Source organism: Lycium ferocissimum, chromosome 12 (assembly GCF_029784015.1).
Source record: "Lycium ferocissimum isolate CSIRO_LF1 chromosome 12, AGI_CSIRO_Lferr_CH_V1, whole genome shotgun sequence".
Taxonomy (NCBI): domain Eukaryota; kingdom Viridiplantae; phylum Streptophyta; class Magnoliopsida; order Solanales; family Solanaceae; genus Lycium; species Lycium ferocissimum.
In genome coordinates, this window is record NC_081353.1 from 27324613 (window position 1) to 27396701 (window position 72089).

General features: G+C 33.5%; 4 protein-coding genes, 2 long non-coding RNA genes and 1 pseudogene across 8 annotated transcripts in view; 4 read left to right on the forward strand and 3 right to left on the reverse strand.

Moving 5' to 3' along the window:
• LOC132040180 (pyrophosphate-energized vacuolar membrane proton pump-like) overlaps positions 1-3935 on the forward strand; it is an 8070-nt gene extending 4135 nt beyond the window's left edge. For both annotated transcript variants that reach the window (XM_059430802.1, XM_059430801.1), the window contains 7 exons: positions 686-1260; positions 1373-1752; positions 1953-2039; positions 2130-2460; positions 2569-2979; positions 3067-3126; positions 3381-3935. In XM_059430802.1, coding sequence (XP_059286785.1) covers positions 686-1260; positions 1373-1752; positions 1953-2039; positions 2130-2460; positions 2569-2979; positions 3067-3126; positions 3381-3587 — 2051 coding nt within the window. In that variant the 3' untranslated portion in view covers positions 3588-3935. The remainder of the gene's footprint in view (positions 1-685; positions 1261-1372; positions 1753-1952; positions 2040-2129; positions 2461-2568; positions 2980-3066; positions 3127-3380) is intronic.
• An 18809-nt stretch (positions 3936-22744) lies between these two features.
• Positions 22745-24658, forward strand: LOC132039550 (arogenate dehydrogenase 2, chloroplastic-like). The gene has a single exon (XM_059430030.1). The coding sequence runs from the start codon at positions 23161-23163 to the stop codon at positions 24271-24273; it is 1113 nt and encodes a 370-aa protein (XP_059286013.1). The 5' UTR covers positions 22745-23160; the 3' UTR covers positions 24274-24658.
• A 4129-nt stretch (positions 24659-28787) lies between these two features.
• Positions 28788-31348, reverse strand: LOC132040876 (protein SRG1-like; annotated as a pseudogene).
• A 3480-nt stretch (positions 31349-34828) lies between these two features.
• Positions 34829-44145, forward strand: LOC132039743 (probable anion transporter 6, chloroplastic). Its single transcript, XM_059430263.1, has 15 exons — positions 34829-35352; positions 36741-36886; positions 37065-37164; positions 37356-37408; positions 38067-38141; positions 38845-38925; positions 39111-39172; positions 39325-39392; positions 39672-39787; positions 41273-41309; positions 41576-41671; positions 42006-42147; positions 42301-42353; positions 43569-43655; positions 43743-44145. Exons 1-15 carry the CDS (start codon positions 34954-34956, stop codon positions 43842-43844), a joined length of 1617 nt encoding a protein of 538 aa, XP_059286246.1. The 5' UTR covers positions 34829-34953; the 3' UTR covers positions 43845-44145.
• LOC132039744 (uncharacterized) lies at positions 39804-40608 on the forward strand. Its single transcript, XR_009410460.1, has 2 exons — positions 39804-40453; positions 40487-40608. It is a non-coding gene; the product is annotated as an uncharacterized LOC132039744 (long non-coding RNA).
• Positions 44146-46796: 2651 nt separating the features above from the next.
• Positions 46797-49591, reverse strand: LOC132040870 (uncharacterized). 2 transcript variants are annotated; one of them, XR_009410803.1, is made up of 3 exons: positions 47411-49591; positions 47255-47317; positions 46797-47111 (listed from the first exon to the last, which is right to left on the reverse strand). It is a non-coding gene; the product is annotated as an uncharacterized LOC132040870 (long non-coding RNA). The 2 variants fall into 2 exon arrangements; XR_009410804.1 differs by having other exon boundaries at positions 46797-47161.
• A 3173-nt stretch (positions 49592-52764) lies between these two features.
• Positions 52765-57904, reverse strand: LOC132039021 (heparanase-like protein 3). The gene is made up of 9 exons (XM_059429554.1): positions 57456-57904; positions 56035-56071; positions 55746-55929; positions 55514-55662; positions 54863-55093; positions 54256-54445; positions 54040-54165; positions 53397-53496; positions 52765-53310 (listed from the first exon to the last, which is right to left on the reverse strand). The coding sequence occupies exons 1-9, from the start codon at positions 57687-57689 to the stop codon at positions 52939-52941; spliced, it is 1623 nt and encodes a 540-aa protein (XP_059285537.1). The 5' UTR covers positions 57690-57904; the 3' UTR covers positions 52765-52938.
• Positions 57905-72089: the final 14185 nt, after the last annotated feature.

Genomic DNA, 72089 nt, shown 5'->3' on the forward strand with positions numbered 1-72089 from the left:
GTAGAATGTATCAAAATGCTTATTCAAGAGTTGCTAAAAAAGAAAAGAGGCATTTTTTAAAACGGACTAAAAAGGAAAGTATAGACAAATTGAAACGGAGGGAGTAACTTCATAGGAAAAGGTAAATATTGTGTTCAGAGGGATGAAAATGCACTGATTGATGGCCATTTCAGAATATTAAATCAACAAAGAAAAGAAATTAGAGGGGTTTTAATATCTCAAATCAGAGAGATCTGAAATTTTTTCACTTGCAATGGGACTGCATTCCTTTTGCTGTTTCATTTTTGTGGACAAGCCATTGCTTCCCTTACTAATGTGGAAAGAAAAATGGACCAAAAAAAAACTTATTAAAAAAAAAAAAAAAAAAAAGAATGAAAAAGAACAAAAAATGAAGTGAAAAAATGGGAAAATCTGGTTTCATTTGCTAGATTTTGTAAAAAGTTGAACAGTTACTTGTTTCACTTGCTAAATTTTTGTTTTAAGTTTCATTTATTTTTTTAACTTTTGTAATTCGTTTTCCGGACCATTTATTTGGACCATATTTGGTGGGAAACTGCAAAGCTAGATACTTATTGGTAAGTTATTTTGCCTGATTAGTTAGCGTAGACGAGGAACTGTTACCTGACTATTAACTTTTGCAGTGGATTCTTCGTGACGTTAACTGTTGAATCTATTTATACCACAGGATCAACGTCATTTCTCTTTACAATGTACCAGTATGTTGGTATTTTCATGGTTGCTTTTGCAATCTTGATCTTCGTTTTCCTCGGCTCTGTTGAGGGTTTCAGCACAAAGGACCAGCCTTGTACATATGACATCACCAAAACTTGCAAGCCAGCTCTTGCCACTGCTGCCTTCAGCACCGTATCCTTCTTGCTTGGTGCTGTTACCTCTGTGGTGTCCGGGTTCCTTGGAATGAAAATTGCTACATATGCAAATGCCAGAACTACCTTGGAGGCTAGAAAAGGTGTCAGCAAGGCTTTTATTGTTGCATTCAGATCTGGTGCTGTGATGGGTTTCCTTCTTGCTGCAAACGGTCTTTTGGTTTTGTTCATAACCATCCTTCTATTTAAGATGTACTACGGTGACGACTGGGAAGGTCTATTTGAGGCTATAACTGGTTATGGTCTTGGTGGATCTTCAATGGCTCTCTTTGGTAGAGTTGGTGGAGGAATTTATACCAAGGCAGCTGATGTTGGAGCTGATCTTGTGGGCAAGGTGGAGAGAAACATCCCTGAAGACGATCCTAGAAACCCAGCGGTATGGTTATTTATCTATTAGAATGTAAAGATCTACGTAGAACTGATTTTCTAGTTAGCCTTATTAAAAAGCTTCTTTTCTTGTTAGTTCTAAAGTGTAAATTGTCTCTCAGGTGATTGCTGACAATGTTGGTGACAATGTCGGAGATATTGCTGGTATGGGATCAGATCTGTTTGGATCATATGCAGAATCATCCTGTGCAGCTCTTGTTGTTGCTTCAATCTCCTCCTTTGGTGTCAATCATGAGTTCACAGCTATGCTATATCCCCTTCTCATCAGCTCTGTTGGCATCCTCGTATGTTTGCTTACCACCTTATTTGCTACCGATTTCTTTGAAGTCAAGGCTGTTAAGGAAATTGAGCCAGCATTGAAGAAGCAACTCGTTATCTCAACTGTCCTCATGACGATTGGAATTGCTATTGTTAGTTGGGTCGCTCTTCCATCGACCTTCACAATATTCAATTTCGGAGTTCAGAAAGAAGTACAAAGCTGGTAAGTCTAAACTTGGTCATGTGACACTTCGTGCATTGTTTATATATTGGTTCACATTATTTGGGATTTGGTTGTGAAAGAATGGAAGTTGTAAGCACTTGAATGGATAATTAAGCTGCTGTTTTGAGCTTCCTTTCCCTGTCTTTTAAAATATTTAATACTGAGGCTCACATGTATCCAATCTGATTTTGAACTTGCAGGCAGTTGTTCTTGTGTGTCGCAGTTGGTTTGTGGGCCGGACTTGTTATTGGGTTTGTCACTGAGTACTATACCAGCAATGCGTACAGGTGGGTACCTGGTTTTTGTAGTCACGTTTTTAGATTCTTTGGCTCTTGTATATCAGATATTGAAGTTTTGTTCTTTTTCTCCTTCCCCAGCCCTGTGCAAGATGTTGCTGATTCATGCCGCACTGGTGCTGCCACTAATGTTATTTTTGGCCTTGCCTTGGGTTACAAATCAGTTATCATCCCCATTTTTGCCATTGCAATCAGTATCTTTGTTAGCTTCAGCTTTGCTGCAATGTACGGCATTGCAGTTGCTGCCCTTGGAATGCTGAGCACTATCGCCACTGGTTTGGCAATTGATGCATATGGTCCCATTAGTGACAATGCAGGAGGCATTGCTGAGATGGCTGGAATGAGCCACAGAATCAGAGAGAGAACTGATGCACTTGATGCTGCAGGAAACACTACTGCTGCTATTGGAAAGGTAAATTAAATTCACTTCCTACTCTACACTAAGCATTGTGAGGTTTAGTTGGAAGTCGCTATATTACCTTGAAATGACAAACTTCCTTTGTACATATAATGATAACAGGGATTTGCCATTGGTTCTGCTGCTCTCGTATCTCTGGCCCTCTTTGGGGCATTTGTCAGCCGGGCAGCAATTTCCACTGTAGATGTCTTGACACCTAAAGTATTTATTGGTTTGCTAGTCGGTGCTATGCTTCCTTATTGGTTCTCCGCCATGACAATGAAGAGTGTTGGAAGCGCTGCTCTTAAGATGGTTGAGGAAGTGCGCAGGCAATTCAACACCATCCCTGGTCTCATGGAAGGAACTGCCAAGCCCGACTATGCCACCTGTGTCAAGATCTCCACAGATGCATCAATCAAGGAGATGATCCCACCTGGTTGTCTTGTCATGCTCACTCCATTGATTGTTGGGATCTTGTTTGGTGTCGAAACACTGTCTGGTGTGCTCGCAGGATCTCTTGTCTCTGGTGTACAGGTAAAACATATCGAAAATTGAGAATGTGCTTTTAAATAACTTCAAATGGTCTAAATCTCTAATCCTGGATGAACTTTGTTCTTGTAGATTGCCATCTCTGCATCTAACACTGGTGGTGCCTGGGATAATGCTAAGAAGTACATTGAGGTAAAATATTTTTGTTGGACCTTTCACTTGGACTGTGCTATAGAAATTATGATTCAACTCTTAGGGGTCGTTTAATACTATTCTAATACACACTATTCAGTACTATTTAGAAAATATGCAATGCATGTTAGTTAATGCGACAAACCAAACAGTCGGTAAAAAATAATGCCAACATAACTAATCCCAGCATTACTAATACATGCTTGTGCACCCTACTAAGCAACCCCTTGATGATTTTGATCTTTGAATGATAGGCTGGAGCCTCAGAACATGCAAGAACTCTTGGCCCCAAGGGATCTGATGCACACAAAGCTGCTGTTATTGGTGACACTGTTGGTGACCCTCTCAAGGACACATCTGGACCATCATTGAACATTCTTATCAAGCTGATGGCTGTCGAGTCCCTCGTGTTCGCTCCATTCTTCGCCACCCACGGTGGTCTCCTCTTCAAGTTGTTTTAAGACGAATGCAACTCCTTTTGTCACATGACTGTATCACGAATCTATCGTTCCTCTCTCTCTCTCTCCCCTTATTTCGTTCAAACTTCCTTTCAAGCAATTTTTCGTGTTTTTAGTAGCTAGAATGTTGGGAATTAGCATATGATGTAGGCTATGGAGGAAGATATTCGCGAAAATGCGCGTCGATGATAATGGTGATGATGGTAAGGGTGAAATGTTTTTTGCAGAGTTCAGAAGAAACATCAATGTTCTTTCCTAGAGTAATTGTACCAGTCTTTTTTTGTCAAAAATACCTTGTTGTCTTGCCCTTTGTGGGTGTTAAATTTTTGAATACTTTGAGTTTTATGCGCATTTATCTTTTCTTCACCACAATCTACAAGTAACATGAGGGAGAGGCACCATTCAAATCTCTAGATTCTCAATAAATCTATTGAAAAAAAAAATCTTGTCGTGTTCTATTTGAACACCACTACATAATATGTACTCTTTTTAAAAATTAATCAGCTTATACCCAGTTCTTGCAAACATGAAACGAAATACGCGTTATCTCTTCTCCCTATGAAAAAGTAGTTTAATGAAGTGAGTGTGATTGGAAAAGTTCGAAAATATTGGCAAATCATCATCATCATCGTGAATGAGTTTGTTGTATTTGTTATTGTTTTGACAAATTGACGATTGAAGTTTTTCTGGAATAGACTTGGGCGTTAATCGTATCTTGAATTGTTGAACTTCAAAGAACAAGATTGACAAAATATCTCCTTCAGATGTCGTATATCTTTGTTAAAAACTGAGCAGACTTGTAAAAAAAATAAACTTAGACATGACTTAACTAGTAATTCGAAACTACAAATGTCGCCGCAAAATCAATTCATTTAATTGCACGCTTTATTCTTAATATGGACTGGTTTTTAATTTTTGTCCTTCAAATGGGCTGGTTTTTAGTTTTTACCTTTCAAAATCAAACTTATGCTTAGCGGGACATCATTCTTTAAGGGTGTGGGACATAACTTGTGAGACTATGATGCGAAAATACGAACACAAGCCCTGCCAAAAAGTTGTTTGTTATGATGGACAAAATTAAAGACCAACACAAAATAGGGACGAAGTGCAAATGACCAAATCAATTAAGGAAAATTACATGAGAAGTCAAGATACCATAAATAAGAACATAAATAGCAAATCTTTTTATGTTCTACCAAAACAGCATTGTTTATTACATATATAACACATTAAACGAGAAAATGAATGTGATTTCTTATGATGAAGAAATAAGTATTTTTTAGTATTGTTTTATCCATCATTTAAGATAAGTTGAAAAAATTTATTCTTTATTTAAATAAACATGTATTTTCAATCTTCTCCAACATACATATCCTCATTTTCTTAAAATCAATATTCTATATATTTACCAATAAATATATTCTTCCAAAATACCATTATGATAAAATAATTTAAAAATACCAAGTATAATTATGGTATAAATAGATAATTTCAAAAAAGATACTCATTGAATCAATAGAAATTTTTAATATTAAGAAAATAGGAATAAACGTTTAAAAAGAAAATCTCAAAACTATAAATGTATTCATTGTATCAATGTATATGGAAGATAAAACTTCTTATCAACAAAAAAAAAGGAAGATATTTGGCATTGATTCAGATTTCAATAATGATAAGAGGATTTTCCTTTGGAAGTTAATATTTAGTAATGAAATGAAAATTAAATAACTCCATTTTAATGTATTTTAATCAATAACAGAATATATTTTCTAAAATTGCCTAGTTATGTTCTTTTGCCCATCAATTATGCTCCCAATCTTCCAGTTGTCATGGCTTATTTTTAAATTCTAGATTTGTGGACGTGAAACTCGGTGCAAAAAGATACTATTTCATTTGGAAAAGAATCACTTATTTTAGAAAATGAATGTGATTTCTTATGATGAAGAAATAAGTATTTTTAAATAGTAAGTTGCTTTAGATTTTAAGCATAAGTTGAAAAAAGTAATTTTCCAAAATGAATGTGATTTTTCTAGGACAAGACATTTTTTAAAATCACTATCTTATAAGATTTACCAAATTACTAATCTTCCAAAATAGTTTTGATAAAAAAAATACCTCTCAAAATAAGTTGATTTCACAGCTTGGCCGAACATGCTTCAAAAGAAGATATCGCGTTGAATCAATAAAATATTTTAATATAAAGAGAACTCTATTTCTTTAATCAATTCATCTCTATTCACTATAAATGTATTCAACGCTATTTATGTAAAGCAAGGTGTAAAACTTCTTATTAACAAAGAAAAAAGGTACAGAGTTTAGATTCTGATATATGATAAGAGCGATTCGGGTTAATAGTTAATATATAATTCATGTTCTCCATTTTAATGTATTTTAATCAATAACAGAATATTTTTTCTGAAAACGGTAAAGAAATAGAAATCACCCTATCAAATAGTGGCAGTCCACTCCGTCCAGTTGATATGGCCTATTTTTAAATCCTGAATTTGTGGACGTGAAACTCGGTCACTAAAAACTAATCAAGCATTTTTAAATATTTTTTGCTGTGAATATTTGTGAATCTTCTGTTTCAAAATTTTTAAATTAGAACACAAATAGAAATTGAATCAATTCCACACTGAAAATAGATGTATAGACTTGTAACTCGAATCCTACTATTCTTTTTTGGAACAAAAGTAGAAACCTGCCCATATATTACTCCCTCCGGTTTTGTTCACTTATTAGTATTTTTATGGGGAAAAACATAAAATTTTCCCCCATTAGTGTTTGCTTGTTTTTCCTAGCCATAAACTCTCATTCTAATGACTTTACACTTTTCTAGCCAGATAAAAAGCACCACTATATTGTTCTTTACTACCGCTTAACCACATCTTCAATTTAGGTGGACAAAGAATCCATGTCTTCACAAAATTTACCTCAAGTTCCTTTGACCTTAACACCATACCAGCTTTTCATCATTTTCTCCCTCCTTGTTTTTATAAAATTAAAAAAAGAAGAATAAATCTTTCACTTCTCACATCATTCTTTCCGGATCTTATCTTCATTTTTCTGCTTGAAATTCACCAAAAGAAAAAGAAAATACATCACTATCCTTTAGCACCCATTACATTCATATAGTCATTTAAGAAACAAAATTATATACTTCACTATATAAACAACGTATAAATTTTTGTATCCTTTATACAATATATAAAGGTATTTATCCATCTCAAATCGGTTTAAAAGATGGAATTGTAGGAAGGATCTGCTTTCATCATTTTATCTTATAATATTTCAGGTTGAGTAAGATTTTGGTTTTACTCTAAAGATTCGTTAAAATTTTCCCTCTTTGGTCCAAATTGTTTTTCCAAACCAAAATATAATAGATTCATAATTATTCTGGGACATTCTTTTTCCTTGGAAAATTAGCGAAATGTGTCTATGAAGGATCGCTGATTTGCTTTAGTGGTTCTATTCGTGTGGACAACATGTATTTAGTGATTTTGGCAAGAAATCTGCAAATCGTTTCATCAAAGATTGAATTGGTTCTTTAGAAGGAATTATCAAAGCCATTATTAGTTGGAACACTCTAGGAAAAAAATGGATTTTAGTAAATCGGATGCTTTAGTATAACTCAGTGTTACAAATGAAAAGACAAAATCATTATGGAAATTCATGGATCTAATATCACATTTATTTCTTTCGAGGAAAGGGAAAAAATGATCGAACACATAATTTTTCACAATTATATGTGAAAGGATGCAAAATGAAAGGGTTGTGCCTCTTCAGAAAATCAGAAACGATTGTCATGAAGAAAGCATCAAAATTCGGGTTCTACTTTCTTTACTCTGGTGTTTTAATGTTACTACCCTTTATGATTTCAGTTATTATAAAAGTTAGGGTAGACGTCTATTGGTTGATAATCTCAAAGTATATTCTATTTGCGTGCCATAAAATTAATTAGTTGCTATATAATATGGTAGCATGCATGAAATATGTGAAATATTATTTTCAATGTAGTAAGACATGTATTAGACTTACATTAATACTTGAAATTTTTTCTTGAGATCAGAAAAATAATATGTATATATATCATTTTGGGTCAAAATGAATTTCTGTGAAAAACCTTTGTAAAACAAATTATTTTTGTTTTTGGGTGTATGCTAAATTTTTGAAATCAGTCCAGAACTATTCGTTAAGATGGGAAAAAAAAAGCATCTTCTTTGATTCCTAGAAAGTCACTACCTTTGGGTTATTGCGAATGTATCTATTGACAGAATATTTCATCATATTTAAAGAGAGTGATAAGTGATTGACAGAAGTTGAATTTGTCTGACAAAATTGCAGCGCCAATTAAAAGTGAAATGAACAATATGCATTTTCTTCCATACTTATGTTAAGGCTAATTTATTTTTCATCTCTATTAAGTATATTGATAGTGGGTAATATTTTTTACCCGTACCGAATGTGTTTGGTGTGAAGGGTATTTTGACCATGAAGAATGGAAAATATTCGATGGACTTTTTAGCAAAATTTTTGACTTTAACAAGTTAATGTAATACAAGAATTTTCTTGAAGCCAATTGATAAAATAGAAATGTTGAATCCTAATTGGCGTAAACCATAAAAAATGATGGCATGCTGCCTTTAGTAACTAATTTGTCAAGATGTTGTTTTGAACATTTGATATTGGAGAACTCAGTCACGTTATTCTTGCATATCATCTAGCAAATGAAATCAATCATGGGATAAAGACACTTCAAAGGAATTGCTAAAATCACAAGCCACGTTTACAAATAAGAAAATCGGTTAGTGTTGTACTTTGTGTCGTATCATTGCAGGATAACTGAAGTGGCTTGATGGAAATAGAAGTTAGGTGTTTTGTGAGGCTTTATGCAAAAATATTGACACCAGTTAAGAATGATTGCTTAGCATGAAGTTTTGGCTAATAAGATTCTAACATCAAAATGCTTGAGGGAATATTCTTTTTATTGCCTGATGACTTAGGTATTAATGTATTTGATTTGATGTTATGAAGAGAAATTCTTCATATGCCTTTCAATTTTGAGTTGCCCGAGAACAGGTAATGTGGGGGCTTTCTGGCTTATGCTGAAGTCAATATTAGACTTAGTGTTTAATTTGGAATAACAAAAGATATGAAAACTAGTGGCATTCTTTTATTACGCCAAACCCACAAAATTCTTAATGGATATTTGATATAATGGTCGTTGACATTAACTAGTATACCAAATTGATAATTGGTTATATACTTGTTCACAAGATTCATGTTCTAAATGGTGTCACTAGAAAACTCTTGACTTTTAATGAAAAGACATGTCTATTAAAATATAATTATCTGTATTGACATGTATGTTGGTGAAAGCCTATCAGATGTTATTGGTTGATAAATATGACGATCAATTAATCATTAATAATAATGAATGTCATGTTTCCAAGTTCTGTTTACCCTAGAACTTGTGGAGAAAGCTATCCTTATGTGTCACGATCCAATTTCATAAGTCGTGAAGGCATTAACTCCCACCAAGTTAGTAAGCCATCCACAATCCGCTAGAATAATTTAATAAAGGAATTAAAGCGGAAAAAGAAATCATTCAAATTATTTCAAATACTAGTTATCCTTATTTTCATAAAACAGGATAATAGAGGTACAACGATCTCCGAATCTGGTGTCACTAGTACAAGAACTACTAAATGAAGTATAGGTCTAGGCATACATCCGAAAAGTACACATCAATAAAGATAATTGAAGAAGATCTGGTGTTGTGGATCAACTGATGGCTCACCCTAAATCGTCCAGATGACCATCACAGTGGTCGGCAGCGTCTCGAGATCCACTCGTTCCGAAAATGAAATCTGCATACGAAAAGAGTGCAGCAAGTGTAGCGTGAGTACGGGGAATAACGTGTAACTCAACAACATCGTCGACCAACCCTAACAAAAACGGAGACGAGGGCTGGCCTACAATTGTTACTTCCACACTTAACCGCTATTAGTTCACAATAATAATATTAATACATCAAGCCGTAATAATCTCAGTTTAAGTCTACGTGAAACTTGTAATCCATAAGCACATCAGGTAACCAAATAAGCAACTAAGTCATTGGTCTATCAAGAAATCAAATAAGCACCCAAGTCCTTAATCCGTCAATCATCCCAAGTCGAAAAAGGCAATCCAAACCACAATCAAGGCATAATAGATAATCAACTTACTCGAATCACAAGAAATCAAATAAGCACCGCTATATTGTTCTTCACTACCGCTTAACCATATCTTCAATTTAGGTGGACAAAGAAACGCATGTCTTCACAAAATTTACCTCCATTTCCTCTGACCTTAAAACCATACCTGCTTTTCATTATTTTCTCCCTCCTTGTTTTTATAAAATTAAAAAAGAAGAATAAATCTTTCACTTCTCACATCTTTCTTTCCACATCTTATCTTCATTTTTCTGTTTGAAATTCACCAAAAGAAAAAGAAAATACATCACTGTCCTTTAGCACCCATTACATTCATATCGCCATTTAAGTGTATAATTATACACACACTATATAAACAGTGTATAAAGATATTTATACACTGTTTATACAATGTATAAAGGTATTTATACACTGTTATACAATGGATAAAGGTATTTATACACTGTTATACAATGTTTATATAGATGTTATACACTGTATAACAATGTATACATCTATGAACTATTCTAAATCACCATTTAAAGTCCTAGCCTTATTATACAATACTATACAAGGTGTATAACAACATGCATAACACGGTTATACGATACACTAAAAAAAAAAAAGGGTATTTTGCGGAGGTTGAAAGTTGCAATTCGCGGAGGTTTTAGCCTTCACTAGTTGCTAGAAGAGGCTAAAACCTCCGCGAATTGTAACTTTCAACCTCCGCAAATTACACATTTTTTTTTTAGTGATACCATGAATAGAGAGAGAGAGAGAGAGAGAGTCAACGATGGAGAGGGAGAAGAAAAACAACTTTTGTTTGTTTGTTGGCTGCCATGGAGCTGTTGGAGGGGTGAAAAGGGAGCCAAAAAGGGGTTTTTGTGATTTTGTGGAGATAAGAAAAGGGGTGTTAGTTTTGGGCTGATAAATTGAATGAAAGAGGCCCGACAGGCTATTATTTATATGTAAAAAAAAAAAAAAAATAGGGTTATTTTAAGGGAAAATTTACTTGCCATAGCTAACCCTAAGACTTAATTATGAATAATAACTACCTTATTTAATATTTAATTTTCGCAGCTATATTATTCTAAAATTACATTTCATAGCTACCCAACTATATTTCAATTACTGTGTTTCCTCATCTCTTAAATAAATGGTCCATTAGCTATTCTATCCCTAAATACACGGTCCATGAGATCTCACCCCTCTCTTTATCTCTCTCACCCTTCTCTTTCTCTCTCTTCATTACCTATCTCACTCCCAGATCTGTTTTAACAGAGGGAGTATTATAAACAGCTTATTTGGCATTTGAAATGCAAAAATTAAAGTTCAGCTTCTTTTGAAGGGCAATCCGTGCAATTGCTTCATTGTTGTTACATATCGTTCAAAGGGTTTTTATTTGTTTTCTTTTCTTTTTTTAATGCTTCCGCCTGAGCATTGAATGCTGCCGGTGGAGTTGGTGGAAGTGGTGCTGGTGCCTGGTGAGTATAATCGGTGGCTTGAAAGAGGCGATGATGATTTTGTAAAATATTGCTAATTCCCTTCTCTCACTGATAACGGCGCTATTCTACCGCCCCTCCGGTATGAATCCAACGCATACTCCACCTCCGATGAGAGTTGTGGAGCTTCATGCCCACCAAGTGTTTGATAAAATATTTCAGTATATTTCAATATATTTCAGTGTACTGTTTCAGTATATTTCGTTGTATTTCAATGTATTTCTAATTTATGAAACAGTTTCTGATATATTTCATTGTATTCCATTGTCTATACGCATACTACAATTTTATATTTCTTAAACAATCAACCATATTTCATTGTATTTCAGTGTATATTTTTATGTATTTGGAAGTATTTCTAAAAGTTTGGAATGGAGTAATTTGGAGAGAGAAACGCGGTTGTCGTGATTGTTGTTGGTGGTGGAGGAAGTGGCAACAAGGAAAGCAGTGGAGGACCTCCAGCCAATGGTCGAAGCTCAGCCATAACAATTCGTCTGTTAAATCTCCATGGATGGGCCAAAAGAAGAGGAAAATCCTTCTTATGTTTGTTGATCGTGTGGTGTTGTTTATCCTATGAGTGATGAAGAATAGTATTGATTATATCAATATGATATTGTAGCATCATCTAGGAGCAAAAGAATAGGTTGTTGGTGTAGAAACACCATTGATGAGAGTTGTGGAGCTTCATGCCCATCAAGTGTTTGATAAAATGTTTCAGTAAATTTCAGTGTATTTCGGTGTATTAACAAACAGTATACTTAATTTTCAGTATATTTCAGTGTATTATTTTGGCCATTAATTATGTGTATTTCAATATATTTCAGTGTATTTATGTTTATATTTAATTATTTTTGCCATTGATTATGTGTATTTCACTGTGTTTTATCTAATTTCAGTATATTTTCGGTGTATTATTTTTGCCATTGATTATGTGCATTTCAATATATTTTAGCGTATTTCTATTTGGAATAGAGTAATAGGGGGAGAGAAAGACGTGAGTTTTTATTGAAACATCAACCGTTATGCGTGAAATATGGTTGATTTAATTTGACTTACCATTTAAAAAGAAAAAGAAGAATTTGTTCCAAAAATATAGCCTATTTTTACTCAACCCGATTTTGTATGTCCGTGTATTTCACTGTATTTCAAAAAAAAAAATTAGAATAAAATCAAAATTACCTTGTTGATAATCGAATTTTTCAACTGTTCTTCACTACGACAATGTAAAATCACTCGTTCGTGAATTACAAAGTGTATTAGCTCGAATCAGATTGTTGAAAAAATTTCAAAGATGAAAGAAAATTTTACTGTATTTTTGGAAAGAGAAGATGCTAAGTTTTTTTGAATTCAAAAACTTTTGAATTGAGTGATTTTGATTGACAGACGTTAGCTGTAATGGAACCTCATGAGGTTTGCGTGAATCATGGAACCATTAATACAAATTACCATATAATTTGAAAAAGATTTTTATTGCCATAAATATAGCCGTTTTTTACTCAACAGCCGCGCTGTATTTCACTGTATTTCAAAAACGCGAGATACAACTGAAATACAGCCAAAAGCAGCTACGAATTGTAAATCTTCAACTTATAGCTATAACTTGTTAGAAGCTATTAAAAGGTAGCTATTTGTGTAAGTTTTACTATTTTAAGTTTATTGCTATAATGGGCTGTTAATTGGGTTATTTATTCAATTTTTGTTTTGGTTCAAAGTAAGTGTCCACTTACATAATCAAGAAAGAATTAATTATACTTTTTCAGAGTTATCCTTATTAAGTGTTAAGTGACCAGATTTCAATGTGTCAAGTTAATAATAATATGCAAATTTAAACAAGGGTAGTTTAATCAAATTATCTAGAAGTTATTATTTTTCTTAAGGGGTGTGCTAAATGCTAAGTGGACGATTATTTTAAATCGCAGGAGTAACTCCTTTAGTTAAATAGGGGAAAGTGTACAAATAGCGATTTTAAGACCCTTATTTATTTTAAAAAATAACCAAAGTCTAAAAAGTTTTTAAAGTTTAGCCGTTTTTGAAGCATATTAAGACTCGCGAGACTGAAGTTGAAAATCAAGGCCTAGAAGTTTCAAACTTCAAATATAGCCTAACTACGAACCCAACTGTAAGTTGACAAATTGGATGTATATATAAAAACTTGCTACAGATTTAACAATAAATATTCCATTTCCTATTGCTAGTTAGTCACTTCTGTATGTATGTAACTACTTTCTAATCCATTCGTATCCGGATTTTGTTTCAAAATTATTAATACTTAATGAGAAATTTTCCTGTAATTATGATACTTCTCGGATTAGAGCATACAGCGTGCTATAAATATATGTAAATATTGTGGCTTTGAAATGTTCCAAAATGTCCAAAATAAAGAGTGGAGGCTCATGTTGTTAGACTTGCAAATCAATTAAGGCCATTTATGTAATAGCCCTTAATAATTACTATAAATAGCTAAGTGTAGGTTTATTTCTACTAAATTGTTTATGTTATTGAGTATGAACTCCTCTGTGAGGATATGAAGTCCTTTATTTGTGTTTAAACTTGTTAAGGTGAACTTTGAAGAGGATTAGGGTTGTTCATATAAGTTTGGTCAATTAAATTTTAAATTGATACAATGTTAACTGTTCAAAAAAAAAAATTAAATTGATACGGTGTTTTTGCTTGATTCAAGCATTTTCTTCAATTTTCTTAATTGATTCTTTACTAAATCTCTATCTTTTCTATCCTTTAATTTATGCTCTCGTTATTTTCTACTAAATTTCTTCAATATGCATGAAACTTAAAACTCTTCTAACATCCTTCTTAATTTACACATAAGTTTGAAGATATTGTTATTTTTTTCTAATATTTTTCTCTCCCAACTGATCATGATGTCATGCCTACATGCGTCTTATAAAGATCAAGTTTGGTAAAGAAATTTAACATCAATCTCCAACCATTCTTGACTTTTCAACTCTATCTTTTTTTCAACTTTGTACTTTTGTGGGGTTGATTACATAATCTGATTTTTCATGTCATACTTAATAAAGTCGAAACGTGAGCAACCCACCAAAGATGGGTTTACATATAATTAGTATATACTAACACGTGTACTAACAAGAGCGTAAGGCATTAATTGAAGTTTGGAAAAAGTTTTCTCAAGTAGGAAAACTGGAAATATTGAGCAAAGGTGTTGAGTTCTTGAGGGTTCACTAAATTTCAACTAATAGATTAGTTGTCTCCATCCCAACTCAATGACCTTTTTGATCGCTATTGTTCGATTGAGTTTAACTTAATTATGTAATTGACATTATAAAGAAAGTTTCATATCAGCAGATCAATTCAAAGATATTTATCAGGTTAAGTTTTTCTCGTATGAGGTGTTTTTCCCAAACTAATTAATAAATGAGATGTGTTTGTGCATACACTTTTTATTACTTAATCATAGTTAATTAATGTGTATTTTTCTTTATTAAATCAATTCATCATGATAAGTTAAAACAGTTTGGTATAAATGTGTGGTGCATGAGAAATCTTCCCTCTTTGCCTTCAATTACATCTGAAAATGACTTTTAAACTTCATTATGACCGTCCCTCATTGGTTGTCTCCGAATTACATTATATATCACGAAGTTTATCTACAGCTTCTTGTACTAATTTCTCCTGACATATTATTGATTCTCCTGACGTATACCTAGCTCCTATGTAAATTAGGAGTTAGATAGAATATAGAATAACGATGTATAAACAAGAACCAATCCAAAAGATAGAACTCTTCATAAAAAGTGTACTTTGTAGGATTAAAAATAAGATAAGTTACCTGCATGGTATAAAGATGACATGAAAATATATGATAGCTTTTCCCACTATTAGTGTATAGCATAAGTTAAATTATGTGCAACTATATATACATTCCGTGCTTCTTTATTAACTATGTAAAAACAAAAAAGAAAAAATTCAGTTGTCTTACTTTTAAGCTTGTTTGGCTAGACTTTCAAAAACTACTTATTTGAAAGATGCTTTTGTTAATAGTATATTCGAAAAAGTAATTCTTGAGAGTAGCAATTTGTTTAGCTAGTCATTTTAAAAGGCATTTTGGTCAATTTTTACCACAACAATTTGACCATAATTTCAAAAGTGCTTCCTGGAAAAAATTATTTTTTCAGCTTCTCACAACAATTTCTGCTACTACTCAAAAACATTTATTTTTTCCTCTAAAATCTCGATCAAACACCTTATCAGTAAGTATGTTCAGCAATTTCCTTTTGCAAGAAAACAGAGCTCTTCTATCTTTGATATAAAATATCATGAATCCATTCTCTTTGAAGGGACATATTTTTTTTAAATTTAAGAAGATGTCTGAAGTGAATGAAATTACTACCATGATCTGTTTCTTCATCCTTATCTACTCGCACTTCTATATTTTTAGTCATGTAGTAGGCTACTATATAATATAAGGCCAAATACATAAAGGGCCCCTTAAACTTGTCTCAAATTTTCATTTTGGCATCTTAATTATGATTTATTCCTATTGAACACTGTAACTTCATTTAAAGCTATTAAACACTTTTGGTTGGCATGGCATAATATGTGTTTTGCACACTTTTTCAGCGCGTGAGAGGTCTCTTTTCTTTCTTGCTATGTACTGTCATAACTCATAACTTGTATTTTATGGAAGGGTTGGCTAGAAATGGGAAGGGTGGGCCTGGGAGAGATGATGACACAGTAAGGGGTGGGAGGTTTTTTCCTTTTTCCTACTCAATTCTATTTGGTCAATTAACCTAAAATCCACGTGGCGTTTTGTCATTAGTTAATTTTGCCACATCACCGTGTTTGAAGTGCACGCACCATGTTATTTTTAGTGGTTAGTCACGAGGTGTTCAATTGGTACACTTTAGATGAAATTAGAGTGTTCAATAAAAACAAGTCCTAATTGAGGTGATAAAATGAAAATTTAAGACAAGTTTAAGGGACTCTCTATTATTTGGCCTATAATATATGTGTACGAAACTAAGTAGGCGTTTGGCCATAGATACCAAAAACAAATTCACTTTTTTTGGAATTTTTCAAGTTGGAGTTGGAGTCGGAGTTGTGTTTAGCCATAGTTTTTGAAATTGTAGTTTTTTGTGAAATGTAATTGTAAAAAGGTGAAAAAAGTGAAAAAAAATTTGAAAAATAAGTGGGCGTTTGGCCATAAAAATTATTCACTTTTTTCCGAAATTTTTTTTCACTTGTTTTACTTTTAGCGTTTGGCCATAAAAATTATTCACTCTTTTCCGGAGTTGTATTCCGGAGTTGTAAAAACAAGAAAAATTTGTTTTTCAAAATTTTTCTACTTTTTTTCACTTTTTTACACTACATTTCACCAAAAACTATAATTTCAAAAACTATGGCCAAACACAACTCCAACTCCAACTTCAAAAATTCCAAAAAAAGTGAAAAAGTTTTTGATATTTATGGCCAAATGGGCCCTTAAGTTTTTTGAGTTTTTGGTATTTCGAAATACAACTTCAAGTTGTATTTGGAATATTTATGGCCAAACGCCCAAACGTGAAAAAAGTGAAAAAAAATTCCGGAAAAAAGTGAATAATTTTTATGGCCAAACGGCACCTTAAATAAATTAATGAAAAAATCGTACAACTGAAAAATATGTTTATGATGAATGAGTTGAAACATCTACACCTCCAACTTGAAGGTGGGGTTCAAGTGACCAAATTCCTATTGCTCGTTATAAATATACAATATTTGAAGACTTGGAGAGATCTAATATAGTTTAAGAAATTATATAGACCTCTTTAAAAATCAAAGAACAAAACAGTATATTCTTTATTATGCCGTGTGTGTTTGTTGGATAAATGATATGATTAGTGTAGAATCTCTAGATTTTATATTAAACGAAATACAATAAACTCGCAGGAAGCAACTAAAGTAAAGGTGGAGAAGAGAAGTCAATATTTTACAATGAAAAATTGACATTTTTTTAACGAAATTTATGAAGAAGTCATGGAAGATTTAGGAAGCAAACTAGAAATAATTAACCAAAAACATAAACTATTTGCAACTTGATTATAAACTATTTGCAACTTGATTCTCAGATACTTTGAATTTGGGATATAAGCCAAAGGCAAAAATTGTAATATAAACAAAACTTGGCATAACAATGTCGATTAGCTGATTACTGACCAAATATATTGAATATAGACACATGCACCATCGTTTTTGCATATAATTCTATGCTCAATATTTTTTTATAACTATTGTTCATATAATGAATACGGACTAGAGGGACAGAGCTTCAAGTGCAGAAGCTAAGGATAAACTCCCATGCTGGAAAATTACATCGTATATAAAAAGTCAATTTGTTTTATGTGTATATATATAAATTAAATTGGAATCCATGGAGGAATTTTTTCTTTTTCTATCTAGTCAAAATGTTTTTTTCCCTTAAATAGCTTGATAAGTAAGTTTTGGAAGATTAAAAAAAATACTTCGAAGCTACTTAATTAAGAGAAGCATGTGAAACTAGAGATTACACATGTGCAACTTGTTATTTTATTTTATTTTTTTCTCGAGGAATCTTGTATGGTTAAGAAACATGCCTAAAATCTAAGGCAGCTTGTGTGTTATATACAGGCTAATTTAATACTTCCTTCTGTACCAATTTTTTTTTTTTTGTACTTCCAAGATTGTCAAATGCTTTTGAGGAAATGATTTCTTACTATCAGTTACAAATTGAATAAATTAATCTTACACTTTACCAGTACGTCTCCCATAAGAAAATCCATTTGATTAATTTAAGCAAAGCATAATATGTAATACTCGTTTTGTCTCAATTTATATGAAATAGTTTGATTAGAAATGAAATTTTAAAAATAAAATAAAATCGAAACTTGTAATCTTAACTTTTTATATGTCAAAATATTTATATATGTTGCATGCTATAAGACTTTTGATACTTATAGTCTTAAATATTTCATAATAATTTCATGACTTTAAAAACTTGTCGTAAAAATTAACATAGAAAATCAAAGTTAAATAATGTAGCTCGTTTTTGAAACGGAGGGATTACTGATGCTAATGTTTTGACCATCCAAGAAAGTTGGTGATACGACCCTTCCATTACACTTTCTTTTGTTTCTTATCTCTAATTAATTTGGGAGTTGGTGGATTGCGATTTCCAAACGTGCATTTCGTGCATTGTCTTATGAATGGGTCTAGAGTTAGTAACAATCACCGACAAGAGTTGTACTTTCCTTAATCAGAAGTCTCGAGTTTGAGTTTATTCGTTGGTAGGAAGACACCTTTGTTAGGGTGCACTTTGCCCCTTAATGTGAGACTTTCCGGTTCGAATCCAATTTAATCAGGCCCTAATGCGAGTGCCAAACACAGAATAAGAAATAAAAAACGTTAATTTAACAACCGTGTATATTTAATCTAAACGTCAAAAAAGGGAAGTCATGAGAAAAATAGAGAAAAAGAAAGAATATACTACATTTAACAGCCCAAAAATTACTTCATAGGCTACCATCATTTACACCATCACTATCAACAAAGGAATTTGGGAGTTGGTAGACTGCGATTTCCAAACTTGCATTGTCTTATGAATGGTCTAGAGTTGGCTTTATTTGTTTTCATTAAGATTAAGACGTCTGAATTTGAATGTACATCTGAATGATTAAGACTGTTTATTTTTCAATATCTGAATGTGCATAATGTATTTATTTAAACATAATAAATATACAATTCAAATTTAAAAGTAACTAAATAGTAGAAAATAAATACAAATTTAATAAAATAAAATATTATTTGATAAAAAAAAAGAAACATTTATGTTCACTAGTAAAGGTGGAGATGTTTTGTAGTCGTGGTGGGTGGTAGGGCGGGAGGGGTGGACGGGTGAGTGGGTGGTAAGTGGTTGGGGTGAGGGGTGGGAGGTAGTGGGGGCGGGGGTTGGTGGGGAGTGGGGATGGGGTTAATGGTGGGGAGGGGGGGTGGGTGGTGTGGATTGAGGTTGGTGGCGGGTTGGGCGTGGTAGGGAGTGGGGGGTTGGAGTGGAGGGTGGGTGGATGGTGGGATGGGGTTGGAGTGGAGAGTGGGTGGGCGTGGGGGTGGGGTTGACGTGGAGGATTGACGTTGGGGTTGGAGATGGTGATAAAAAAGTTCCATACAAAAATAACTCTTAATGATATTACGACTTAGTTCAAGATGTTAATGATTAAGACCTATTCAGACCAATAAGTGCTTAGATCTTAATGCATACAAATGCATTTAATGGCTTAAGGTCTGAACCATTCAGATTCAGACATCCAATAAGTGCAAACAAATGAGGCCTAGTAACTATCACCGACAAAAGTTGCAGTGGAGTGACAAGTACTCCTTTATCCTTAATCAGGGGTCTCGATTTCGAGTTTCGTTGGATAGGAAGACACCTTTGTTAGGGTGCACTTTGCCCCTCAATGTGAGATTTTTTAGTTCGAATTCAAATTTAGTCGGGCTCTAATGCGAGTGCTGAACTTTTACCTTGTTGGTGAGTGTTCGAATTCCCACGTTGTAATCCGCTCCCCCATTTCCCCTTCCCCTACCCCCTATATAATAATTTTTTTTTCAAAAAAAAAAAAAAAAAAAAAAGAGTGTCGAACACAGAGTGAGAAACAAAAACAAGTTAATTTAACAACCGTGTATATTTAATCTCAACAGAAAAAAAAAAAAAAAAGCCATCAGAAAAACAGAGAAAAAGAAAAAATATATTACATTTTACAGCCCAAAAAGTACTGCACAGGCTACCATCATTTACACCATCACTATCAACAAAGGAGTTTAAATTTGGATCACTCATATAGATTACCGATCCATGCCTATGGTATTCACCAAAAAAAAGGAAGGCAATTTTTTATAAACGTTGCATCGATCTATTCAAATTATAAAAAAGTTTTCGTGAGATATTTATTTTCTTGAGATATTTACTTTTGTATTCTTCCTAACACTAGAGGAGAAAAAACTTTTCTTTTGTGTAATATTCCTAAAAAAATGTGAAAGCACTCATCTGCTCACATTCATGAAAATATGTCATAACACTTGCATAGCTAAGTGTTACTGAGTCGCAGGTTAAAATTTGTGCATTAACAAAACAAAACAATTAAGAAATTGTGACTTTTCAATTACTCATTTGACAACACAAAACCTATGTCAGTGTTAGCTTTGCTTAGTTTCAAGCTTGAATAATAAACAAAGAGAGTTGCGACAAACTGAGAGTGTCAACGTAAAATAGGACACTCGAAAGATATGAATAATCAACTATATATTTCTTTTTTTATAATAAAAGATTTCTTGCATTCATTAAACTGATCCCTATTGAAAATTGTTTAATGAGCGCGTAGGTGTTTGCACATGAATGGTTAATATTTGAAAAGAAAAAAATAACTCAAAAAGTTTTTGCAAATTGAAATTATATTTGAACATGAATGTAGTTGAAGTTTTACGAGTAACAATTTTAAAAACTCCTAAACCTTATTTTTCAAAGTTCAAATTCCATATTTACTAGTACTTTTTTGTTTTGGAATAATAGCACTTTTGATCCCTATGTTATTGGTAAGTTCTATTTTTTAGCGTTGTGATATGGGTCAACATATTTAACCTTTAGTTAGTTAAAATGTGTGTTTTGGATCCTTCTATATAAAAAATATGTTATATGTGATCATTTTATAGAGCTATAATATCGTTAAAATATGAAGTAACAATGCAAATTAACATATTACATGAGTAATTAAGTGATAGAATGAAAATAATAATTCTCTAAATATTCACAACTTAAGGAAAAAAATGCACAATTCAATTATTAAGGGTATAATTTGCTTAATCAAATATCATAGGGATTAAAATAACAATTTATCAATAACTAAGGGAGCAAATATACGATTACTCTTTTTTTTGAATAATAATTGCGGTATTCACATACGTACACTTCAATTAATTCAACAGCTACTCTCTACCTCCAATCACCAAATACCTACAACTATATCCACTAAAGTATGAATAATAGTATTATTTAAATATTTTTTTAATGTTAGTATTTTAAATTTCTGAAACAATACTTATAGGCAAACTGGTCCAAAAACAATTATTTTAATAGAACACAAAAAACGAATCTCGCCGGACACCTTTATAACCTAAAATGATGTCACTGTAGAACTAGTCGTGTGCTTTCTTTTTTCGGAAAAGGGCCAAAATTATTAAAAAATAAATTATTCATTTTTCGCTATATCTTTGTGCGATCAATTATACCTTTTATCTTATAGAGATGGCAAAATAATAATTATCTGTTTAATCATTTAATCACAAGACATCCTCTTCTTCAAAATTATTTACCCTCAAATAATTTTTACTCACTAAAATAACTCAATCCGACCCGAATTTTTTTTTTCAGCAAAAATAATAAGGAATTATTTTTATATTTTTTTTTGGAAAAATTATCCGTATTAATTTTCTTGAAAAAAAAAAAATTCGGCCGGATTGTGAGTTATTTTAGTGAGTAAAAAATTATTTGAGGGTAAAATAATTTTGAAGGGCTTGTGATGATGCCACGTGGCAATGCTTATTATAGATAATTGACCCCATAGTATAACCGAAGCAGATAATTGGCCCTAAAGTATAACGAAGGGTATGGATGAACTATTTTTCAAAGTTCAGGGGTAATTTTGGTCCTTTTCCGTTCTTTTTTCACCAAACTTGAGTCCTAGAGCCGACACGTTGACCTATAGACCAAGTCCTCCATTTTGGATCTCTTCTCTTCATTCAAACTTCATATGTACTCCGATGTTAATTTATGTGACAGTGTTTGATCAATTGTTAAATTTAAAATATGTGATTTATAATAGCTGTATTTGTATGATTATAAATCATCTCATTATGAAAAATTTAAAGTTTATTTTGTTTGAAAAAAATGATCAGTGTAATAGCACGCGTATTATATAGGGGAAGTAAATCACACTAAGCAAGTTCAGTGCGATGAGCTCGATCAAAAAAGTATATAGGAGTTTTGAATTTGAAAAATTCCATTTGAAAGATTACCTGCTCAACAAACTCAGCCACCCTTTCAACGCGAACTCAAATTTAATCGAGCTTTAATGCAATCATCAGATGAACTTTTGACAAGGGCATCCGCAACCCTACCTTCGGGGGTACGCAAGGTAAACCAAGCACTATATAGTAGAGCACACACAATGTAAACCCACACCAATGCAATAGCACTCAAATCACGCAAGAGAGGAAAATTGTACTAGACAAGTCTCGTACGATCAAGAAAGCATGCGTTCAAACATCAGACCTCCAATTCAAGAAATCGCCTGCTCAACCAATTTGATCACCCTTTTAATACAAATTCAAATTTAATCGAGCTTTAATACAATGCTCATATACAAAAAAAAAAATTAAAAAAAATTCAGCAGTCTTAATTAATTCTTGAACCACCTACTCCCACCCTAACCCCCCACTCCAACCCAAACAAAAAAGTAGTCCACCTCGCCACGTTTTCAATATTTCCAAGTTTTCAACCTTTCAATCTCTTTGTCAACTTGTCCATTTCTTCTTCACCTTCCCCCATTTCCCCTCCCCATATAAATCCCTCACCTTTTTCCCTTCTCCCATTACACCCCAATTCTCCCCTTCCCTCAAAAAATCTTCTAAACCCCATTTCACATTTCAACAACCAAGAATCAACAACCCAAAAACCAAGAACCAAAAAACCAAGAATCAAGAACCAAAAACCAAGAACCAAAAAACCAAAAATCAAGAACCAAGAAACCAAGACTCAAGAACTAAGAAACCAAGAATCAAGAACCAAAACAATCAAGAATCTTTGTGTGTATTAGACAACATTGTATTACAAACAATACCATGTTGTCTTTCACCCCACATCTATCTAAGCCAACACCACCCACCCCCACCACCCTTTGGTCTCACCCCACCCACCCTCACCCCACCTACCCCACTAAACGCCACCACTTCTCACAACTCACCAACAACCGCAAACTTAGCATTACTGCCATTGATGCAGCACAACCATTTGATTATGAAGCAATAGTTTCAAATCAATTATTTCAATCAAACAAACTCAAAATAGCCATAGTTGGTTTTGGTAATTTTGGTCAGTTTTTAGCTAAAGCATTTAAACGTCAAAATCATATTGTTTTTGCACATTCAAGAACTGATTATTCACATATTGCAAATTCATTAGGTGTTTCTTTTTTCCAAGATCCAAATGATTTATGTGAACAACATCCTGATGTTATTGTTCTTTGTACTTCAATTATATCAACTGAACCTGTACTTAGATCATTACCAATTCAAAGGTTAAGAAGAAACACATTGTTTGTTGATGTTTTGTCTGTTAAAGAATTCCCAAAGAACATTTTTTTACAAGTTTTACCTACCCATTTTGATGTACTTTGTACTCATCCTATGTTTGGACCTGAAAGTGGTAAAGATAGTTGGAAAGATTTAGGTTTTGTGTTTGATAAAGTTAGAATTGGTGAAGGAGAATCAAGAAAATCGAGGGTCGATAAGTTTCTTGATATATTTGAGAAAGAAGGTTGTAGAATGGTACCAATGACATGTGCTGAACATGATAGATATGCTGCCGGTTCGCAGTTTATAACGCATACAATGGGTAGGGTGCTGGAGAAATTGGATTTGGAAACAACTCCTATTAATACTAAAGGGTATGAGACTTTGTTGAATTTGGTTGAGAATACTTCTAGTGATAGTTTTGACTTGTACTATGGATTGTTTATGTACAATAAAAATGCTATGGAGCAGTTGGAAAGACTTGATTTAGCTTTTGAGTCTTTGAAGAAAGAGTTATTTGGTCATTTACATGAAGTTTTGAGGAGGCAATTGTTTGGGAAAGTTGAGGAAGCAGGACAAAGGCGTGTGTTATCGAAATTGCCCAAGAATGGGTATGCGTTGCCAGCTCCTTCATCGGACGCAGTTAAATCGCAGAACAATTGAGGGAATTCTGAATCTTTGGTATGTCTGCATTTGGATGTTTATTAACAGCATCTTTGTAACAATTCAATGTTAGCAATGTAACTATGCTTACAAGGACATGCTCATTGTGTTGTTTAATGTGAAGAGTAAGGAGAGGCACTAAATCAACCTTCTTTTTCCATTTGGAGTTGGGATTAGGTGTTGAGTTGTAAGATCATCAAAAAAAAACCATAAATGTTTTGGCCTGTGATGTCAGCTGTTGTTTAGGAACATTTGTGGTAGGAGAGTATCTTTTGATGTAGTTTAGGGGTCGACAAGGCAGTTGACATTTGTTTGTTTGTTACTGGATAGGCTATTCTGTATCTCATGTATTTATGTTTGAATAGAAGAGTTATGTGTTTGCTTATTTCTTCTGAAGAGAGTTACATTTCTAAGACATAGTCTGTGAACATGAATTTCTTATGTTTTAGCATGAACTTTTTTCTGTTAGTCATGAATACTTGATGTATGATGCTTGATTACCAAGATGTTCTCTTATATCGTACGAGTTTCCGTATGGAGTTGTTTTCTGCATATACTCGTCAACTTTAAGGAGACGAGCTAGTCTGAAGCACTATTTGGTAATTCAACATCCTTATGAAGGCACGAGAACATGTTGGACGAAATAGTTAACAATGATAAACCATTGTTATAATGTCCAAGGTCATTGATATATCATAAAGTGGAAAGGGAAAAGGAGAATTCACATTTTGCATCCTCATCTTTGTTAGTCAAATGATTTAGTCTTTGGGAGAGAAAAGAGAAGAGAAAATATGTATCAATTTCTTTATAATTTGATGCATACAAATGAGGTTTCTGGTTCAAATTCCAGCGGACTAGGTTATTTTTTCCCTGTCTGCCTAAGCCTTGAATTAGTCGAGGTGCACGTAAGCTGATTGGGATACCACTATCATAAAAAAGTTTGATGCATACAACTGCAACAACTGATTTATACGTGTCAAATACAATACACATGCATTTTTCAAATATGGTATCTAAAGGAGGAACTTTACCACATCTAACATTAACACTTAACACACAATTTTAATCGTTCTATGCATTCCCCATGTGATATCTTTCTCAACTAAGTTTGTCGATTTGTTCCTAAATACTCTTTGCAGCAAGCATCTCATATAGTTATCATTTCTTTCCTAATAAGGGCAGAGTGGAAAAACTGATCAACTCTTATTCCAGGGGTTTCTCAACTGAAAAAATGATGCGAAAACTAAATTTTTTTTTTGATTCATATTGGCTGCAAGCAATTGAGATAGCATGCTTCTTGTAGTTGCTGGATGATGTTTTGTTGCTTCATTTGTTGGTTTATCAATAAAAAGATCAGAAGGTGATTAGATGAAATAGTTGTCTATCTTTTTGACGTACACATATATAGTCCATTTCCTTTTTAAGCTGCCAGATTACCTTTGTCGTCTTCAAATTCTCAGAGGCAACCTTATGATACTTGCCAATGATCTAGCAGATGGTACTGATATCTATTGCAGATTTACAGTTAAGTAGCCTCTCTAAGAGTTATCTCTAGGAATCTAGTTATACTTTATGTGATAGTCGAGATTTGAGAACATCACATCCGAGTAAATTGCATAACCTGGCTGATGGTTGTGACAATATTGTCAATCTCATCTCCTGTTGATAATCCTTTTGATGTTGAATAATTTTCAAATAAGTAATAGCTCTATTAGGAAAGGGAGAATGAAGGCTGCACATGCTCCTTCATCAATTTTTGGCTACTGATGTATTGGTAAAAGATGGTTAAATTTTTTAGATAGTTATCACTATTAATATATATCTCATTTCATTGTCATACTTGCCATTTGGGAAATTCAAGTGCTGTTAATATTTGCGGAGCTGTCTTTGCAACGTCTGAGATATTGAAGGGTTTCATACAACGTGTGAAACTGAGCTTTAGAAACCTTCATTAATGAATCTTGATAATTTTTTATCATTCCTTATAATTTTTTACCATTCCTTATAATTTGGTCGAGTATATCTGGAGAGAAAAAGGGTCTGTCATGGTAGACTTTGGAATTAACTAGACAAATCTTTGAGGCCTATTTTATATATTCATAAAGACGGAGGGAACTAGAATGGAAAGTAAAGGATACTGGGTTTGAGTGTTCTTTTACTTGTCATTTTATTTCCACTCCAAAAACGCTGGGCTAGAGATTTGTAGCTTATTAGCAGCACATGGTAGTTTTTTCCAACTAGATGTCATTACTTAATGAATGCGCTCATCTTGGTTTTACTTAATTTATTATGTATACATCAGCTATGAGACATTTGGTCAAAGTCACAATAGTCTCTTTAATTAAATTGATAATTTCTCCATGATTTTACTATAGCTTGTGAGATGGAATTAAATATTTGGTCAAGTTTTATATAGTAGTGATTAGTGTAAGGAAATGTTGCATCTATTGCATGTGACTTGGAACTGGCACATGTTTCAGATTGGAAGCTTTACCAGAACAATGTCACCCCCAAAATGCGTGTTCGTCTTTTATTTTTCTCATCTTAAATCACATACTAGTGAAGAACAAGGTGATGAAATTTAAGATGAATTGTATTTTGTTGTCTCATTATTGGTTAGCGAAAGCTTTGTACATGATACATAACCTTTACTTGACATTATAGACTCCTTGTAAGGTAGAACAAGGCTACAATGTCTGGTTCCTTTTGAATTGTAAAAAATGGCTTATGCACAACCTTTATGCTGATATTTGCTGTTACCCTTCTTAAAAAATCATATAGAAAAGAACAAGGGGAAAATGGAAAACCTTTTTTGGGGGAGGGGGGGAGGATTTTTGTTTTGGGGTAGGGGACAGGAAGGATTTGGAGAATGGTAGTTTTAAAAATTAAACTAAATTATTGCTCGAGCAATTAGGTAGTTTAATTTATTTTACTGTTTGTTTATTTTGTGTTAGATTGAATTTCTTTTATTTATACTTGGAAGTACTCTGCAATTTACTTTGACACATTTTTACAGTACCAGTTTCTCAAAAAGTATTCTGCTATTTACTTTGTCTAATTTGGTTTTTAAGATGCTTTATCTCACCAAGAGGACATCTGATGATGAAGGAATTCTGGATGTGTAATCATATAGACCTGTTTTATTTAGGGACTGGTATCCCACAGTTTTGTTGATTTCAGATTTTAGAGACCTTCTCCATCACTAGTAATCTTCCATGATCAGGGGCCACATAGCCTAGTTTATAAGAAAATAGGCTATGTGACCTAGAGGTCAATGAAGTGGGGATGAAAGCCATGTGAGACTAGAGTTCAAATCCCTATAAGGCAAAAGACACTGTGATTTATTTCCCGCTGCTTAAGCTGTGGTGGGCAGAGTTAGACAGTACTTGTGCTAGTGGGAGGTTTCCATTGGAATAGTCGAGGTGTGTGCTAGTTGGTTTTGACACTGCCGTTATGGAAAAAAGAGGAAAGTTCTCATTCTGCATGAAGCGAGATTGGTGAATTTTGGTTTCTATCACTTCCGTACTGACCTATTAAGCTAGGCAGCCAAGTTCTTTCTAAAGCCTATTTTGTGGACATTTTTCTTTTGACCAGTCTTTAGATTTCAAGATGCATGGGTGAGGACAGGTAACTTATCTTGACCTTGCATGCTGCATGTATTTGTGACAGAGCAGACGTGAAGATTGTGCCCTACATGATAAAAGTTGCCGATGTTAGTGATTATTTTCATCCTTAATCCACTAACATGCATGGTTTTGTGTTAATCATCTGTAAGTAAAATTTCTTTCTGATTGCGTGTTGCTTTGCTTTCGAGGTCTTGATTACCCACATTATAAGAACTGGGTTAAATTTGTATTAGTGATTTCTGAGATGCCTTTTTGTTTTTGCCTCTTTAATGTTGCGTTAGCTGTCTATATACTTCATTTTGTGGATTGAGCCCATAAATTCATGCCCCATATTGACTGCACCGAATAAAAAAAGTCCAGTCCATAGATATCATATTAAAGTTTATCGAGCTCTTCTTTTCTAGTGGGGTTTGTGATGAGGTGCTTAAGATCAACTTGGGGAACATCCAAAAGGGGAGAAGATGTAACTGTTTATCTCTGTGATATGAATATACCTTTCTGGCACTTGATTACTGTTCTTGAGTTCTTGGACCCGCTTGAGTAGTCTTCCTATTCTAGCAGAAGAGAAAGTTTCAGCACGGCACTTGATTACTGTTGTTTACTCATTTTTAGCTTTTTGTATCTTTTCCAAGGGAAAAACCACAGGGATAAACAGAACTGGATTGTTTTCATTTTCTTTGTCAAGCCTTGAATTTTATTAATATCTGGATATTGTTAGTCCATTAGCTATCATAATCAGATCGTATTACTCTCTCCTTTTTAACCTTAATATAGATTGTGGTCAAACGTTGACAAGATGTTAATAACGATGCATCTTTAACAAGAAACGTTCAACATTGGAAGATAGACACTTAGTTGAAGATTTGTTCGTTACTCTAGTTTGGAGGGTGCTAGACAATTAAACTTTATTTTCGATGATTTTCTTATTTCTTGGTAGTAAGTCTAACTACTTAGCCAAGAGCAATGATCCGTGAGTAGTACTAGATTTGGCTAGATTTTCACAGCATCAATTGGTCTCTATCCTTCTTGGTAGTATTGGAAGTAAGTTGCAGTATAGTCCTTCACTTTCTTGTATAATCTTGGTCTTTTATCATCAATTAGCTCCTCAACAGGCTCGATGCCTCTCTCCCGGATTCTGGGCTAAAGAACAGAGCCACTGTGATCCTCTCCTTCTCCGAGTTTGTCACAGCTTTGTGCACGGGGCTTTTAAGAAGTCCATTACTCATTATCTGCAAAATAGTAGACATTGTTATCAAGACTAGAGAACACAAGTTAACTATGAGGTCTTAGGTTCAAATTCCAACAGAGACAAAAACATTAAGTGATTTCTATCCCATGAAATTAGTCGAGGTGCGCGCAAGCTGGCCCGCACACCACTGTTAAAAAAAAAGACTAGAGAACAAAGTTAAATTTGAATTATATACTTAAAAGATGAGGATCATTTTTGGTACCTCTACTTGATCTCCAATATTGACAAGAAGAGCATAGGGCATGATGGGAACTTGGTACCATTTGTCGTCTTTCAGTACTTGAAGACCTTCAACTTCTTTATCTTGTAAGAGAATGGTAACAGCCGATCCATCCGCATGGGGTTTGAGGCCATGAACAAGCTCAGGCCTCGGACATGGAGGATAAAAGTTAAATCTTACATACATTACTGGTTTGTCTCCGTATTGTCTCAGAAATCGATCATCCGGTAAGTTCAAAGACCTTGCTATAGACTTGAGGAGTTGCTCTGCTATCAGTTTTAATCTTCTGCTATATTCTTCCAAAATTTCCCTTTGAAAGAAACAGAGATAAGTGCTCAATATTATGAGAAATTGACATAAATAGTCGCTGAGCAAAAAAATATGTTTTTTTTTTTTTTTTTTTTTTTTGTATATTAGTGTATAATATACAAAAATACACTTTTTAAACACAAATTAGTGTATATTTTGCCCCGACATTATGCATTGAAGTTTAAACATTTGTACTTTGAACATTGTATTAAGTTGCTTTTATTTCCAAAGTGAAGACAGAAATATACCTAAGTGACTTTGGATTTTCAGGCCAATACTTGAGCTTTCGCTCGTCTTCTGGATGAACCAGGAGATACAGTCGGTCACTCCAATCAAGGGTTTGATTTTCGTATAGAACCATGTCATTTCCATATCCGTCGATATCATCTGCTGCTCTACCATATTTTTTCTTCTCTGCCATTGAAACTTTATTCACTTCATCGATGAAGGATTCTTCAATTCCATGGTTTATTGCCTGAAAGTTCATACCTTGTTTTAGAAAGCCAAAAGTACTCAAAAGAGCTCTGACTAAGGGTGTGTTTAGTATGGAGGAAAACATTCTCATGACTAGAAAAACAAGTTTCTTAAAATCGAGGAAAATGACTTCTCTAATGGAAGTAGGAAAAACAAATTGCATTAGTGATATTCCAAGTTTATTATTTCCTCCCAACCCACCCAACCCCCCACCCCGAAGTCTTCACCATCCTGCTCCCGCTACCCCCGAACCCCCACTCCCCACTCCATCCTACCCCATAGGCGTTCTGTTAGGTTACAGATAAATGCTCTTGGGATAATATTTTCTTGCTTGCTTACAAAACACTAAAAAATAAGTAAGAAACCCACTTATTTTGCCAAGAAAACATTTTCTAGGAAAGCATTTTCCTTCATGCCAAACACACCCTAAAGATGCATTTTCACAATATACAAATCTTGTATGCAAAAAGTTTCGTGGTATGGTGAATGAGGTTTCAGTTAAATGCTCAAACCTGAAAGCAACCCCATGAGCTAAGGGCTGATTGAAGTTTTCCAAGTTCCTCTTTCCCACAAGCTGCTGAAGAAGTCAAAGCCTTCAGATCAACGACCGGTATGTCCGTTGTCGGAACATCATCATCTATGGTTCCAAATTGAAAATCTTTGCATACATATTTATCCGGTATTTCATCTCCATCTTTCACCATATCTTGAACTGGTTTGCAGTCTATATCTGCTGTAATTGGAGATAGTCCAGCCATATCATGTGAATATAGTAAGAGTCTCTGCAGATATATAGGGATAGCGTCTAGCAGTGATATTGATTGTTACTCGGTACCTCTGCTGTTGTGGGGTAGCAGGTACCCCGTGGATTAGTCGAGGTGCGTGCAAGCTGGCCCGACACCACGGTTATCAAGAAAAAAATTTGATATTGATTGTTATCAGAATTGTGTCCTCTTGTTTTATATTAATGAGCTCATCTCATCAAGGTGAGATCAGAGATGTACATGTTGTTTCTTCACTTTCGTATTGCTAAATGTGGCAATTTATTATATGAATTGCCACATCAAGGAAGTAGTTCACATGCTAGGCTGCTAAATATGGCAGTATGTGCATCATCTGCTAAACTTATCCAGTGGATATCTTGGCTGTTTATCTAGCTTACAGCCAAAGGTTACCTGTTTCTGGAAAGTGGTGTACAATAGAGCATACAACTTTTGATTGACCATTTGACCTGCGTGGAGCGGAAAGGATACCGATAATTCATATATTTAATCCGAACTAATTGAGGTTGAGGCACAGTTGATTGATAGAGGACAATCGAAGGTTCTCTAAGTTCAAGTTAGTAATGTTCTAAACTATGCGACTGTCCAAGTTTTGGTGGACGAAATTATCCGGTATTTATGCTGGTGGGAGGTAGCAGGTATTCTGTAGAATTAGTGAGGTGCACGCAAGTTGCCCGGGACACTACGGTTATAGAAAGAAAATGTCTAAACTTGTTGTAAACAAAAAGCACTAGTTAATTTTTTTTGAATAGCTAATACCTTGAATAATATTAAACCATACGATAATAAACAGATCATTAGATCATTTATTATCTCCACTCCATCATTTACATTGACAAAGAGAGCACAGGGAAGGATGATATCCAATATCTGCAATAGTTGAAATTTTCCTTTCTACAAGGTTTCAGCTAATTATCCAAAACGCCAGTTTTGTATTAATAGGTAATGTGAATTTGATGAAAATGGAGGGGGCATTTCCAGGAGTATTAAGCTTTCCACATGTTATAATGATATTAAGCTTAAAAAAATCTGATATTTCTATACATAGGTGTTACAGATGTTATACACTAGCATATCACTTCAAAATTAACTACTAACTTTTTTTCCTATATTAAGCATGAATGGAACCTGATGTTAAAAGAATAAGTGATTTACCACAACCACTAGAAGACATTCTTTTTCCGAATAAGGTAAAACATATAAACTTTTACAATTTAAATTGGAATTTGTATTTTTAGTCCTTGTGATATCTAGCTAAATATTTTAATATCAATTGATTGAAGCGTCAATTTTGATCCCTCCGCTTATGAATTTTCCAAAGTTTAAGCATGAATGATGAACCTAAAGTTAAAAGGATAAGTGACTTACCACAACGTCTAGAACACATTTTTTTCTTCCGAATTAAGGGGTCGTTTAGTAGTTGGTTAGAGTTATGCAGGTATTAGTAATACTGTATAAGTTATGAGGGAATCTACGTATTGTTTTATGCAGATATTAGACATACTTGTATACGTTATGAGGGAATCTATGTATTATTTATGCAAGGATTAGTTACGGACGGTTTAATTATTCATGTATTAATTATTTCACCCCCGAGCTATATAAAATATTATATAGCTTCCTTCGTAATTTATACATCTATTAGTTATGCAGGTTTATAAATTGCAAATCAAAAACCGTATTAATTTTATACATGAATAACTCACCTCTTAACCAACTACCAAACAAGGTACCCCCTTTATCCCATTTTATATGAGGGTGATTGACCCGACAAGAAGTTTAAGAACTAAAGAAAGACTTTTGAAATTTGTGGTCTAAAACAAAATCATAGAAATTTGTGTGGCTAGAAATCGTTTTATTACGGCTAGAAGAGAAATTTTAATTTGAATTGCTACTAAATATAAAAATATGTCATTTTTTTGCGACTGACTAAAAAAGAAAAAGTGTCATATAAATTGGAAACGGAGGGAATATTACTTAAGCAGGCTTTAATGCCTGCATAACTCACCTCCAAAATCAGCTACTAAGCAACACCTTAAAGATTAATTGTGCTTAATCATATATCACTAGGACCAAATTAACATTTATCGGTAATTGGGGACCAAATGTGCAATCAACTGAAAGTAGGGAATATTCCAAGAACTGAACCAGACCCAAGTCGAATTTGTGCAAAATATTCATCTAGTGAGCAGCTTCCACGTGGCAGTAGAGAGGTCCAACAAATCAGATTTCCTCATTAATTTGGGGCCTCTAATTTATTTAACTACGCGGCAATTCACTCCTCACTCAAATAGGAGATTGGAAAAGTTGAAAAATAAAATAGAGGAACGTGGAAAAGATAAATAAAGGAAAAATGACAAAAATGCTCCCTGATCGTTGGTAGTAGGTTTAAAATAGTCCCTTAGGTATTAATTTCATAGTTTTAGTCCTTCAAATTTGTCAAAAGTAAGCACTACCTTATCAAATATTTACCAAACTATGACCGTTAAATTTAACTGGAGCTTTAAAAAAAAAAAAAAAAAAAAGGCCACAAACACCAGAAATTTCCGTTAACTTTCATAAATCGAAACATAAAAAATCACAAGAATCGCCTACTTTGATTTCACGTTTCTATTAAATATATAAACGAAACTTTCGAATTATAACTAGATTCAGCCCTTTTCTGAATCCATCTAACATCAACAACCTGACCCGTAAATTACACCACGAGAAGTTGTATCAGACTCTTGAAATAGACCAGAAATAACATAAACTACAAAATTTGAATTTTCGTTAGATATTTTCTACTTTCATCGTTCATATTAAATTTAACAATCGTGATTTGGTAAACATTTGATGGAGACCAATAGTCAATAGATAATAGTGCTCACTTTTAAAGGACCAAAACTGCTAAGAAACACTTAAGGGACTATTTTCACCCTAGTACTAAAAATAAAGGACATTTTTATCATTTTCTCAAAAAAGAAGTATTCCCTCCGTCCCAAAAAGATCTCTTAGTTTGACTTGACACGAAATTTAAGAAATAAAAGAAGACTTTTGAAATATATGATTCAAAACAAGCTTTAGATATTTGTGTGGTTGTAAATCATCTCATAAAAACAAATTGTTTCTAAATATAGAATTGTGCCAATTTTTTTGATATAAAGTATAATCATAAGGAAAATAAGATAATCTTTTTGAATGGATTGGGATAAAAAATACGGAAAAGGCTCAAATATGCCATCGAACTATCAGAAATGACTCATTTATGCCACTCGTCATTAGTTTGGCTCATTTATGCCATCGAACTATAGGAAATGATTCATTTATGCTATCGAATTAGGAAATGATTCATTTATGCTATCGAACTATAGGAAATGACTTATTTATGCCACTCATCAATAGTTTAACTCATTTATGCCATTACTCGTTATCAAAATGACTCATCCATGCCATTTTTCATTAACGCCGATTTTATAATGCAAGATATGACACGTGGCCCCCAATTAGAGGTCTACGTTGTTTAATTAACCTAGCCAATTTTAAATATATCAAATTAAGAAAAAATCCGACCCATACACCCTGCCCACCCACAACCATAATCTAATTGGAGGTCACGTGTCATATATGGTATTGTAAGACCAGCTTTAATAAAATATGGCATGGATGAGTCATTTTGGTATCAGACGATGGCATAAATGAGTTAAACTATTGATGAGTGGCATAAATGAGTTAAACTATTGATGAGCGGCATAAATAAGCCATTTCCTATAATTCGATGATATAAATGAGCCAAACTATTGATGAGTGACATAAATGACCCATTTTCATAGTTTGATGACACATTTGAACCTTTTCCGTAAAAAATATTAGAAGCATCAAAACCACCGATTAAAAAGAAAATTGAGAAGTACCCTCTTTCTTGATTGATTTTACATCACAAATACTGAACATACAAGCAACAGTTCAATAGTATTTAAACTTTCTTTTCATATATTCAACAAATCAAGAACTTTGAAAAAAAAAAAAAAAAAGCCAACAATGGCTAAACTCACAGTAAGAGCAGATAACAACAATTTACTCCATTTTTCCCAATATAGAAACCATAAAGTTTCAATCTTTAACACTTCTTTAAGACCCCAAAGATTGAATCTTTTTTTAGCCCAAAAGCATAATTTGAAGTTTAGAGTTTCTTGCAGTATCACTGAGAGAGAAAAGAAAGAAGCTGCAAAAAAGCAAATAATACTTAATGGGTTGAAAGTGAATGAGTTGGGAAAGAATGAGGGACTGATTTCAACATCTGGTGATGAATTGGGGGGTGAAAGTGGAGATAATGAAGTTGGTTTTGAATGGAGATGGCCACCATGGAAGAATTTACCTCAGAGATATAAGCTTATTGGAACTACTTCACTTGCTTTTGTTATATGTAACATGGATAAGGTAATTTAATTCTTTTTATACAAAATACTTGTGATGTTTTGCTTCTCGAGAGTTTATTTTTGTAATTTTTGAAGCTAAATTAGATTAGATTAATTCAATGCTTTAAAACTAAGATTTGGATATTAAAAAACTGTACAAAAAGTACTATAAATTTCAATTTTCTCATATATCAATATGGTGGAAACAGCCTCTTGCAGAAATGCAAGGTAAGACTACGTACAAAAGAACCTTGTGGTCCGGCCCCTCCTCGGACCCCGCGAATTACGGGAGCTTAGTGTACCGGGCTGCCCTTTTATCAATATGGTGAAAACATACAGTATCTTAAAATATTGGTTAAAGTTCATGTAGTTTGACTCTCGGGAAACATGACTACTGTTCTGGGATGGAGAGACTTAACATATTGTGATATTGTAAGGTTAGCAACTGAATTATTTGCTGTTTTGTGACATTTTTTCAGTTTTATTCCCTGGGATGAGTGGACACTAAACTTCCCTATGGATATAGATGCTGTGTTCAGCTCTTTCTTTTTAAATATCACTCCCTCCGTCCCAAATTAGTTGTCATGTTTCGCTTCCCGAAAGTCCAACCATGTAAACTTTGACCAACATTTTAAAACGCATTTTTCATCGAATTGACACGAGAAGAGTTGCAATTTGTAGTAGTTGTCGTTAGTTTTTGAATATCTTTAATTGTAAAATATTAAGTTTATCTAATGAAATTTTGCTTCCAAGATTAGTCAAGTTGACTGTCGTAAAGCGAAACATGACAACAAATTTGGGACGGAGGGAGTATTATCAACTTAGAGCTCATACTTGATGGGTTGATGGTTTTTTGGTAAGTTGAGTTTAGAATTTGGTCTTGCTGAGAGCTCTCTGTTCTAGTGTGAGTGTGAAAGTTAATTGTCATTTAATTTAGTGTTATGTAGTACTGCTACTATTGGTATTGTAAGCGATTTCTGGTCGACAATTCGAGTGATTAATTGAGAAAGGAATCTTTTTGCCAAATTTAATTACAAAAGTTCTTGTTGAGAGCTTACATATGGGAGTGCATGGCTACCTGTGTCTCTGGTGAGACACATATTTGTTTGGGGCATCACCTGAGGGTATAATATATCTCGCTAACGTGACAACATCAATTTAACGTGCATTAGAAAATGCAAAATGAGAATTCTGAAACAACAAATGCTTCTTTTTGGTGCTCTTGTTTTCTATTGGCACTGGTTAGGAGTTGTTTTTAGCGTTTTTCTTATGCTCTGGAGGAACTTCTCATGGATCAGAGTGTAGAATGTAATCATGCAAATGGGCATAACAAGCATAACTCTTTTGTTTCTTTTGGAATTAATTATAGTTTGTAATTTCATTTGCACTGATGTTTATTTTACTGAATAGGTCAATTTGAGTATTGCAATTATTCCAATGTCGCATCAATTCGGGTGGAATTCATCAACAGCTGGATTGGTCCAGTCATCTTTCTTTTGGGGTTATGCATTAAGTCAATTGCCAGGCGGGTGGCTTTCGAAGATATTTGGTGGGAGGTAAGTTCTAGAATGCTCAAGTTTCTAGTGTTGTGCAAAAGATAATAATCATTCTAGTTTCTGATTATTGTCTGAAACTAAAGCATCTTTAGCGTATATATCCTTTTACAATTGGTGCTATAGTTCATAGACTTACTATATTTCTTTTTCTTCTTCCTTTTTTTTTTTTTTTTGGCAGTCGAGTTCTTGAAGTTGGAGTATTAGTCTGGTCTCTGGCAACAATGTTAGTTCCCTATCTTGCAGGGTTTATGCCTGCACTCATCTTTTCAAGGATCTTGGTAATTTGGTCTTTGACTTTTCCTAGGATATTTACAAACTTAAACGCTGTATTCGTATCTATGTTCACCAAAGAAGGATTGTTGGTTATTTGGCCTCTCTCTATGTGTTTCAACAACTTATGCTAACTCATTTTCAATAGATTGTTCTTCCTAGACTTATCGTTCTTTATTTATTGTTTTCCCAAGTATAGGTTGGGATAGGAGAAGGAGTTTCACCATCAGCTGCCACTGACCTGATTGCCAGGTATGTCTGAACTGTTAAGTACTAATGCTTCTAAAAGTTTCTCTATGTTCCTTGCTGTATCTTTTTGTCGAATATAAGGTATAAAATGTTATTTTCTTAAAACATATTGTTCTTCTGAATTGGACATTGCCATAATATGACCAGTTTGCGTGTAAGAGGGTTCAACTAGTTGGGATAGCTGAGACAATGTTAGTCAAATGTCACTTTGTTTTCGTAGAGCGCTATATATTAGTACTTATTATAGTATATTTAGAATGTGAAGAATTTTTTTGAGATGCAATCTATAGCTAGTGTCTCAGATGGCGTAGTCTGGAATTTAAAAGGCAATACCGGTGTCCGGTGATAAAGTCAAATCGAATTTAAATTAGATTAAGGTAGATATATCATATACTTTAGATCTCTACAAGGCTTCTGAAAAAGCCACAATTGTGGAATCTGAAATACTTATCCAATTATGATATTGACATCGTCTTTTCGTGCAACCTTAATATCTTTAGTATATATTTCATTTGCTATGTTTGTTTTGTCACTATATGGAATATTTTTCCAACTATGTTATTAACATCATCCTTTCTTGCAACTCTAATATCTTTCTTTTTTTTAGATTGAAAAATCTTTCATTTACCCTGTTTATTTTGCCACTATATATTCTGTACAGGACAATACCCTTGGAGGAACGCTCTCGGGCAGTATCATTTGTTTTTGGTGGCTTGAGTTTCGGAAGTGTTATCGGGTATATTTCATTTTAAAGTTAATTATCAGTCATGATCACCAGAATATTTATTTCTAGCAAAGGCATATATAGTTCTGTGTAAGATTAACATTAAAAGTCAGGTGGGGAACTTTTCTATACTATAGTTTCTTAGCTCCTTGTCTACCTTTGTTTTAGAACTTGAAATCTGTCTCATTTGTATGTCCATGTGTAGATTTTGTCTTAACGTTACTCATATCTTAGACAACTATGCTTAAATATTATTCTTCTGTGAAAGATAGGGCACAATGGAAGAAAACGATCTAAGTAGGTGATTCCAATTAGTAGGTTCTAGCCATGTTAATACGTTTATTTTAGATCATATACTTTCTAGGAGTCTTTTAGCCCTATCAGAGATTCTTTTTTGATTGAAAAAACTATATTACCATTCAAGCTGATTTTTATGCCAATAGAAAATAGAGAACTTTAATCCTTTCAATTTTTATTTTGTATGATGCTGGTCTGAGATGAATTTAAATAGAAAAACGTGTTCAGTGAGGCAAACTACATTTTTACTGCTTTAGAATCTGAAATTTGTAATAAAACCTGCACTACTGCTAAATAAATTGTCAGTAGAAATTCAACGTCATGTTAGGCAAATTCCATTTTTACTTCAATTCTAGATATACTTAAGCATGGTTGAAATTCTTATTTGGTGATCATCTAAAATTTTCGGAAATTGCAGACTTCTATTAGCTCCTCCACTGATCCAGAACTATGGGTGGGAATCTGTGTTTTACCTGTTTGGCTTTCTAGGCATAGCTTGGTAAGTTCTCCAAAGATTTTGAAGATAATTTTCCTTCCTTTTAGTATGCTTTGATTCTTTTGGTTTCTGTTTTTCATCTTGAGAAGAAATTACTCTTTGAGATACATTATCCCAAACTTCGTTATTTACACATAAAGCACATGTTAACCGATTCTAACTTGATGTGGTTGTGTCTTCATATTCAGGTTTTCAGGATTTCAATTGGTTAAAGAAGATCGGCCCTGGTCTTTACCAGAATCCATGTCTTGTGAGTAGAGTTTCTTGTTTCCACCGCCTTGTTGAAATTGTGGTAAAATCTGATCTAGTCGAGTACTAACAATATTAACTTAAACTTTTCTGCTTTTCTATTTCTTTGGACTGCATTTCTGATTGGGCAAGGAATCTTTGGCATACTTTCAGGGCCGCCGTCTTTTCCTAGAAATAAATCATTGGGTTCTTCATTGGGAGAGTTGAACACCTCATTAAAGGTATGCGTACGAAAAATCGGTTAAAGAACAGGTCCAAAACAGTTGATTGGATATCTTTTGGTTGTCAAAATACAACTTAATAGAGAGGTCAACTAAATGTAATATTAAGTAGAATTGCAATAATCTTTGAAACATTTTCTGGAGTCTCCCTAAGCTCTAAAGGGTGCTAATTTTTCCCGTGTCCATTCTGTTGCAGAGACTTCATTTGATCCAAAAAAGAACTTATTTCGGTTTAGGGCGTTGATATTGAAGCTTTTACCAATTGATCCTTAATTGTAGGATGTACCATGGAAGGCATTTTTCAGAAGCAAAGCTGTATGGGCGATGATATATGCACATTTCTGTGGGAGTTGGGGACACTATACTTGCTTATCTTGGCTTCCTACCTATTTCAGGTAAATGTTGTCTTGATTGAGCTTAGTAGTAAGAGCTTTTCTTGGTAATGTTTCATTTTTTCTTGTTTGTGACGCTAGTGACATGGTTCATAAATGACAAACATTATGAACCATGAAGTATGATGATAAGCAAACTTTCTTAGCATATAGAGTTAAAATATTAGCAGCAAAAGGAATTCAACTATTTATAACAATCCATTTTCTTTTTGGTAAGCTTATACCCAATATATTTCTTGTTTGAGTTGAGAAGAAAAAGCTATATACTGTAGTGCAATTTTGATTTGGGCCTCATCTGGAACTGCTGTGTTTGAGAAAATAGGAATAAATGCTATTAGAAAGAAAAGTACTTTTGAAGTGTTTGCTAGACTTTTGATAGTACTGTTAGTTCATCGCGATTTTGGAGAAAAACCACTTGTTGCAGAAACTCATATTTGTAGCTTTTGAAACAGCACTTTGGCCTAAAACTGACGCAGTGTTTCAAAAGACAGTTAACCACTATCTGATGAAATTTTATAAAAGAAATCTAGTCTGTATTAGTTACTCCCTCCCTTTCACTTTATGTGACATGATTCGGAGCATAAGGGTCAGACTACCTAATTTTCAGTGGTGAATTCGGACATATTTAGGGAATACATATTTAGAAGCTGTGTAAAAAGTACTCCCTCTGTCCCAAAAAGATTGTCCTCCTTTCCTTTTTAGTCTGTCCCAAAAAGATTGTCACCTTTCTATATTTAGAAACAATTTAACTTTATGAGATGATTTACAGCCACACAAATATCTAAGGCTTGTTTTGGACCACACATTTCAAAAGTCTTCCTTTATTTCTTAAACTTTGTGTCAAGTCAAAAGAGGACAATCTTTTTGGGACGGAGGGAGTATAAGCCACACTAGTTAACAATTCAAAATTTTTAAAAAGTATTTGAGAAAATCATGGTCAAAGAAAAATTCATTTTTATCCAAATTGTAATTGGGTCACATTTAAGTGGTACAGACGGAGTATAAATTAGATGATAAATGTGCTTTATATAAGACTTTGTACCCAACATTTACCCAGTTGGTTGCATGACTATTATATTATTTGAAAGCAATACTTAAAAAGTACTTCCCTAAGCTGCACAACCATGGAGGCGGATCTTAGGATTTTAATTTGATGGGTTCAAATATTTAGGTTTTACCACCATAACCATTATCATTTTGAAATTATGGGTTCAACATGTAAACATTTTTTGAATTTTTATTAATTTTTACATGTATATCTATATCAGTGTCGAAAATAGTGGGTTTGGTTGAACCGTTGTTTATGTGCTCCATTCGCCACTGCACAGCCATGGATCCGAGGTAGTGTCACATCCTACTTGCAGTTGTTAAATTACTCAAAATCGTCTCCTGTATATGGAGCTAAATATCTGCTGCATTTACATTTTTCTTTTCAAGATATTTTTTTTTTTTGTTAAGCTTAAATTTCCCATTTGCATCCCCATGCAGTGAGGAGCTGAACCTTAATCTGACAGAAGCAGCATGGGTAAGTCTACTGTATCTTTGCTTCCCATGTCTAGTGCTCTCCTCATATTTTCCTTGATGCCTCTTTTAATGAAATAACTTACTTCATTGTCATCAAAAAAAAAAAAAAAAATCATGAAATAATTATCTTTTGTAATTTCCTTCTGGAAGTACCATCTAGTTTTAGCAAGTTCCTGCCAAATATAATCAATGTTAGACTTGACGTATCAAGTAAGATGGCTTATGCAACTAAGGTATATCTTCACAGTTGTTTAACTAACATTTCAGGTCTCTGTTGGCCCTCCATTAGCTTCAATTCTCGTTACCAGCATTGCATCTCAATTTGCTGATAGCTTAATTTCCAAAGGAGTTGATACATCTCTGGTACTTAGACTTCTCCGTATTTCCTCTATTCCCAGAATGTTATTCTTCTGGTCTAACCCTAGTATTCCGTGTCTCTTTATATCGTTCACAACATAGATGAGGATTGGAGAATTTTTATATTTGGACCATATCTTTTGTATTTTTTAACCCTTCGAACTAGATTATATAATGTTCAAGTCCATATCTACAAGTAATGCTGAAACACGTGGGATCTTCTGTGTAACACCTTCACTTGCCATTGTTTCTTATAACTTGGCATATACTAATATCAATGAAGATTGAAATTACTTGAAAACCTGGACACTCACTCTATGTAACTCATCTAAATTAACAGGTACGAAAAATCTGTCAAACAATTGCCTTTTTATCTCCTGCGACATGTATGATTCTTTCTTCTGTGGACTTTGGTTTGCCTCCATGGGAAGTAGTAACAATCCTCACTGGTGGTTTAGCTCTATCAAGTTTTGCCTTATCAGGTAAGGCTGCGTACAATAGACCCTTGTAATCCGGCCCTTCCTCGGACCCCGCGCATAGCGGGAGCTTAGTGCACTGGGTTGCCCTTTTTTAAAGATGCACTTGTTCCCTATATGCCGATAATGATTAATCTTGTTAAACTTCCATTGTTGCAGGCCTATATTGCACCCATCAAGACATTTCACCTGAATATGCAAGCATTCTTCTGGTATGTAACATAGCAAAGCTGCATTTGTTTTGTACACAGGTGTCCATGTTTTTTGATGCAAGATAACTAAAAAGACCAAACAATGAAAGTTCTATGCAGCCAAATATCTCTAATGTTCTTTGCGTGGACAAAAGTAAAATCAGATTCTACCCTGCCATTGAACTCGGAGTTTGTTAGTAAGGTGTTGTTTAGCTTGTGTCTATGTCTAATGGGTATATTGGTGTCAGTGGCGGAGCAAGGATTTATATTAAGGGGTGTCAAAAAATATATAGATATGTCATGACCCAGGTTTGAACCTGCAACCTTAGGGACTTCTTGCAACCACTTAACCACTGCACTAAGCCTTCAGCTTGTGTCAAGTGGTGTCAACACTCGTATACATATCTATAAAACCAGAATTTCACCTATCCGGCGAAGGGTGTCGCTTGACACACTTGGGCAAGGGTAGCTCCGCCCCTGATTGGTGTCATGCATAAATATGTCGTTGTGTTTGTTACTTCTTTCTTTGATCTTACTCCTATCATGCACAAAATCCTTACAATATCCTGTGAAGTTCTTACATATGGTCTTATGCCAGTCTGTTTCACATGAAACTGTTCTTAGTCACTGAAAAAGTATCTTTCGGAGACGGGTTCTAGAAAGACATATAGGAAGGAATGGAGAAATCCAGAATGAAGAAATCGAATATGAAAGAAAAGACAAAGAAATGAGATAACATAGCCGTTTTCTTGTTGGTATCTTTTTTTTTAAAGAAGAAGTTAATGGTTGAGTAAGAAATAAGAGTATTAGATCATATTCGATGCAAAAAAAAAAAAAAAAAATTTAGAATAATTGGAGTCCATAGTTCTGATGCATTGTTGTGCACTATGTTGCTCGGACTCTCCAAAAATGCACTAATTTTGGAGGATTCGAAACACACTGTCGGTATTTTTGAAGGGTCCGAGCAACATAGGTTGTAGATCTCGAGGTTCTTTCTTGATCTAGCTACAAGGATGGGGCAATATTAGTAGATCCTATTTGAATCACCCATTTTCAATCCATATAAGCTTTTCGTATAGAAGTTATTATCTCAGCAATAATGTCTCTACCCATGATGGAACAAAACTATTGGGGCTATTTTGATTAATTCATCTGAAGAAGTTTAGTTGGATATCTCTCCTTTCAAATTTAAGTCCAGATTATTTTGTTCCCCGCTTTGAAAGAATGAACATGCAGGGTATTACGAACACTGTGGGGGCAGTTCCCGGAATTGTAGGCGTCGCGCTCACCGGTTATCTTCTTGATTCAACTCACTCATGGAGTGTAAGCTATCTCACATTCCCCATAATGCCCTATACGCCTCATGCACTTGAAGATCAATTAATAACTTTTATAACTTGTTTTGTGCAGATTTCTTTGTTTGCACCGTCAATTTTCTTCTACCTCACTGGAACAATCGTGTGGCTGGCGTTTGCAAGCAGTAAGCCACAGAGCTTCTCGGAAGGAGATTGACCTTATTATACAGCTTCGAGTTGATCAACGAGCCTACGTAAATACTAACAGTTTTCAGCACCAGACATTTTGTGGACTAACCCAAAGTTGTTGTTGTTGTTGTTGTTTTTTTTTGTGTGTGTATAATAATCATGACTTATAGGACTTTGCAACTTTAGTGAAAAGTTCCCTACATTATGTAGTTTTTTTTTTTTTGATAATTTGCATTTTGTAGCTTTTTAGGTTGTAGTTATGATATACTCAGCAGATGTAATGATGTATAACGAAGATCTTTAAATAGTGAATGTGGCTTCATTCATAACTTTCCAGAGTACCACTGGCATTACTTCCCCATCAACTATGCTTTGTTCCTGAAATTAGAGCACATTGGTAGCAAGCTGAGGAAATTCCAGGTCAATATAGGATTTACATAGGAGTTTGCTAATTGTTTGTCCTAACGAGGGTAATTTTACAAAGGAGTTTAGCATGTCAAAATATATTTAGAAATATTCTATAATAATTATTTTTTTTTTAATTTAGGATCTAAATTAATTTAAGCACATATTACATATGAGCTTAACTCAATCCCAAAAGCTAGCTCATGAGAGAGGATTGTCCAAATTCATATAAGTAAACCACTAGTTCATTCACTAACCAATGTGGAATTCGAACCCACTTTTACCCCCGCCGCCACTTCACACCTAGACGCAACTAGAGCGTGGATTGGCTCTGATACTATGTAAAATAGGAAAAACAAAGATAACTAACAGGGATCGGCTCTGATACCTTAAGTGGAGAATTTTCGAAATCAGAATCAGTAGCTCGATTCTTGACAAATTTCTTTGAAGAACTTTTCTTCCCCATCTATTTTGTAGTACAAATCAACAAATGACTCAAAAATTAATCCTAAGGTGTATCCTATTTTGAGTAGAAAATCCTAGAATTATTTTGAAAGATTCACGATTGTACTACCATAGAAACTCCAAGAAATAAAGAAGTAGACGAATTAATAGAACAACTAAAAAGAGTAGAAATAACACCCCAAAAAGAAAAAGCTAAAATAGTTAGAAAAACACAAAAATGAACCTTCTTTCAATTAGATCAAGAAGTGAAGGAGGATCGGAAGGATCGAAATACCCGCAGTAAGTTTTTCGGATAATAGATGTAATATATATATATATATATATATATATATATATATATATATATATATATATATATATATATATATATATATATATATATATATGAGTTCTTATTTATTCTCGCATCTTCACGTGACGCAATAGAGAGATTGACCTATTTCATACTTCTTCAAATAGCAAAGATTCACTTATATATATATATATATATATATATATATATATATATATATATATATATATATATATATATGATTCTTATTTATTCTGGATCTTCACGTACGCATGAGAGATTGACCTATTTCATACTTCTTCAAATAGCAAATTGGAGAGATGAGTTCTAATGGATTGAGAGAGAATAGAGAAGAGAGAATAAGAAAGTACCGTATAAAAGCAAAAAATTGGAAAGTGTGAAATTTGCAGAGAGAATGAGAAAGTACGGTGTAAAGAACTATTTTTACTCAAGGATTTTTGGGTCATGGTGTGCTAAATTTTTTGACCCGAAACGTTTTATTGGCCATTTTGTGCCAGATTCTCAAAACTTGGCTAATATATGCCAATTATGTGTATAAGTTACCAGGTAATTAGTTTGCCTATAGTGGACAGTTTGTGTTGTTTTCCCTGCAAAACTGTTGGGGGGCGGGGGTTCGGTTCTTCGGTTCGGTTTTTCGATTTCGATTTTTTGAAAGTAGACATCGAACACACCACCGAATTAATTCGGTTTCGATTTTTCTAATTCGGTTTTCTGCTTGTAAAATGGACTTTCTTTTTAATTAAAAATGAGCTATTTTATGTTTTTTTAGTTCAAAATGGTTTATTTCAATTCATCAACATGTTTTGCGCCTCGCTTTAAGGCTTAAGCGCGCCTTTGACAACAATGGCCCCAACACAACCGTCATAATTAAAAACAAAATAGAAAACAAACAAGCATAAAAATCACAACATGAGCGAAGGCATTCATACTTGCGTCAAGTAAAAATCGCGAATAGTTTAAGGTATGGTTAATCAACAAGGTAAGTATATATTATTTGAGCTGCACCAATATGAAATAAAGATCAATTTTTTTTAACTATGTGGACAATATAAGAGAATGATTTGTGCTACAACTATAAAAAAAAAAACAAAAAAAAGCTCTAGGGGGTAGCCACAAAATTATCAAAGGCCATGAGCAAACAATAGGGAAGAAAGGCATGAAAACACCACCACAAGGCAGAACAGCAGCAAGGCAGCAACACAGGCTTAAACAATACAGTGAGCAGTAGCAAATAGCAAATCAGTAGCAGTAGGAAGGCAACCTTAAGCAAAACCAGTCCGTAAACAAACAGCAAATCAGTAGCATAAAAACACTAGCAGTTGAAAAATTCTTTGAGCAATATTGTCCAATATTGTCTTATGCCACAGAAACAATAGCAGCAGCCAATAGCATAAAAATGCTCACCTTTATGAGTTATGACTAGTGACAAAAACAATAAAGCAAAACTAAACCAGTAGCAGCAGCTCTTAGAACTTGGAACAATATGAGCAGTCAAACACCCTTATGAACAATCAGCAGCTCCTGCTCACTATATTGTTTTTTCTGGAACTTGGAACAATAAAGCCAACAACATAAAAACACTAGCAGCCAACAACATAAAAATCAGTAGTAGCGGCCAGCCGCAGCAAAACTAAACCAGTAGCTTAAACTTAAAACCAGTAGCTTAAACTTAAAATCAATAGCGACTTAAAGCCTTCAACTTAAAACAATAACAACAGCCAGCCAGCAGCAGCAAAACAACGTACAAGGCAAAAATGTGCAACACAAATAACATAACCTTAAAACGAGCAACAGCCAAACTGTCAAACAACATATATAAACAACACAAATGTCTTAAAATTTAGCTACAAATACAAAAAATTAGCTGTCACAAACTAAGTCTTAAATCCATTGTCTTAACACAACACTAGCAATCACAATTTGGTCTGAAATTCACCAAATTCAAAACATAAGCTCAAATTTGAAGGCGAATTTGCCTCTCTTATTGATGCTCAAGACATTTCCCAATATGTTTCATCAAGGAACCTGTTCCATTCACTCTTGAATTATATTTAAGTATCATACTACATGTCAAGCACCTTACTTTACGCCCTTCTTCATTGTCTTGAACTACTGCAAAATATTCCCAAACATGTGAGCGAGCTTTAGGAGGCATTGTTGAACTTGAACATAATAAAAAGTAAGAGAAAACCAAAAGTTAGAATATAACTTTCAAGATAAAAGAATAGAACTACAAAATAAAATATTGAACTTACCACTAGTAGCAAATTGCAATCAAACATCAACAATGCAAGGATCTCTTCCACTATTTGCTATCTCTAAAGGTGATTTAATCAAATATGTCATACAACATAAATAAGTATATGATTTTTGCACTAAAAAACAAAAACAAAAAAAATATAAAACCTTACCAAGTTCAAGTTGTTCAAGATACTCCAAACTTTCTTCCACACTAACGGGTTTAGTCTCTTCTCTAAGCCAATCTTGGGCAAAAATAAGAGATTGCACACATTTAGGAGTCAATGAACTTCTAAATGGATCAAGAATACGTCCACCGGTACCAAATGCACATTTTGATGCCACACTAGAAACCGGAATAGCCAACACATCACGAGCCAACTCTAAAAGAACGGGAAATCTAGGAGCATTTATTTTCCACCAATCTAAGACCTTAAACTCAACACGTTCATCTTCAGGCTCTTGTTCTTCACTAATGTATCTATCCAAATCCGATTTAGCACCCCCATATCCAGAATCTTCCTTTTGTCTCTTCAAGTGAAGCTTAGTTCACAAAGCTCTTCAAGTGAAGCTTAGTTCTCAAAGCTTTTGTTCTCAAAGAGGTGTCAGAATTAGAAGATACATCAGAAGAGCATTGAAATGAAGAAGATGCAGATGGAGATGATTTATGATAAACTTCTCTTGAATAATTTTTTAGATACTCTCCAAACAAAGATTTCATATAATCATACACTCATTTGCTTACTTTCTTTCCTACTTCCTCCCCAAATAGCTCTTCAGCCCCAAAGCTAACATACACAAACTTATTACGAGGATCCAACACGGAAGCAATAAAAATCATTTTGTTCATCTTTTCAGGATCACCCCATACTTTTTAAACTTTTCTCTCATCCGCTCAGCCATTTTACTCAAATTAAGATCTTCACTTGCTAAACACACTTTCAAATGTACATCAAGCTCACATATATCCTCAAAATGAACATTAGAAGTAACATAATGTGAACCTGAAACCTTTACGGTGAGCTCGTGAAATCTTTCAAGAAACTTTATCACATTCCTTACATTCACCCAATCATCACATACGAGAGGACCTGCAACACTTCCATCTTCAAAAACATGAGTAGAAAGATAATTATTAAAATTCTCATAAAAAAGAACAAACCTATGAAAGGCCTTCTCAAAGTTTTGTGTCGTATCCAACATCAAGTAGGTGGAATTCCACCTAGTAGGTACATCTAGCTCTAATGTTTTAGAATATTCCACCCTTTGAACTTTCCAACATTTGTTAAAGTGACTTCCTCTTGCCGAAGATGATCTAACATACCTCACCATTTGCCTAACACGTTTGACAGAAGCATCAATTTCCTTCAAACCTTCTTGCACAATTAGATTAAGTATGTGTGCCATACATCTCACGTGAAGATGCTTACCATCTATTATATTAGTTCCTCACATATTTAACTGTTTAGACAATTCTCTAACTGTAACATCGTTGGAAGAAGCATTATGAACAGTAACAGAAAAAACCTTATCCAAGTTCCAATAAAGCAAACAATTACTAATAGCCTCTGCCATATGCTCACCCTTATGACTAGTGATAGGGCAAAAATTCAGTATTTTTTTATGCAAATCCAATCTTTATCAATATAGTGAGCAGTCAAACACATATAATTAACTCCTTGCAACGATGTCCATGTGTTAGTGGTAAGGCAAATTTTGATTTTGCTTCTCTAAAATTCTTCGTCAAATCTTGTCTCAATTCGCCGTAAAGTTCATAACAATCCCTTGTTATTGTTCTACGGGAAGGAACTTGAAATAAAGGTTGGGCTACATTCATAAACTTATTGATGCCTTCCTTTTCTACAAAGCTAAATGGCAGTTCATCCGTAATTATCATCTCAACTAAAGCCCTCCTAATTAATTGTTGATCAAATTCCCAAAGCGGCTCATCCTTAGATGCAAAATTTATCTTTTTCTGAGTGCAAGTTTCAATCTTGGTTTTATATACTGCGCACCTCAAAGTTATATGTTGTCTCAATCCCGTTGTCCCATTTATAGTTGTATTAGCGGCATAAATATTTTTACAATGTCTACACCTCACTTTACTAATACCATTTACAACGACCCTATCAAAATGATCCTAAATCGTTGATCTAGATCTTATTTCTTTTCTTTTTCTTTGTTACCTGGGTCTGGGTGTCAAGTGAGTTGTCATTGCTATCATCTGTATTAGGTACGCTATCAGTTGAGCTGGCCGCACTTAGTCTAGTTTCATCCGCCATCTATGAAAAATTAAAAAGAAAAACTATAAGATAGAGCTCTATAACAATAGTTACCAGTTTCAAAAAAAAAAATAAAAATAGAGCTCTATAGGAGTAGAGCGACAACAAACACTCAACAAAACCAAACAAGAATCAGCAAATATGCAGTTATGCACCTAAAGAAAATCTAGTAGTTCTCCAAAACTGCAAGAACAGATGTTATCTTCTTCTTTTCTTAACAATTCTAAAGATACCCACTGATAATTTAAGAAAATTTAACACCCCATAATAAAGATTCAAACTTTACTAAAAAGAAAAAGAATTTAAAACAAATCCAACCCAATGCAAATTCAGTGATTCTTTATCCAAAACTAGCTAGGGTTCGGTGAAAAAAGAAATTAAGGTTCAAACTTATGAAAAGGAAAGAACAATCAAATTGAGAACTTATAAGGAGAAAATGAAATTACCTTAATTAAGAAATTAAGAAGTGAGGAAGAAAGTGAACTCCCACCGCCGCTGGTGCCTGAGAGACCGCCGCTGGTGCCTGAAAGACCGGTTTGTGAGGACTGTGAAGGTGAGGAGTCGGACAGAGCCACAGAGGAGAGGAGAGGAAATGAAGTTAGGGCTTAGGATATATTAATTTGGGCCTGAGAGAGTGGAGTGGGCTGAGTGATCTGAGGGTTGTAAATATTATGTAGTAAATTTTCGGTTTAACCGAATACCGAAGAACCGGTGAACCGAAACCGAACAACGAACTGAACACCGAATTTGTTATTAAAATAATCGAAACCGAACCGAAATATCGAAAAATCGAATTAATTCGGTTCGGTTCGATTTTGCGGTTTTCGATGTTTATGCCCACCCCTACAATATTGTCACTTGGACTTTATTTTTTGCTTCAATTTAGAAATATTGTATAATAGTTATTTTTCTTTATTTTAAGGAGGATAACACTCTTTAACTACCTATAAATAGTGATGTACTCTTCCATTTTGAGTTATTGCAATGACTTATTATCCATTCTCTCTAGTTTCGCTGATTTTCTAATCATGGTATCAGACCCTCCATCTATTCTAATAGATATGTGAATTCACTGGAAAAAAATTATTTTAAACCTAAAACTATTTTCAACCTACACCTACTTTTAACCTAATTCTTCAACCACAAAAAGTATTAATATCTCTTTGGATGTCCCACAAATCTTAGCTGATGAAAACCATCATATTTGGACAGTAAAGATGAAGTTTTATCTTGCAATCGAGGATCTATGAGATGTTGTAATGGAAGATTGTAATAACGGATGATTACCTTATGACTTAAGATACCTTATTATTGTTGATTTCTATTTTAGTAGTTCTTAATTTTTAGGAATTTGTTGCAACTCCCTCCTCATATTTAGGCTCTATATTAGTAGTCATTATCTTTTTCAAGTTTATCTTTATTTATCTTTATTTATATAGGTAACAATTTATTCTCATTTTCTTTCCTTATGGTATCAGAGCAACACTAGACTCCACGAGTTAATTATCTGATTTTGCTTACTCACCTAAGCACTCAAATCGCCCATAATATTTTTGTAACTAATGTTGATGGAGTCAACAATGCCACTACTATTGTCCAATTTAATCTTGTTACACAACTGCTCATAAAATTTAATTGACAGTCATGATTTCTCCCTATGAAAAGCTCAAGTATCAATGCTTATGCGTGGTCACGATCTCTATGGACATCTCGATGGATCCATCCCTGCCCCTACTTGAGCTCGCACCCTTAAAACAATCAAGAAGTCGATAACATTGAGCTCGTTCCGTGGTATGTCAAAATTGATTAATTCAAAATTGTTATCTTGGCCTCTATTGATCCTACACTTGCCCCCACTTTACTGTTGCAACTACTGTTTTTGAGACCAATGTAGTAACAAGTTAACTTCATGAGCTTTGCTTCTGTATTTCAGCCACTCCTCGGATCCATTGTGACAATGTCAGCACCACATATATTTGCGCCAATCCAATGTTCCATACTCGAATGAAGCATGTTGCTATTGATTTTCACTTTGTTCTTGAACAAGTTCAAAACAAGGATATTGAAATTCAACACCTTCACTCAAATGATCAAGTGGCAAATATACTCACCAAACCATCTTCGAAGGCCTCTTTTGTCAAGCAATTTTCCAAGTTGGGTGTTGTTGACACCACCAACTTGAGGGTGCATAATAGCCGATGATTACCTTATTGACTTTAGATTACTGCTCAAGATTTCTATTTTAGGAATTATTTTAGTAGTTCCTACCTTTTAGGAATTTATTATAACTTTCTCCTCCCATTATGCTCAGTTTTGATAGTCATTATCTTTTTCAATTTTTTTTTTTTTTTTTTTTGGTACAACTGATGTACATCTTCTTTATATATACTTTGCCATATGATCAATAGTAAAAACTCATTATTTTGGCATCTTCTATTTTCTCTAGATAGGCTGTTGCAGCCACTTCATCCAAACATCCCTTTTGTCCAATAACCATGATGAACTCTCTACAATGATAAAAGCCATGAAATTTACAGTTAAATCATCACTTATTTGGATACTAAATCAATCAACAATTATGCTAAGTTTCTCAAACCAAAAGATTAAAAACAACAAATCTTCTAATGTTAGCTTAGATCATGGATAAGAAGTTCTTGATAAATTTCAAGGTGCTAAATTATGTTGGCGCTTTCATATGGAAACATTCATAAGTGATTTTACAATGCGCGAGCCTAATTCTCTTCCGTTTGGGGAAAAAAGTCACACAATTACTTTCGATCATCTGTACATAGAAATTTTTACTGGAAATACTTGAAATATGTAATGGTGAAAGGTAAGTAAATTGAGTTCAATCTGAACAATTAAGTGTTCCTACTTGAGTTTGAGGTGAATGTTAATAGATTAGTTAACTTCCTTCTACTTTGGGATCTGCATTAGTTGTGACATATTTATTTTCATTTTAATTTAGAAATATTCTATAATATCCGTATAATATTTACTTTTCTTTTACTTTAGGATCTATAAGAAAATAGCATATTTTAATTATTTTATTCCCTTTAGTACCTATGAATGGTGATGTACTCCTTTGTTTTGAATTAATGCAATGAGTAATCATTCATTTTCTCTTTGAGTTTCTTTCATTTTTTAATATAACATATACTTATAAATTTGTCTTTACATTGTATTTATTGTAGATTTATTGTGTAAAGGAAGATAAAGTAGAAAGATTTGCATGTAATACAGGGTTGGTACCAAGAATGAAATGCTTATATTCTCTTAGAGAAAAATAATGATACATGTATCCTTCTCTACATATTCTATGCCTATCTTATTGGTTCAATAATCAAATGGAATCCCTTTTGGATCCAAACAACTCTTAAATCATCAAAGTAGAACTCTTTTTTGGCCCCATATATCACTCAGCTACAAGCAGGCAAAAGAACATATGGTAAGTGTACAAATACAATAGAGAATGGCCCGACCGATATCGGCTCTGTTGAATTGACAAATATAGGCTCCAATGAAGGTATATTCCCAGATGAATCGATAGTTAGAGCATTTCCATTTAGCAGCATTGTCTGGCTTTGTAAATCTCCATCTTTTGCTGTTAAATGGTATTCTTCTCTTGTATTTGATGCTATTTTGCTACCTTTAGGTAGCTTAATTGAACTCTTTCTGTGGCTATGATGATGTATGTGCTTTCGCCGATGTAACATAGTACCGTTAAAATCAACTTTGGCATGGATGGTAGTTTTCCCATCAAGGTTGATCAACAATAAGGTGATACCTTGCTGCAAATGGAAGTTGCTCTTTTCAGGTCAAATGTACAATATAGCTAGTGTCTATGTAAATAAAGAATATATTCATTTCAACTTACAGATTCCTTCGCACAATGAGCGTAGGCGCGTATTTTCTTTGTCCCTGAGAAACTTGTTGATAAAACGTTCCTTCCCATCAATCGGTGCCAAAGAAGAGCACTGCAGCAAGGAAAGTTGTATTCATTAAACAATAACTAAAGATGATAAGAGATATTCTTATCTGTTCCATTTTATATGATGCTTTTTCCTTTTTAGTGAGTGGTAGCTATTTATGATACTATGTGTGAGACCAGATGTCCATACAATATGCATGGGATTAGCCGCTTTAGTGGGATCTTTTTTCCTGATTGAAGGAGAAATCACCAAACATCTAGCATTCCCTCACGCTTGGCGCCGATGAAGTTTTTATTTTGAGAGAAAAAAAGATGACTATGCCTTCCCATATGAATACTAAGTAATAATAGCATGGCACTTCGTATTCGATATGAGAAACTTTTGTACTATTTTCTTTTCCAAAACATTAGATTCTGTAAGGAGAGAGTAGTATGAGTATGGGCTATTTCAGATTTTCTCTTTATCTACCAGGGGTTCCAACACGAACGACTCCTTTCTTTAATTGGAACGCTTTCGCTCTAAACTTCGTGTCTAGTCAAACACCGCCATATAAATTGATAAATTGAAACAGGGGGAGTACTGCTTTACCTGTAGTAATCTGGATTTGGTACAAAGGTAGTTGTATTGAGTAAACCATAGTTTCCACCAATCAGTGTTTGTCGACAGTATGTCTTGGTATCATAGGCAGCCGACATCCCAAGCTGGTCCAAATACCTATAATAATTCCAAATTCCGAATCCAACGCTACTCAGGATAATGTATATACAATCAGAGAGTTGAATATTATATTTGAGCTTTGATTACCAGAAGCTAAAAGCAAAGGCATTTGTGACATGGTTGCGGCCACTGTTGTAAGCCCCTCCAGCCTCACCAACCCAGGCAACCACTGAACTGTCAGAGGTCTTTAGGACATTCTGAAATTTGCTGAATGTGTTAGCCTCTCCATCGAGATAAGATGGATCGAGGATTTTTTCAATAAGGTGTTCATCTCTTCCTATAAATCAAATGCAAAATCCCATGTTAACAACATCGACAACATACCCAGTGTAATCCAACAGGTGGAGTCTGGAGAGGGTAGAGTGCATGCAGACCTTACCCTGCCTCGTTGAGGTAGAGAGGCTTTTTCCGAAATTAATTACATTACAGTTTTGGACCCCTCAAAAAGAATAATAGCCAACTCATGTACAGGTTTTGCATAATAGGCATAAATATACATATTGTAGACACAAAATATACATATAATATACATAATTATACACATGATATACACAATCAGTGTATATATTTCGTATATTTTGGCTAGCGCCCGTAATTAATTTCGACGGACGGGCCAAGAATGGAAAAATCCATAAACATCGAGATGATGTTAGACTACAAAACCAGATCATATTCAGGTTTTGCTATAGCATACCTGGACCGAGGTTATATATGTGGTGAGTAGCCACATCAAATGATTTCCCGGCTTTATTTATTAATTCCTTGAACCAGTCTTCATCAAAGAAACCTCCTGGTGCGAGGACCAATGGTTTAGTTTCGGAATTCTTGTAAGCATCTTGCACTATTTTGTACAAGGCAATTGTATCAGATGCATATTGATTTGCTGCAACTCTGGTTCCAACTCCACTTCCACTCAATTCATTCCCTAGAAAGAGAATTGACATCATTATGTTAAATTATTCAGATAGAGCTTTAGCATTATGTTAAATTATTCAGATAGAGCTTTAGCATTATGTTATACTCCCTCCGTCCCAAATTATGTAAAGGTGTTTGATTGGGTACGGAGTTTAAGAATGAAAGAAAGACTTTTGAAGCTTGTGGTCTATAAACGTTGATATTGGTGTGGCTAAATAATTTCAGTAGGGCTAAAGTGGAAAAACTAAAGTTAAATTGTTACTAAATATAGAAAGTTGTCATTCTTTTCGGGACTGGCTAAAAAGGAAAGAGCTTCACATAAATTGGACAGAGGGAGTAGCATAGTTTTACGGACATGTTCTTGCATACAACTCATAGTTCACTAAGATTTTGTGGAAGTAGACAAAATGAAGAATACTATAGTCCTTACCGAGTTCCCAACCATGGATATCATATCCTTTTTTAACAGTATAACGTATAAGCGATTCAGCATTGCTTGGATCCCAAGCTCCGACGGATAAACCATCAGAGTGTACAGATCTTCCATAGAGAGCATTCAATCCAAAGATGATATTAGCTCTGAATGGAAAACAAGTAGTTGATTAAGATAGATGATAAAGTCCAAAAATAAAAAAAAGGGACACGGAAGACGCGGTTTTTACCCAGATTTATTAAAGAATGCATTGAGTTCATCCCATCTAGACAACGGAAGGCACCCTGGAGTAAAACCAAACATCTCTGTTGTGTTTCTAACAAATGAGACACAAGGCTGTTTATGATCTTCAGTTTGGTATATGACTTTGTCTTGCAAAGTTCCACCCAACCGAATCTTTAATGGCGAGAAGGCTGCAACATATTATAATGAAGAACAGTAAGGGACTCTAGTTTGTTTACAGAAAATACAGATAGGTGAAAGCTCTCAAGTTTTAGGAGTTAGCTAAATACTCATACCTTTTATAGCATTGAGAAAAATAATGTTGTTAAGATCCTGCACATAAAAGGGATGATCAGATGAATACTACTTTATAATGCATCACAAGATCAATAAAATTACTTAGTATTGTTTCATGCAAGTATTAAATGGTAAAACAAACTTTTTGTTTCTCTATTTCATTTGACATCTTATTGTCCATTATGAATCCAGCCATCTTGCCTTTTTGTTTAATCTTCAGTTTTTTGTGGGCTTTAGTTTTTTTTTTTTTTTTTAATTTTAAATAAATGAAATCATACTAAACAAACAACAAAGAGTAGAAAAGGAGAAAGCAGAACAGACTAGCTCCAACAATTATCAGCCAACTTTTTTTTTCTTTTGAATTCTTTCCTTTTTTTTTGGGTGGGGTGGGCAGGAGAACCTCACAGATCTTCAAAATACTAGAAGTCAATCTTCCAAAAGAAAAAAGCTGAAACTAGCAAATAATAATACCAACTACGCCTCAATCCCAAGCATGTTTGGATCGACTATATGAATCTTCATGGATCTTGTCATTCCATTTAAACTCATGTCAATCAATATATATAAAAAGATCCAAACCAAACTAAAAATACAGAGTACGAAAAGTTACCTATATTTACTACAGGTTTAAGCTAAAACTAGCATTAAACAAGAATAGCACCACTACAATTTTCAATTCTTTCCCTTCCAACATTTCAAATTCACATTACATCTTGGCTAAAAACCAAAGAGCTAAATATAAACTTTTTTGAAGCTATATATACTCCCTTTAGTTCAAATCCAAAAAGAAATAGAAGGGAAAAAGTCATATTCATGGGTGGGAAACTCAGCAGGGGCGGAGCTAAAAGCCAGTCTACGCGTTCGGCAGAACCCATTAACATTGGCCCAAACTCCGTGTTTGTGTTTAAAATTTCAATTAATATGTATAAATACTTCACTCAGAACACACCTAAACTGTCTTTTCTAAAATCCAGAACTTATAAACTCAAAATTCTGGCTCCGCCTCTAACAAAGATATCAACATATAACAACCCATATATTTAAAAAAGAGTATTAACAACTAACACTATAGTATCATAATTTGACAGAACTATACAATAAGAAAATTTCTACACAATTAAACTGAGAAAAAAGCTAGCAGAAAAGGCAAATACATTGAAGAAAACTATACTTACTGCACTTCTACAGAATAAAACTGGAAAAAAAAAGATAGCAGAAAGGCAATTGCATCCAAGAAAAAGGCAAATACATTCAAGAAAACTATACCATAAGTTCATTTCTACAATATAAAACTGAAAATAAGCTAGCATATAAAGCCAATACATTCAAGAAAACTACAACATAAGTTCATTTCTCCACAACAAAGCTGAAAAAAAAAAAACTAGCAGAAAAGTAAATATGCATTTCAAGAAAACTATACCAGATTCAAGAAAGAAGTATGCTCCCAAGCACAAGTTCCATAATCACATTTCTCAGGTGGCCACCAATCCAAAGTAGCACAAATAAAATGTCTATCTATTTTTCCAATAGCATTTTTCCCATCTATAAACACACTTCCACTCACTCTTTCAACCTCTGAGTAGCCACAAATGAATCTCAAACTAAACAAACAAATACATACCAACACTCCCTTTTGCAAATACAAACAACCCATTCTTTAAAAAAAAAATATATATATAAAAAAAAAAAAATGTTGAGCTAAATATCAAGATCTATGTTGAAAGAAAGAAAGAAAATGGGTTGCTATGAAACTCTCCATTGGAGGCTCTTAATGAGAGTTTATAAAGATAGAGTACGGGTGACAGACAAAAAAGCCATTATGGTTCAAGATTGGATCAAGAAATGATTTTTTTAATGTAAAGTTGGAAAGAAACATATAGATTTGGTGGGCATTGTTGTATTTTGGAAATATAAAAGAATTCTTGTACTGTAATTTATGGTATGAGAGAATAATGTACTCCCTCAGTCACAAATTTAGTTCGACTAAGCAGGAAATTTAAAAAATAAAAGAGTAGTAATAAATCATCTCATCAAACGTAAAAAGTAAAGTTTAAAATTAAGTTATTATCAAATAATGAAATATATCATTACTCCATCTGTTCCATGTTACTTGTTCGCTTTATGCTTACACGCCTTTAAAAAAATCATAATAAAAGTATGCTTTTATCCTTATCTTTTTCTAATAAATTATACTCTAATTAATATTGATTACTTTAAAAAATAATTAATGTTAAAATTAAAATAGAAAACTTTAATTAATTCTATTTTTATTTTAATGAATAAGTATTTTGAGATTAATATTTATAGTAATATATGAATACCAATACGTGAAGGAGAGAGAGTATTTGGGCAGATAAAGGAGTAAACAACAAGTTGGCAGTGGGCCATAATTATGGGGTTCTTTGCTTGAGGAAAGTGAAAAAAAAGATTGCTCAACAACAGGGGAAAAGATAAGTACTGTCTGTGGGACCATTTAGCCCTTCCATTTCTCTCTAACCAATGCCCTATTTTCCATTATTGGGTGAAAATACTTTAGCTGGCATTCCAGAATAACTGAATAAGCATTGTACTTTTGTGTTATGGGAAAATTTACTTTATACTTTTGTGATATAGGTTACCCTTTTGTGGAAAAAAAAAAAAAACTAGTGTATAGGAGTTCTGTAGCATTTTAGATTACATAATGATGATTATGAAAGTGGGTGGGGTATTGATTCAATAAAATTACAAAGGCAATGAAAATAACATTCTAACTCTGTGGATCTTTTTATAGCAATGGTCTTTGGATTAACCTGTGCGAAGTCAGAACTATAGGATTAGGTATGGGTTCAGAAGGACCTAGTAGTTATCGGTTAATTCATATACTTATCTTTATAAAATTCCTTTAATATGTATAAATATATTTAATTGCGAATCAATAACTAAACTATGAGTTCGTAAAGAAGTTCAAAACTCATAAACTTCAAATCTAATTGTGCGCATCTCAATTATTCCATCGAATGCGTGCGACATGAATAACTATGTGATATCTTACGAACGAATTATATCATCCTTTTTTATAGGCACATATCATGAGATGTTTGAGAATTTGGTACGATGACTAGATTTGGTGTTGGGCATATGAGATGCTTAAGAATTTGTATGATAAGTAACTTGTTTGTGCATGTGATAGATTCACATGATAAAGACAATTATTAGATTATGACCAAAGAAGATTTACTATACAAAAAGTATGTGGTTCAATAAGTACTTCTAGAATTTCATTATTACTTTCTTAGTTCAATTCATTTGAACATAGATACTCATTAAAACAAGAGGTCGTAAGATGGCTGTTTTTAATCGATTACTCCTTTTGTTATGGCACGTGGTGGTGCATTGAGTTCAATGGTAAAAAATAAAAGACGTCAAATATAAATGTCTTAAATTTGCTATGTACAAAATGAAAATGTTGGAGCCTTTCCATGTCAACTATACTGAACATGGATCATCAAAACATTTGGTGAGATAGCTAGAGATATATCTACTCGATCTTATCTAGAGGCCTCGGGTCCTAACGACCGAACCCTTGGAATGGAGAGCACATCTTGGCCGCTTTACCATCTTAGTTGGCCTACGTATACGCGGAGATGCCCTGATTTAGAATTTAAAGTTTATGGTTATTATAACAACCTCAAATTAGTATACATTAATAATTGGATTCACAATCATCAAATATTTATAAATATTTAGTGGATTATGTTGTTTAATGGATTCCAATAAACCTATAGGTTGTGTTTTAGATCCACCACTGCCTACATGCGTAAATTAGACGAATCCGAGTTAACTGGATCAACGAACAATACGAATATCTGATGATTAAAGAACAATATGAATATCATTTGAACCCCTTTCACCCGAAATGACATTTTATATATCAAGAGATATGAAAATTTTGTACACGTCACCATGATCCAAATTGTACTAGGGAAGAAGGGCAATGGTGAAGGGATTTGGAGATAATTTAACTTGAACTGAATAAAGCCTGGCTGGACCAAAGAGAAAAGACCTTCACTTAAATCTTGCAAATGCAGGGATAATGTGGTTAGAAAAAAGAGTTGGTGATATTTTTGAAGTGAATTTGGTGAGTGTCAAAAAGGTCATTTCCAGACAGGTATAACGAACTACCTATCCTAAAGCTGATGCGACGTTTTTATTTAACAGTCCAAATGACACACGTAATTAATTTTTTTTTTTTTTTAAAAAGGAGAATAAGTTGCCTTGCTAAGTACGTATATAATTTTATAGAGTCAACAACCCCTAGTCCACTTTCTGCAAAAGAAACTGAGAATTATATATATATATATATATATATTATCTACCTCCAAATTCCTTTTTCTGTTGCTATTAATTATTCTTTCAACTGTAATTTGAGGTACAAATAATTGTTCTATTTACTTAAAAAAAAAAAAAAAAAAAAAAAAAAAAGAGCTCAAGTTAACACTTATGTACTAGTAATAGATGTTTCACTTTGCTTTGAATTAATGTTGTCTGAACTCTGAAGAATCGACATCAAAATCAGTGGCATATGTAACTTATGAGCTACGAATTTAATCGAACTTAATATTTTAACATGCGACATATATAGATATATAAATGTAAAAATTTACAAAAATTTTAATAGATATAACAATAACATATGCAGTATAATCCCACAAGTGAGGCCTAGGGATAATAGGTTGTACGCGGACCTTACTCCAATCTTTATGGGTCGAGAGACTGATTCTAATAAACTATGATCAGCTCAAAACAAAAGAAGAATTTGAAGCAGGATTGCAAGAAAATAGAACGGCAAAATAACATGATACAACAAATGAACGACAGATAGTAATAAACACTGATGAAAGAAGAAATTTTAATAAATATCATATTTTAAATTTATTACTCTAAAAGTTCAAATCAGTAACAAATGAACGACAGATAGTAATAAACACTGATGAAAGAAGAAATTTTAATAAATATCATATTTTAAATTTATTACTCTAAAAGTTCAAATCAGTTCAGCACAAAAAAATTTAAAGTCAAACACATCAAAGTGAAATTATCGTTAAATTTATATTTTACATTAAAAATTACTTATTTTTTTGACATGTCGTATGTCAATCATATTATAAAAGTATAGAGCAATGTTATCTAGCTAGTTGTCTAAAACTTTATTCTTAACTCAGATGAATTTATGGATACATTTATCTAACAAGATTTCAGAAAAATATTCAAATGATAGTAGCTGGGGATTGGACCTAATATTCTCTTGAAATTTTGTAAGCTTTTGGTCCTCGTTTTAAGTGCTATTCCTCGCTGATTCCCATGATATGGTTATTTTTATTAATTGGAAAGTCCAATTCCTTTTAAGTTTCAGAGAATTAAAATCCGCCCCAAAATTTCAATGGATAAAAATTATAAACTGGACGATTTAAAAACTTTTACATTGTTAATCTAGTTCAATATGTAGTAGGTTAGTTTCAATTTTTACTAATTTACTTCGTCCCAATTTATGTGATGGTATTTTATTTTTAGTTTGTCACAAAAAGAAATGAAATGATTTGCATATATTTAGAACTTCTTTAAATTTTAAACTTCATATTTTACCTTTATTAGTTAGATGATTTATAACCACATAATTAATATATCTGATTTGCTTTAGTTCAAAGGTGGTGCTTACTTTTTAACTCCGTGCCCGATCAATCACCATCACATAATTATTGAGACCGAAGAAGTAATTCATATTTGTCACAGAAATTTACATATATAATTATCTGTATGTGACCTGGTTGTCTAAAATCTTTAACATTGTTAATGCATGCAACATAAAACTCAATTTCAGTTAATTTTGTTTAATTTGCATACCTCTTTTTTTTCCCCGTTTGGTGTTTTATTGTTTTGTTAAGAGATGCTAGTTTGTTCTGCTAAAATTGTAGAAAAAGATAAATAGGAGAAGTAAAAGCTCAATTTTTTAAAATAATTATAGATCTGTTACCAGTGGCGGAGCCACAGCCCGGCAAGGGTGTCCAACACTTCAACTGAACACCCTTCACCGAAAAATTATATCGTGTAGACATGTCAATTATTACGTATTATAGATATATATTACATATTGAACACCCTTAATATATAGATTATATGAATTCGAACACCCTTGACAAAATTTCTAGCTCCGCCACTGTCTGTTACCAAAGGTGATCTTTCATACTTGATATCTACTCAATATATTATTGAGTATGAACTAAGAATGATCTGACATTCTTTTATGTGCTGGTTGTAAGCAAACTAACAACCCTGTCTTGTATTGCATTTCATTAGAGTAGTTGAATCCCCACCAAGAAGTAACCACCAAAAACCAACTCCATTGTACGACTTTACTTTAAACTCCTTGAGGACCACCATATCCTCTATTAGGTCAAAATAATATCATTGAAAATCGCCTGTGTTTTAACCAATGTCACAGGTCACAATAACTTTTTCTGAAGTAACTTAAAATATAATCTTGTTATCCTAATCTTTTCTTTCATTAGAAAATGCGATCAATAATGAGGTGGGTAACTTATAAGTTTTTTGTCACGGCCCCAGACTATGACACAGAGTTTTTTTAAGGTTACGTCACATTGAGTTTGAAGGTGCGCGCATGCACCATATAAACTTAAATTATGTCTATAAAGATTCCACTTTCCTTTCCATTTCAATGTGAAATTTGCCTAACGTGTCATATGCACCTTATCTTCAGAAATTTGCCTATCTAAAAGCTTGTCAATCCAGTTTTAATCACTCTCATCAACTCGCCCTCCATCTGTGGTGTCACATATTTTACCATTATTTTTTATTGGGCTCATGATGTTGGGATATATATACTATTAACCATGTGTTTGGATATAGTATTTATTATAGAATAATTATTTATTCATTGTTTAATAAAGAATTAAATAGATCATGTACTAGTATGTGTGTCCTTTACTTATATAGTAGATGATTTAGTGTATAAAGTTTAGCTTATACATGGAAGATTAAATCGTCGGTTCTTATAAGTATAAAATTTATGTTCACAATCTAAGATGGAATTGGACAAAGCCATCGGTATGATTGTAGCCCAAGATTAATATAATGTATCTTCATTATGGGAACGGTATAGTTAAATCTTATCTTGTGCTAAGACATTTTGTATGTATTGAACGGACCAAGTAGAGATAAGTATTTTTTGTATCTTGAATATATAAAACAAATTCTCTAGTTCATTAAATGTACTTATACTCTTAATCTTGATATAATTATTATGATCAATGTGATTTGTTCATTATTTTGATTTATTAAAAGGTACGACTCGGTTGCGGGTCTATGTATTCCTGGTAAATTGGATAATGGCAAATTACATTTGTGAAGTAATAATTAGTTGATAGAATCCATGTCTCGACTTTGAGATTGATGATACCCCTTTATGGATGCTTATAAGTCTCATGTGAAAATTCTGCAGGTGGATTTTGTGTCCGTCACATGATATAAGTTAAGCGAAAATATAAAGGATTCAATTAGTCAATGAATTAAATTGTCAGTAATTTGATTTAACTGATTGGTATCTGTAATCTTAACATGGGGAGTTAAATAAGATTTAATGAGAGATTTCGAAATTGAGCGAGAGTGCGATTCTACGATTTTTTAGTGGAATAATTCGTAATTTATTATGGTAAGATTAATTCGATATTTTGAATTAATTCCATAATAGGAAAGCCTCGTTAATTAAATTACGTAGGTCCCTATGTGCCGAATAATAAAGAATTAAATGGAATATTATTTTGGTAGAAAACAAAGACCCGACGGTTTTGGAAAAGGGTGAAAACCCTTAAACCCGTAGTTATAAAATAGGGGTCTTATTCCAATAAGGAGGCTAAAGGGTTTTAGAAGTTTCTTCAACTTTTCCACGAAATTCGCCACACGAATTTCGCAAATTCGTGTATTATTCGGGTTACACGTGTACATGTGGAAGTGAAGGATGAACACGTGGACAACTTTTGCTCGTCTTGAAGGTTCGATTTGCGGCCGCGGTCACGCTTACAGAGATAAGTATAGATTTTATGTTTGATTAAAATCTTTGATTATGTATTAATACATATTACGTACGAGTTCGATTACGGCGGATTAGGCTTTTTGCGTATGCCTATATTCCATCACATGAGCCTACAAATAATGGATGAGGGGAAAGTATTAATTAACTTTAGCTTCTTTCCCCAGTGTATTTTATTTAATTTTAGGTGTATCTTTTTGACGTAAAACATCTATTTGCATATATAAATTAAGCAATTTAATTCGAAGAGTCAAAAATTGAAGCAATAATATGTGTCTCCCAATTATAGTTAAGTAGGAGGCAGCCACCTAATTAACCTAATGGAAGCATTAGTACAACACCACCACTCGGCAACCCGTAGCGCAATAATTTTATCGTTGCTCCAATGTTCCCCTTCAACTATAGTTATGTAATAAAAACTTGTATATAAGATAGACATTTTTATATATATTTATAGGTTAAACGTAAGTAACGAGTGTTAAGCGTATTTATATTAATTTTCTTTTAGTGAAGATCGAATTGTGGAGATCATTTTAAAAAATTTAGTTCTGAGTAAATTATTTTTCCTACAGGAGAGCATATCTCATAGTCACAGGTCCACATATCTCTTTTACGTACTAAATAAATTAAGAAAGACAAAAGATCGAACTTTTTAGGTGCAAGTTGAGTAAAAGAGAAAAATCTTTTCAAGGCAACATGTAAAGGAAAAGAAAAAGGTACTAACAGCCTCCCAATGAATTGATGTAAAACTCATCATATTATGCTAGCTAATCCATTTAATCCTAGTGGTCCTCATCTTGCCGTGATTGATAAGTTGGCCATTTTTTTTTATATTTAAAAAAAAGAATATATTCCACGGAAAGATTTTATTGACTTTACAGACAATTGGGTCAAATTAACAAGTTTTATATTCGGCAAAGCTAAGTACTCCCTCCTGTTAAAAAAAAAAAAGCGTCCACCAACCAAATTAATCAAGAAAGAATTAATTTTATTTTTCAGATTTGTCCTTATTAAGTGTTAAGCGACCAAATCTCAATATCTATTTAATTAGAAGTATAATTTAATCAAATTACTTATTTTTGCTTAGAAATTAGTATTTTCTTAAAGGGTGTGGATATGACTAAGTGGACACTCTTTTTGAACTGGAGGAAGAATATATATAAAATGAGAAGACCCTTGCTATAGGGTTTGTTGGTACAAGACGAGGCATGATGACAAATAAACTAAGCAATTTCTTTTCACGAACTTTAATTTAGAGGTGCTAAGTAGTCAATTTTATGTGATAAGAATATGCCGACAAACATTTCTAAGGAATCTGAGAAAAGAATTATAGTTGAAATTTTACATTAATTCCATATATTAGTTTATAATTGTAAGTGATAATTGGTGAAAATAATGGTTAGTCCTGTCCAACTTATGGGTTTCTGATTTGTTTGTACATATTTTTCCTTGGTGCATAAAATTTCTTAATTACCAAAAAAAATTGTTAGATCCTTCGAAAGATAAGGCAGGAAAGTTAATTATTCATTACACTGTCATTTATATAGCCATTAATATTCACACGGAAATGACAACCACTATGCGTTTGAATATATATGTAACGTTTGTAAATTTATTTGGCATCAAGTATAAGTGGTTCTTGTCCAAATCAACATATGTCATGACGTTTACTAAAGATTTTTGTATATATGCAGAAAAAGAAAAAAAAAAAAAAAAAAGGTACTATAACATAACGAATCTGACATAGAAAACCTAACAAAACGTTCGAGATATTAACGTCACTTTATAATTTAGGTCAAAGTTGGACTTATATCATTAGCTTAATTCTTATTTGTTCACCTCCATGTTTGCGTGTGCATGCAAATATTTGTCTGTTATAATTGGAAGAAATTCACTTAACAGAAAGGTCTTCTCCATCAGATTTACTTTATACGAATGGACATATATTGACAGTGTAAAAGAAATAAAATATTTTTATGTCATTTAATGAGCATTTATTAAAAAGAGATTCGTAATCTTGAAATATAAGGTTGTTTACCTAATGTAACAAATAAAAGTGATGTGATAATGTAAACTTCTTTATCTTGTTCATATATAAAAAATAAATTGTATGAAATTAAACAAATAAAAGTGAGTGATAATGCAAAAAGTTCTTTATATATATATAAAATTAAACTTTATGAAAATCAAGGAGCAAGTGGAAAGTCTCCATCCTACTGTTTGTGACTTCAATTTGTTCTCACTTTTGAATGCTTCACGAGAGAAAAAACATTATGAAAGACAAAGTGGGTGTCTCAAAGATTGAACTTTTATTTTTGGTTTATTAGGCATTTGATAGAAGCACGTAGCATGTTGCTTATTGACTATATTGTCAATTTGCATTTGTTATTATATTTGTTGCACCTGTTTTTGTCCTTATTGCTGTTTAACTTTTGCTTACATATCAATCCTAAAAGAAATTCTCCAAAAGAAAAGGGAGGAGAAAGTAATTTCTCTTTTATGTTTGCTTATACGATTTATTTGTGAATTCACATATCGTAAAGCAAATTCACAATGGAATTATTAATCTAAAATAGCTGTCCATCCAACCGATTAAATTAAAAGTAGCCGGCGAAATGTATGATAAATAATTCATGTGTAATATGTGTATAACCATGTAAAATTAGTGTATAATCTATGTATACCGGCTAGGAAAAGAAAACATTGAAAGCAACCGCCTATTTTATAAAAATCTCGTCATAATGAGTGTTATCTCATTACACTTATATATTTTGAATTTTCTTGCATATGTCGAGCCGAGATCAATACTTCAGTTGAGTTTGCACTACCTGCTCTACATGTAATTCTTTAAAATATTAGTCAAATTTCACTTATAAATTGTGTACAAAAATTGTCAAGCATTTCGAAGAAAAGAGAATATTGTTTGTTCTTCTATCTTAATTTATGACTGTCTTATAAAAAATTCATAAACTGGAACCAAAACAGTTATTACTTACTACGAAGAATTGCTTAACAACAATTAGATCTTATTTTCGTAGTAGTTACATAAGATTCTAATGGTGAATACCACTTCCTTGACAAAATCTTCAATTCTTCATGGCCCAATAGATTATTTCAAGGACTTGGGTACAATAGGCCCAGACCTCAAATTTGGGCCTTTTCTCCAACAAGCCCATTCTTAATTTCTTCCTTTATTTCCAAATGAAAATGAGTACGAGTATGCTTGAGGCGGAGGTGGCGATGAAGTTGGAGTAGTTGATGGAAGTGGATCCGAGTATGAATCCGAAGGTGGTGGTGGTGCCGGTGGTTGTTGGGCATTCGGAGCCTGACCCGGTGTGTTACAAAGATTTTTCAAGGTGAGAGGAAATAGCGGGCTTATCGGAAAAATCTTGGGCCAACAATTATCTTCCATGTCTATAACAACTTTGCAACATTGAGGCCCAATAGAGTTAAATTGAGGCCCAATAAAGTTAAATGGGAATTTGAACAAAGACCCAAATATTTCTTGGACACAACCTGGAGTATCTTTTAGTGTTGCTAGACATTTGTCAGCCTCAGGCCCATTAAAACTCCAAAAAAATGGCTGACCATTATTCAGCTCAGATGAAAAGCCCGTTCCAGATGTGAAGCCCGGTCCAAATGAGAAGCCCGACCCCGATGAGAAGCCCGTCCCAGAACCTTGGACACCGACTGCTACATGTCCGATGCTAGGTTTAATTACGATTGATAAGCATAAAACAAATAATGCTTTCATGTTTATGAAAGTGTTTAGAGACATTATTTTAGAAGTATTTTTGCCTCTAGAGCTAGTGCTTGGGTTCATTTCTGTTTATAAGATGTGAAAATACCGTTATATTTAACCTTTCATTAATTGCCTAGCTTTTAAGATTGCAGTTTAATATAAGGAACTTTATGACATGTTTTTAAATGTTCAAAATCAACTATTAACTCTTGTCATAAATTTAATTAAGTGAAACAACCCAATACATATTTAATTTGTCTTCAATTCACCACCTTTAGTTTAATGTGAACGTTATCTTTGACTAATTCAACTTTACCATGTAATTTTTTCCGATCAGATTTACCATATTAAGTTATATTATATGGAGAAAAGATTGTTTGTTACTCCCTCCATTTCCAATGTAAATGAATTTCTTGCATTTTTTTATGGTCCATAATAAATGAATTTTCCAAAGTTCAAAGATGTATTTTTTTTTTTTAAAAAAATCTTAGTGACTATATCTAGTTTTAAGAAAAGTTTAAGAAGAAGCAAAGGAGTAATACTGACAAATTATCCTTTAATTAATGTCTTTAATTAGCTTTCTTAAAGGTGGCCACCCCAAAAAAAATTTATTTATTGGAATGAGGAAGTATATGTTAGAAGCAAAAACAGAAAGGTTACCTCGTTGGTTCCAAATTGGTTACTTTCGTAGGTTATTTTGGTGGTCAAAACTATAAAAATATAATCATCAGATTACGTGAAACTTTTTTCTTAACAAAGATAAATTTAACTTGATAACTTGGTTCACCATTAATTAGTGCCCTACTGAATTAAATTTGAAATTTTTGGTCAAACATCATAGTGAAAATTTACAGTGACTAGCATATTGATAAATGTTAACGATTGGTTCCACTACAGTTTCATGTATAACTGTAACATTTTTTTCACACTAAATGATGCCTTTACATCTCTGCAATATAGTTTTTTTTTCTTTTAATATTTTGTTTAATACATATGTGCTAGTATTCTTTTAAAGTCAATAATCCACTCAACAATATTTAATTGTAAAGTCTAAACTCTGTCCAGGATTTAAATATCCCATAATAATCGTGTATGAAAATTAGATGTGCTTAGGAAAAGCATTGTGGATTTGTGGGGGTTATGGTGCATCAAGTACTTAATGTAACGCTCCAAATACCTAAAATAAAACAACTTAGATATAATTTTTCGTAAGCTATATCGACATTTTAAAAATGAATAATGAAGAGTAACAATAAAAATTACTCTCTCCGATTCATTTTACTAGTCATTTTAGAAAATTAAGATATAATTACTTATTAGTTTCCATAGTTGGAAGGATAGTCATTTGATTAGTTTAAAAAAGGTAACTGTCTTTCAATTTAATCTAAATTCTATTTTTTATTTATTTATTTTAAATTTTAATTATTTTACATTCTTTTAAAATCAATAATCCACTCAACAATATTTAATTGTAAAGTCTAAACTCTGTCCAGGATTTAAATATCCCATAATAATCGTGTATGAAAATTAGATGTGCTTAGGAAAAGCTTTGTGGATTTGTGGGGGTTATGGTGTATCAAGTACTTAATGTACTAACGCTACAAATACCTAAAATTAAAAAACTTAGATATAATTTTTTCGTTAAATCTCCATTTTAAAAATCAATAAAAACTTTCTCCGATCCATTTTACTAGTCATTTTAGAAAATTAAGATATAACTATTTATTAGTTTCCATCTTTATCCTTACTCAATAAATGTGGAGAAAGATTAATGTGATGAAAAAGAAAGTGGTATTAAATTGAGTCAAATAAATAAGAATAATTTAGTTAAATTACCCTTTTAATCAATATTTTATTAAAAGCGTGCAAAAAGAAAAACATGACAAGTAATGGACCGAAGAGAATGCTAACACATCCTGAATTTTTCAAAATAGGGAATGAAATTCGTTATGTTAAAAAATATGTTAAATTTATTGTCCCTTTATTTAATACTAGTATCACTTCTTTTTTTCAAGAAGGACCCAAACCCCTTTTTACTAGGCAAACAAGGCGCTTGGCCATAGAAAGGGTGGGAAAAAATTACACCAGAAACCGCTTGCTGTCAAGTAATGTGTCACTTAATTTTAAATTATTTGTGCTTTTCTTTGCAACTTTATATATGCATAATTAGTAGTAGCAAAAAATTTGATAATAGTCTTAGACTAATAGTTGGTTTGACCAAGCTTCTGGGAGGCCAATGTTCTATTTTTATTTTAAAAATGACTTAATTAAAAAAAGTGAGGTGTTTGATCAAACTTTTGGAAGAAAATTGTAATGATATGTTTGGTCGTTTAGGCCCTTTTGACCCTTTTATCCCTATTGACCCTTCCCCTAGCTCCGTTAGAGCATGTTTCACTCGTAGAGATGGGAAGCGTTGTTCCTTAGGCGATCCAGATTGGTTTTGAAGAAATTAGAGGCTTAAAGTGAAAAAACATTGACCAATAGTTGACTTTTGGGTAAACGAACCTTTTTGGGAGTTCGGAGAGTCGTTTATAACTTGGTGGGGTGATTTTTTAGGTTCCCGAGGCACTCAGGAGCGTTTTGGGTCCTTGGTTTTAAACTTGACTTTGGGGGTTGACTGAGTCAAGATTGTCACGACCCAACCCCGTATCCCGAAATAGTCTTGTCCTTAACTTTTCATGGTTAACTCGGATTATCCCAATGTGCAAAATACGGGATATAACATCCTCCCCCCCCTTTAGAACATTCGTCCCCGAATGTTAAGCGATCTACTGGTGCTTATAAGCACTTCGGGGGAGTCTCTTTCATAGGTCTCACATACGGTTCATTAATCGATCAACATAACCCGTACGGGAATTTAGATTACACGAAGACATAGGAAATAAGTAGGAATACGCATTCTTCATCTCTTCCTCGATATTGTTCGCCAACATATCTTAACGGAAGTTATGTTTTTAGTACGCAATCTTCTCACTTTTGACGATCCGGTATGGCTATAGTCCTCGTGACTAATTCCTCGTCACTCTGGATGTCATCTAGGGGAAAATACTACGGAAGGGTCGCCACACGTTGCGAAGCATTGACACGTGGAAGGCGGATGCCGCTCCCACCCGGATGGTAGATCTAATTCATATGCTCCGATACCACCGTCACGACCCAACCCCGTAGGCCGGCAACTAGTGCCCGGCCGGGCACCCGCATACACCCGTTAACTTGAACAAAGATACAAAACAACTTATACATATACAAAGGTCGGACGTCGACCATAGCTAGCTTTAACCGGATGCATACCGTACGGAAAGAGAAAAACGTCGCCCCAAAGCTGTCACAAATATATATATACATATTACTGTCATAATTTTCAGCAGATAATATCACCCATAAGCCGGTAAGGCTATCATAGTATAGGGGACCTCGAAAATCACAAATCACGCGAACCTGTTGAACGGTGATTACCCACAACCCAGCACGTATGTGTCTGCGGACCTCTAGAGTAATAACGAGAATCATATGACGGGACGGGGCCGCCGTACCCTGAATAGACATATACATATGCATCGGAAAGATGCACCAAAACATAGGCTCGGAACAAGGGAGCGCTCCAAAATAGGCGAGTGAAAATCCCTAAGGCCGGCGGATCACCAAAGCGAGTATACGTACCTCGCGGGCATGACGCGGCCCCCGAAGAAATTCGGTACAAAATATGTATGCAATATATGACAAAGCAAGATTAATTCATCATCTTTCACTCTAGAAACTTGGAGAAAACATGGAGAAAAAGAGAGGACTATTCGGCCATGGCTGGCCGAATTCATGCCATGGAAAATGATCAAGAAAAAAATAATCTCTTCTAGCTTTTCAACTCATTGGAAGGTCCTTATTAACATGGAGTGGTTGTTGGAGCAAGCCAACCATTCATTCTTGCAAGCACCAACCCTAGCCAAGTTGAAGAACTAAGTGGAAAGGGTAAGGTTCAATATTCTTTTACATGTGTTATGGATGATTTGTGCATGTTGTAGTGTGTAGAAATGAATGAAGTTCATGAAACTAGATGTGTTGGTGCTTGGCCGTAGGTGCTGTTTTTGGGCAAGGTATGATAAACAAATTTTACTTAGTGTTTTGGTTGTTGATTGTTGTGGATTGTATGATGAAAATGAAGGTTTGATGGTTCAAATTGGAGTTGTAAACGTTTGTGGGCTGTTTTAAAAGTTAATGTGATTTTATTATAG

Bases quoted from the DNA above. Each gene is read 5' to 3' on its own strand.
- LOC132039743 (XM_059430263.1), top strand. From the start codon at position 34,954: ATGGCTAAACTCACAGTAAGAGCAGATAACAACAATTTACTCCATTTT. The intron at 39,788-41,272 runs GTAAATGTTGTC...ATCCCCATGCAG, and splicing joins TGGCTTCCTACCTATTTCAG to TGAGGAGCTGAACCTTAATC. The intron at 42,148-42,300 runs GTAAGGCTGCGT...CCATTGTTGCAG, and splicing joins ATCAAGTTTTGCCTTATCAG to GCCTATATTGCACCCATCAA.
- LOC132039021 (XM_059429554.1), bottom strand. From the start codon at position 57,689: ATGGGTTGTTTGTATTTGCAAAAGGGAGTGTTGGTATGTATTTGTTTG. The intron at 56,072-57,455 runs GTATAGTTTTCT...TTTTATGTGCAG, and splicing joins ATACTTCTTTCTTGAATCTG to GATCTTAACAACATTATTTT. The intron at 53,311-53,396 runs GTAAGTTGAAAT...TTCCATTTGCAG, and splicing joins CTCATTGTGCGAAGGAATCT to CAAGGTATCACCTTATTGTT.
- LOC132039550 (XM_059430030.1), top strand. From the start codon at position 23,161: ATGTTGTCTTTCACCCCACATCTATCTAAGCCAACACCACCCACCCCC.